Source organism: Glycine max, chromosome 7 (genome assembly GCF_000004515.6).
Source record: "Glycine max cultivar Williams 82 chromosome 7, Glycine_max_v4.0, whole genome shotgun sequence".
Taxonomy (NCBI): Eukaryota; Viridiplantae; Streptophyta; class Magnoliopsida; order Fabales; family Fabaceae; genus Glycine; species Glycine max.
The window spans coordinates 44,726,634-44,787,581 of record NC_038243.2 but is presented as its reverse complement, the minus strand read 5'-3'; the positions used below and the strand labels follow the sequence as shown (position 1 = coordinate 44,787,581).

General features: G+C 32.8%; 6 protein-coding genes across 7 annotated transcripts; 4 read left to right on the top strand and 2 right to left on the bottom strand.

Moving 5' to 3' along the window:
* Window positions 1-437: 437 nt before the first annotated feature.
* Window positions 438-4,055, top strand: LOC100807248 (survival of motor neuron-related-splicing factor 30). The gene is made up of 8 exons (XM_003529647.5): window positions 438-667; window positions 765-833; window positions 1,255-1,368; window positions 1,534-1,613; window positions 1,703-1,778; window positions 2,299-2,484; window positions 2,763-2,891; window positions 3,763-4,055. Exons 1-8 carry the CDS (start codon window positions 587-589, stop codon window positions 3,922-3,924), a joined length of 897 nt encoding a protein of 298 aa, XP_003529695.1. The 5' UTR covers window positions 438-586; the 3' UTR covers window positions 3,925-4,055.
* Window positions 4,056-4,982: 927 nt separating this feature from the next.
* LOC100806720 (cullin-associated NEDD8-dissociated protein 1) lies at window positions 4,983-17,718 on the bottom strand. Its single transcript, XM_006584070.3, has 29 exons — window positions 17,527-17,718; window positions 17,371-17,436; window positions 17,125-17,294; window positions 16,539-16,749; window positions 15,621-15,786; window positions 14,755-14,884; window positions 14,537-14,651; window positions 14,275-14,432; window positions 14,061-14,184; window positions 13,738-13,788; window positions 13,585-13,664; window positions 12,556-12,640; window positions 12,380-12,481; window positions 12,198-12,296; window positions 11,142-11,252; window positions 10,979-11,062; window positions 10,762-10,902; window positions 10,063-10,155; window positions 9,772-9,893; window positions 9,523-9,685; window positions 9,195-9,434; window positions 8,531-8,779; window positions 8,224-8,400; window positions 7,982-8,128; window positions 7,726-7,842; window positions 7,343-7,511; window positions 6,739-6,816; window positions 6,524-6,662; window positions 4,983-5,375 (listed from the first exon to the last, which is right to left on the bottom strand). The coding sequence occupies exons 2-29, from the start codon at window positions 17,404-17,406 to the stop codon at window positions 5,279-5,281; spliced, it is 3,654 nt and encodes a 1,217-aa protein (XP_006584133.1). The 5' UTR covers window positions 17,407-17,436; window positions 17,527-17,718; the 3' UTR covers window positions 4,983-5,278.
* A 4,652-nt stretch (window positions 17,719-22,370) lies between these two features.
* Window positions 22,371-26,687, top strand: LOC100806192 (protein root UVB sensitive 6). 2 transcript variants are annotated; one of them, XM_026129364.2, is made up of 11 exons: window positions 22,371-22,892; window positions 22,965-23,063; window positions 23,143-23,439; window positions 23,588-23,707; window positions 24,235-24,336; window positions 24,424-24,496; window positions 24,659-24,739; window positions 24,836-24,900; window positions 25,015-25,116; window positions 25,211-25,416; window positions 26,053-26,687. In XM_026129364.2, the coding sequence occupies exons 1-10, from the start codon at window positions 22,617-22,619 to the stop codon at window positions 25,406-25,408; spliced, it is 1,413 nt and encodes a 470-aa protein (XP_025985149.1). In that variant the 5' UTR covers window positions 22,371-22,616; the 3' UTR covers window positions 25,409-25,416; window positions 26,053-26,687. The 2 variants fall into 2 exon arrangements, with proteins under 2 accessions (XP_025985149.1, XP_003529693.1); XM_003529645.5 differs by having other exon boundaries at window positions 22,378-22,892; window positions 25,211-25,393.
* A 1,048-nt stretch (window positions 26,688-27,735) lies between these two features.
* LOC106799508 (uncharacterized) lies at window positions 27,736-32,138 on the top strand. The gene is made up of 3 exons (XM_026129363.2): window positions 27,736-28,138; window positions 30,707-31,065; window positions 31,160-32,138. Exons 2-3 carry the CDS (start codon window positions 30,715-30,717, stop codon window positions 31,865-31,867), a joined length of 1,059 nt encoding a protein of 352 aa, XP_025985148.1. The 5' UTR covers window positions 27,736-28,138; window positions 30,707-30,714; the 3' UTR covers window positions 31,868-32,138.
* On the top strand, window positions 29,260-30,429 carry LOC102663797 (putative nuclease HARBI1). The gene is made up of 3 exons (XM_006584391.3): window positions 29,260-29,559; window positions 29,657-29,882; window positions 29,981-30,429. The coding sequence occupies exons 1-3, from the start codon at window positions 29,260-29,262 to the stop codon at window positions 30,427-30,429; spliced, it is 975 nt and encodes a 324-aa protein (XP_006584454.1).
* Window positions 32,139-36,527: 4,389 nt separating the features above from the next.
* Window positions 36,528-38,654, bottom strand: LOC100805652 (zinc-finger homeodomain protein 4). The gene is made up of 2 exons (XM_006584068.4): window positions 38,228-38,654; window positions 36,528-37,832 (listed from the first exon to the last, which is right to left on the bottom strand). Exon 2 carries the CDS (start codon window positions 37,811-37,813, stop codon window positions 36,962-36,964), a length of 852 nt encoding a protein of 283 aa, XP_006584131.1. The 5' UTR covers window positions 37,814-37,832; window positions 38,228-38,654; the 3' UTR covers window positions 36,528-36,961.
* Between the last annotated feature and the right edge of the window lie 22,294 nt (window positions 38,655-60,948).

The window sequence follows — 60,948 nt, the reverse complement described above, 5'->3', positions numbered from 1 at the left end:
TATCTGTGGAACTATATTTAAGTTTTGTAAAATCAATAATATTATAATTAGTATAATTAAAATATTAATTAAATAGTATGAATAATAAAAAATAATACTCAAATGAGAACATCAATGTAAAATTATAATATTATCATAATATTAATAAATAATGATTAGAAATACATAACAAAATAAGACAACAAATAATACAAAAATGTTATAAAAAGGACAGTATTATTTTAACTTATTAAAAATGAAGCTTAAAATAAAAATAATTTACTGAAATAATATAACCTCAAGAAAGGGGCTTGGGTAAGTTTTTGGTCTGTTTGGTTTTTGGTTTTCATTGGATTATATCAGTTTATGAACACCCCTGAGGGAAAAGTTTAGGGCAAATTAGGAATTTAAAAAAAAATGTGAAAAGAAGTGGGTGAGAGGGTGGGAATATCAAAGTGTGAGAGTGAAATGGGGTTTAGAAGGTGGAGGGCAAAGCCCAGGCCCAAGTGTGATATAATGTTTATGCGAGAGCGGGGAGGGGTAGCGTAGCGTGTTGAAGAATCAGAATTGGAATCGGAAGAAGAAAGGAGAATTAGGGTTTGTGGAGATGCAAGGGCAAGGCGTTGATGAAGTGAACATTGAAGAGTTGGCCTCGAATCTTTCCCTCTACAAAGATCAACTGAACCAGGTAAGTAAGCTCGCTCGCTCACAACCATTTCTATTGACTCATTCCCATCATTATCAACCAAACCATTCTTCTTTTCTTTGTTTAATCAATCAATCAGGTTAGGCAACTCTTGAACGATGACCCTTCAAATTCTGAATATGCTGACATGGAGAGGGAACTTTCCGAGGTAAGCTTAATTCATTATCGACTTGTTTCCGCCTTGTTCTCTATCATTCATTCATTATCGAGTAAGCAGATAGATCCCATTCCCATAAAGCCAGGCATCATAGGATGTCATTCTATATTATTTCTATTCAAACTCATTTCTTCAAAAAGGTGAGGGTACTAGTATTACTTCGACTATTTGTAATATCATTCAGGAGGATCGTTAAAAAAAGTTAGTGTTAGGTCCAAATGCACATCACCTCTATCTTGGTTCTTGTGCAGGTCTGCTCTGTCTCCTGATGTCCAGCATGCTTTCTCCTCATATGAGATGTTCACACTGAGATTCTAAGTTAGATTTTTGTCATTATTTTGCTTTATCGCGTCACACAATAATACTTGCTTTACTGAACTCCAAATATGTGCCCTAAAATTGTGTTACACAGGTCATTGCTTTGACTGAGGAACTCCTTGCAACTGCAAAGCAGAATGAAATCCCTGCTCCTCCTAACGCTGCTGCTGCCTCTCCAACCTTGTCCATACATAATGACAATCAAGTGGTACGTTCTCAATAATTTGTTGAGCGACCATAGAACTGCTTGATGTAATTTCTTTCCTTTGATAATTGATTAACTTACAAACTGGCAGAGGTTGTGCAAGAAACAATTCAAGTCATCTCTGCAATACTTTTTTAGTGAATTCTTATGATATTTCACTTTTAACAGCTGGATAGCAGCTCTGATCATCAAGAGAAACTTCCTGTTGGCACCAAAGTTCAGGCAGTTTGGAGTGAAGATGGGGAGTGGTATTGTTGTCTGTCAGTGTATTTTATTTTCCATTTCATTTACCTATGTTCACTGTGTGTGTTCACTTTGTTGTATTATGAATGTCCAGGTATGATGCAACAGTTGAGGCTTATACACCAAATGGTTATTATGTAAGCTATGACAATTGGGGTAATAAAGAAGAGGTAAGGCTTCTAAAACTACCTGATGCACACTTGATCTCCGTTGCTTGTCATAGGGTGTCTTATGTAGTCTATGCATAAATTTTCCTCTAAATTCTTTATTGCTACATTTTTTATGTTGAATATGTATTTTCCTGCTGCTAGGAAAATAGTTGGTGGGAGGGATTGAGTTCTAATGAAAGTCCTATGTCTTGTTTGGTGGACATGGATCCATATTGAACTGCATGCATGCATGATTTAGCTGGTTTGCAAAGATACAAACTCTTGACAAAATTTTGTATACATAGTAAATTACAAAATCATATTTTTTTTTTATAAAAAATCAAATCTATAAGCCATCATTCAAGTTTTCTCAAGATCTTTGTTTAATTGAGAAAGGAAACAGAGGAAGCAATATTATATCCTGGGGAAGGTTACTTGCAAGTAGAGAATTTTCAATTGTGTGCTCTTTGTGCTATGTGTGAATTGAATTATTCCATAGCTCATGGTAAAAGTTGTGTTGATGTTGGTTGTTTATTACCAGGTTGATCCTGCCAATATAAGGTCAATTCAAGAAGGTTCTGTTGATGCTTTATTAGAAGCTGAGCGAGTTGCTGAAGCAACAAAACAGGCCATCAAACGAAAAATTGTGCAAGCTGCATCTATCGATTTACAGTCTCGGAGTCTACCTGCAAAGCTTCGTATAGAGGCTGATGATCCTGAGGATGTGGTGAGTTGTTTCAGCAAATTTTCATCCCCTCGCTTTCTCTCCTTGTAAATTATACTTTCTGTATTGAAAATGGTTGTTTTCAATGAAATGCTTGAATTTTCTGTTTTTTCTATATAGGATTATAGATGTCATTGGGTTAGTCTTTAATTCTCTGTATGTTTTTCCAAGAAGAAAAATGTTTGCTAGTGGGTTCTGTAATTGTTTTTGTTTTATGCTAGTTTATCTGCCAATTAGCTAGGATGCCATCAATGACATGCTTTCTAACTCAATAATCACAGAAAGCTTCGAAACGCAAGAAAATACATGCCTTTAAGTCAAAGATGCGGATGGAGCAACTTGAAGTCACACAAAATAAGCGGCAAAATGCTTGGCAGCAATTTCAGTCAACCAAAGGAAAGGCAAAGAAGGTACCTTTCTCAAATTTCCAACTTTTTATTCTTGTATTAGAATTAGATAAGTTTAAGTTTTTGCAGTTTAATTTAGGTTCTCTTGTACCTTTGTGACCAATGGTAGTTTTCATGTAAGAATTGCGATTAACTTTTATTTTTATATACCTTTTTTTGAGACCCACTAATTTTTGAAATGTTCCCTTCAATTTCCGTCCTCTTCTTAGCAACCAAACTCACCCTTAGCGGAAAAGAAGTGAAAAAAAGGGTAAAGCTGTTTAGGGTTAAATTGTCTGGAAAGTTTCAGTCCAATCAGGCTTGTCCTAGTAATGTGGTTCATTATATATTTAAGTACTATATTGCATGAGAAATTTGAAAGAAAATACAAGTGTTATTATGGAAATAAATTGATCCTATTTCATTTTTGTAGTCTATAATATGTTATATTTCCATGCTAATTAAGTAATGTGTTTTGTAAGAATAAATAATACATGCACTGACAATGGTATTTTTTTTTTACATTGTCATCTAATCACATTCACAAACCATCATATATAATGAGTTTGTTGACTTTTATAATACCGATCTTAAAAGTCATGTATCTCTTTATTGAAATATCTATGAAAAATATATTAACTGGATTTTAAAATTTAAGTATCTCTTGATTTGGTTGGTTGTAAAAGGAAGGAAACGTAATATCAAACTTGGTAAAACTTTTGCAACTAACAAGAGTTAAAAATCATGTATCTAACAATTAGCTCTTGTTTCATTCTCATTTTAAATTCTACTTTTGTGTTTTTGTATACAACTTAGTTGCTTACAATGCTTAAACTGAGTTTGTAACGATGATCTTTTGTTCTGATATCATGCAATACTTTGGCTTTGCTTACAGATTGGTTTCTTCTCTGGAAGAAAACGGGAGAGTATTTTTAAATCTCCTGATGATCCTCAGGGAAAGGTTGGTGTGACGGGAAGTGGGAAAGGTTTGACAGAGTTCCAGAAGAGAGAAAAACATTTTCACCTCAAAGATGGTACTGTTGAAAATGATGAGTAGGTTATGCACCTATTCGGCTAAATGCCCTTTCAATTGTATGTAATGCTCAAACAACCAATCTATGTAGAGGTTCACTGATGGCAAACCAAACGATGTTATCTACTGAAATGTGTTGAGACTGTTCTAGATTATGGTTTTAGCCCCCTATACATATTTTTCTCCCACTAACGACGTTGCACATATATTTGTTAGTTTAAAATAAATAATATAATATTATGAAACAAATAAATAACTTCTACTTTTAAACTAACAAATATATGTGCAAGGTCCTTAGTATAATTTATATTTATTAATTTTAATATTACTATTGTTTTAGCATGTGCAAAATAAATGTTTTATAAAACTAAAATTTATAACTTACAAATAGGCTAAATGCATAAATTATATTATAATTAAATATGTAATAAATATTTTTGGACATATATTGTTGAATATAAATAAATATATATTTTATAACATTTTATATTTATGATAAATAATATATATCGCAATATATTGTTATTTTTATTGATAATCTTTTTAAAAAATATTCAAATTAGAACTAAATACTGAGAATGATCGGTTGAAAAAAATAACAAAGTTAATATTAAAGTATAAGATGATCTGTATATCATATGTCAAAAAGTTACACGCTCCTTTGGTTGATATTAAAAAGTTGCATTAAATCGTGTAGTTAATATAAGCAAATATACCTGTCTCTTTTTCGGTGGAACTAAATTTTTTTTGTTCTTTATTTATTAGTTGTAAATATATTTTCTTGTAAGCTAAAAGCTTATGTAAACTGTTTTTTTTTGTGGGAACTCTTTTTTTCTTTATTTATTAGTTGGAAATAAATTTTCTAGTAAGAATCTAGGAAAAGTATCATATTTTGAGGAAACTAAATATCCTCATTATTAATATTTATTTAATGATCACTATATAATAGAACATCTGTAACACACGGTTTCAAACAGATATCTCTTTGTTTATCTTATACTTTTAATATCAACTGAAATATTTAACATAACTTCAAGCTATTACGAAGACTTTCAAGTAAAGTTATGACAGAAATATTCAAATGATTCCTTAATATGTTAATTTCTTTTCTTTTTGGTTCCAATTTTTTCCCTGGCCAATAGGGGCCGGCAATAAGATAATGTAGCTAAAAGAAAAATAAATACAGAAAAAGGCAAAATCTTTCATCCTATACAAGAAATCACCACTAGTATTCCGATTGCTTGAATCGAAATCTCCTATGTTACAATGAAATTAACTAGTTTTCCAGACCCCTTGCATCAACTAGCGGAGATGTCTTGGCAGGTAATATTTTAACACTCCTTCCAGAACTGAGAAAAAAATTAAAACTGTATGTGAATCATTCATTGCGGATTGAATAATATTTATCCCAGAGAGTTTGTGATTTTGATATTTCGTTCATAAGATTCTTGAACTTGACACTGCAATCTCCTCCACTGCATAATGCACAGTAAAAAAAAAAATATACGCCTCTCAGGTAAACAGACAAAAAAGCAAAGAAAAATATAAGGGAGGAAAAGATTCACTTCAATAATAAACAGATCCTCTCACAGAAAAAAGAGGGAATTGTAAAATGAGACCATTATGGGTTTGTTTGGATAAACTTCACGAGAAGGATTTCGAAGAGAAGAAAATTAGAAGGAAAAATGAAATGAGTTTTTCTATAAGCTAAAATTAGCTTATACCTAAACTAATTTGCAGAAGCTATCTCAGTTTTTCTAAAAGATGATTTTTAACTTATGCATGAAATAATTTTAGCTTTGAGAAACTAATTTCATTTTTTCTTTTTATTTTCCTCTCCTAAAAATGCTTTTGGAGAGGTGTATCTAAACAGGCCCTATATTTGTCAGAGAAGAGGCGAATTGTTCTTGTTATTACATCCAATGAATATGGTTGGCAAATAAACAACAGGGGCCTGAAATTCAAAAGCATCATTGATAGTCATGTTTTCAAAATGTCTTTATGCGTTTAAAATTTTATATACTTCAAACTATAAACTTGTAATATTGTTCTTTAAAACTTTTTCAATTGATAATGCTATTACCACATGATATTTAATGAAAAATCTAAATGAAGATGTAAACCATCAACGTTGCCTACAAAAAGAAAAGATCACAAACTGAATTGAGTATTCTTATAAATAGCATTTGACTATTTGGGGTCTTAAAAGCTAATTTTGAAGTTAAGAATAAAACATCTACTGGTAATTGTATATTTTTTTAGCTTGACGATTACTTTTCAATCTGCCTCTTCTTGAGTAGTGTGTTATTGGATCTTGGAATTTGGAATGGAGAAGAAAAAGGAGGAGGAGCTCCTATAATTAGCTTATCTACAAACTCATGTTTTTTTTTTGTTTTTTCTTTTAAAAAAATACTTTTTTTTTCTCAAGAGCTTTTCTAGAATTTTGTTTGGTCCAAGTTTTCCTTTTAAGAAGAGAAATTAAAAAAAAAAAACAAGCTAGGTCACACACTACCTAATTATATTTCTCAGAAAGGCATTAATTTTACTATTACCTTTTCATTTGATTTATTTAGCCTCAGCGGAAGACAAGTAATTTGGGTCACAAACAGGTCAAATTACAAACCTTATGCGGTTCAAGGATGCAATAGCTCGGAGTGCACTTCGAATCATGTCTTCATTGCGATCTACTTCTTGCTTGACAGCGTCTTGCTTTGGCTTAAAATTAATAGTCTTCTGGAGAGGATCAACCAATGAATCTAACACTGAAGCGAAATCCAAGTTAGAAAAGAGAGATGCAATACAGCAAAAGCTTAATACTTCAACAGAGGCAAAATAAACCTGCCAAGACTGCAGAAGGACACTTGTCAGCTAGTTTGGAGAGTATCAGGTGGCATGGCATTTTAACATCATAATGATCTGAAAAAACACAATGAGTATCCTTAAAATTAGTATTCAACGAATTTAGAAAAGAAAGGGAAAGCCTAATGCTACAAGCACCTGCTATGTACTGTGTCTAGAAAACACAGTTTCCTAGGTGTTATTTGGTAGAAAAGTACAAAACTAGTTTTTCAGTATATTAGTAGACATTTGGCATCTTACAAATTTGACATCTTGTGCTAAAATGCTGTGGAAAACGGATGAAGGGTAGAGTTTTCATCTAAAGAAAATATGACAGGTGCCAATATTAAATTAAAATTATTAGATACAGAAATCAAACAAAGTGAGCCTTGTCACAAGGTGAGGTTTAGTATTGTAACCAGAAGGTCATAGGTTCAAATCCTTGAAGCAGCCTACCTGCGTGCAAGGGTAAGGCTATGTACATCTACCCTCCCTAGGTCCACTAGGTGGAAGTATTGTGCACTGGCCCCCCTTTTGGATAAGTGAATCAGAACCAACAAATGTAATTAGCAGTGATGGAGAAAAGATTATAACTAATGCTCACCATCCAAACCAGATTTAAGATAAGGAACAATGAATGATGACGGGTTCACTTGATCAAGGCAACTATCCAGCAATGTGTCTACACATTCAAAAGCCGCCTTCCTCAATTCAAGTCCATCATCCACAATATGCTTAAAAGGACCAAGATCAACTGTCCTTATGAGCTCTTGCTGTCAAAATTTCATTAAAATGAGACACCTCCAGTAATACAAGATCTTCTATTTTGTTAAAGGCATCTTTCTAGTAGATTAAAAAGCCATTACAAAGTATATTAAAACTAAATTAAAATGTTCTTAGAATAATGGGGAATATAGAGTCGAGTTTTATTGTAATGATTTATACTCAACTGAAATAAATGGAACAGAATGCCACAATTCAGGTTACCTTAACAATAGTTTGATCATATAGAAGAGGCAGCAGATCAGGAAGAAGCCCCTTGATGAGATTCGGCTTATTGTGTGCAAATGTGCTTATAGCCAAAACAGCAGCTCGCCTAACATGCTGCATACTCATAATAACAACCAGCAAAAGTTCAAACTAATTAACCATCGGCCAGTATGGCACAAATATGCAACCAATAAAAAGAACATAGCATGCTATATTTCTTGAACAACATTCAGTAAGGTGATTAAAAACTCACCCTATCGTTATCCTTGATAAGCATCAGAAATGAAGATATTTCAGGGTATATGATCTCATCTATCTTCTCTGGACGCTCAACTATGGAGTACTTCACAGCAATGACAACAGTAGCTCGAGTAAATGCAGCTGGGCTGGTTCTTCTTACCTATAGAAGTTTCAAAACATATAAAAACAATCATCAAATACAACACTTGCAAGTCACAGGCACAAGTACAGGATACCAAAAGAAAATTCAGATACCTTGAGTGCAGGGATGAGTTTAACAGGCTCAATAAGAGCAATTTTGCCCAAACACTCCGCCACTACATTGCGCACTCCCTCTTCCTCACTTTCACAGTGGTTGAAGAGTAAATTAAGTATTTTCTCCACACTGGACTCTTGAAACTCTGCTTTATCTACAGATTGTCTCACAATTACCTGCCAGGTAGGGGCAAGAGAATTGTATATATATTAAATTAAATATTCACAAGTTTTCATGATTGCATATATATATTAAATATTAGAAAGAAATCAAATTAACCAGATAGATTTTGTTAAGGCAACACACCTCTTTCAAAGAATGAAGCAAGAGATATTGTTTCTTCTGCTGATTATCAATCTGATCCAAGATAAATGGCAAGTATTTTGGAAGATTACCAACAGCAATGTTACCAAGAGCATATGAGGCAGCAGACTTTATCTCTTCAAAAGGGGACTGGAAAGATTCAATAACAATATTTTCTATGTGTGCATGTGTACTTAGATCCTTCCTTCTACCAATCTCCCCCAAACATAAAAGTGCAAGGTGCTGCTTAGCCTTTCAAAATTAAAAGGGAAAATGCACAATGATCAGTACACACAGAAGACAAGGAACAATCTATTATTGTGGCAATATATTTCATTTTATTTGAGAGGTGTTGGGAACAAGCAATTCCACAATTGATTCTAAAGATCTTCAAAGATAATCAAGATATGCTATGATATTCTATATAAAGTCTAAAATACTATGAAGATATTCTATCAGAGCATATCCACTTAAAAAGAAAGAAAAGAAATTGGAAATATAAGGAGTTATAGGAAATGACGGGATAAAACTGATAGCAAACCAACACCTATAAACTGCAAGATCAGATTGAATTAGAGCAGGCTGCAACTGCATAAATAGTTAAATACTGAGATGGATTATCAATTAAATTCACTACACAACAGAAATACTGAAGAGAAAAGCTTACGGAGTTAGAACTGCTGTCATCCTTGAGAATGTCAGTGAGCATTTTCACTGTAGATGAACACTTCTGATCACCAGCAGCAAGGCATAGAACAGCAACACACTGAGCTATCGAATGCAGAGCTTGTTTAGCAATGCCACCAGACTGTGGAGAAGGCTTAGCACAGGCAAGTAGTGACTCCAGCAGAGAATCAAAACTAGTATTTGCAGAATAGACTAAAGCAGCAAAAAAGTTTTGCAAAGCCTGTAGCATTCAGCAAACAAAACCTGAGAATGCATTTATTTTATTTCATATAAATTGGGACAAGTTCAGTCACATGCATCAAAATTACCGAAAGTGCTTGCCCCTGCAACAATGAGCTTTTAATTAATGTTAAAGCTTGAGGAAGAACTTTGTTTCTAACGGCCAAACCAATACTTTGATTTGACCTCTTGTCACCCATTAATGTGCAGCAGAGTTCCAGGGCAAGAGCTGTCATATGCAAGTCAGAATCACTGAAACACAAGCATCAAAAGAAAATAGAATCAACCATTCCATATCACCTATGCCAATGTACAGAGAGTAGCTTAGTAAGACAAACCTAATTAGTCCCGACAGTTCTACGATAATAACTTCATAAGCAGACAAAACAATCTTATCACCATAAGCAACTATAAGTGAATTTAAGGTTCCCAAGGTAGCCTGCCTTAGAGCACGATTAGCCTGTTTGCAAACCAGTAAAACAAGGCTTAGAATATTTCACCCCCTTATAGTGGGAAACTCTAAGAAATTCATAAAATTTGACTTCAAAATCAAATCAACTACATGAAGTTTTGATAAAAATACATCATAAGTTAAGTTGATGAATGTATTAGTGAGAAGAATAGCATACTTTTCGAAGGAATGCAGTCAACTCTGCTACCACATGCTCTAGAACACATGATAGATCCACCCGAAGTGGAGAAGCAGCAATGACAGCAAATGCCTGCATACAAAATCCAACAGTAGCATACATTTCCATAATCAAGTTTCATCCAAGACAAACAGGATGACAAGGACATACTAGCAATACCAATCAAATCATTAATGGCAGGCATAGGTATGACTAAATATAATTTAATAACAAATAATACAAAATCTATAACTAATGACGATATTGTTAGGACTATTTTGCTCCTTAACTAACATTATAAACTACACTATTCTGTTTTAACTGCATATAAAGTCTAATTTCAAAATAACTGTACACTCATTTCCAATTTCCAATTTAACCTACATCATCTCTTTTGTATTATATTTTTTAAGAGATAGAGAGGCAAAGAGTGCCTCTTTTCCCCAAGTAATGTATAAGATGGTTTGGATCAGGGGCAGTCAGCTTTAAAAATCCCTCAACCATACAAAAAACAAAACCCTATACTTTTCATTACAAAACCAATACCCCGAAAAAGATGAATTATTTTGTGAAAGAATTTTTGGGCCAATAAAAAGTGGGATTTGTGATATGAGCAAAATTCTCAAAATTAGACAGAATCAAAAGAAGTCAAGACAATTCCTATAATCTTAATGCACGGAATTCAACTAACCAACCAACCTTGACAGCAGTAAGTCGGGTTATCTCATTTCCCATTCGATCAACAAGCACAGGAAGGCATGCAGGTAATTCTGCATTAAGATGATCGCCAAATGTTGACACAATGAGGCCCATGCAGGAGATAGCACACTCCTTAACCTCCTGGAGAGGAAAAAGGTTATATATGTATACAAGATAAAAACATAAAAAAGAAATCTTTTACAATCATCCAACTAACCTGATCCTGATCTTGGTTTATTAAGCGTGACATAATGCCGTTATATATGGGATGAACATATGGTCTGAAATCAAAACCAGACCCCTACACGATAATGCCATTATGATTATTAGAAGTAGGTCTAAACATCATTTCTCAATCCAAAGAAGATATATACACAAACCTCAATGTTTGGCCGCACAACACGGACAAGTTCTCCACATACTCTCAAGGCCTCTGCAGTGACCTTGTAATAACGCTCACCAACAGCTGACAGAACAGGGGCAGAAAGAGCCTACAAACAGAAATATAAATGCAATTGATCCCGAAATACTGCCATAAGTCATCCATATGCATTGGCAATTGACATAGCACATACATATCACTGCCTTGGCATCAAATAGTTTGATAGGCAAATTTAAACTAAAAAAACTGTGTCAAGGAATTTCTACAAGTCAAGAATTATGCAACCAATGGAAGGATTTTATTACTGACGCAACCCCTCATGAAGCCCACTGAGCATAAAAGATGGAGAGAAACAAGACTTACAACTTCCTATATGTGTACTGGTTCTGGCAGTAAACATGACCAAACCAGACAGTCATAAAGACTGATGTGGCAAAAAGGATTGAATTTTACACAACACTGTCATCTAGGTTACGACACCATGTAAAAAAAAATTGAACAAAGCATGAACTTCATTACGTACATACCCAGAATTGGCTCTTTATAGATGATAACTACTTTGAGATGATCAACATACTCCATAAGTAGCACAGTAAAAAAAAAAATAGTGAACTATAAACAAAAGTTATTAACAATTAACAATTGAAGATAAAATTAAAACTCTGTTAAAGATGAGAGGGAAAACATAATAATAATAATTTCAAAGGAGCATATTTTGTAGGGACTTCTCTGAACTCAACACAACACAATATCGTAGATCAGAAAATCAACAAGATAATCCACTTCTCTAAGCATCAATTTAGTGCTTTTTCCAATCTAATATGATGACCAGAGTGACAAACACTCCAACCCACAAAATCATAACCTAAGGATATGACCTTCAACTTCTTAAAATTTGATGAAGAGGTTATTGGTATTGGATCATAAAATAAAATTAAGAATTCACTGGCATATATTTAATTATTTATGTTCTCACATGATAAAGTTCATCCATTATGGTGCCTGGATTGTTGCTCACAAAAACCAATTCAAAGAGTAAATTAAACAAATTTACCTTGATGTAAGGGTGAAAAACATCAGGAGAATGTGAAGATAATACCAATCTTGTAAATGTTAGGGCTTCAATCTTCAAATTTGAGGTAGATGATTTGTCCTGACAAGCAATGAAAAACAAAGCAATCAGTACTGGGAAACTAGATGAGTTTAAACAAAATTGTAATTCAAAATATTGCCTACATTTAATGCTTTTTCAATTCCTGGAATGAGTGACCCAATATGGTCTGCAAGACAGTTGGGCAATACAACCACAAGTTCTTTCAAAACAGAAAAGGCTCCAACCTGCATAGACAAAGATGCTTAAATTCTGGAGATAATTTAATCAAAATCAACTATCAACTTTTGATGACTACTACCTTTGTCTTGATAGATTTCTCACGCAACTGCCTATTTATAGATTTGACAATCTTCGACACTTCTTGCTTCAACAACCATCGAGGACTGCATTGCATGTCAGTGCTAAGGCAGTCAATAATTGCTGCATTTTATGTGTTATTGTAAAACCTGGGCTTAACTATAGGAAAAGCTGAAGTGATAGCCATTGTGGATATTCATTTATATTGCTCTTGATAAAGAGATCTTAGAATGTGAGTGTGGACCTAACTCAAACTCAAAAGCTAGCTCATAGGGTGAGGGTTGCCTCCCACATATATATTCTATTTTAGCCTTATATCTAGCCAATGTAGGACTTGCATTTTCCCCAATACAGCCCCTCACGCCCTACACTTTTGGGCTTGATGTGTGGATAACATGGTGGGTGGTCCATTGAATGGATCTAGGATAGGTTCATATACCATCTTATAATGTGGGTTTTGGCCTAACTCAATCCAAAAAGCTAGCTCATAGGGTGAGGGTTGCCCCCCACTTATATACTATATCTTGGTGCTATCTCTAGACAATGTGGGACTTGGATTTTTCCCAATATATAAAGGTCATTAGCCCAAAGATGGAATTTTAAAATTTGGATGCATATGCACACATAAATGCATTTGTTATGGCTGTGATAAGACAATATTCAAAAATAATCTCCTCATATTCTTGCCCTAAAGAACCATTTTCAGATATAAAATTTGTGAACTGTCATCTCTGTAGAAGCAGCAATGAATCTATAGGTACCAGTCATAATAAAGTTTCTGCAAGATAACAAATCTTAAGGAGACAACTACTGGGTCTTCTAAAAAATATTCATTTTAGATTTTATAAATATCTACAATAATATTATTTGATTGTGCATCTTAAGTTTGAAATATGCTATAAGTGCACAATCAATTCAAGTATAAATCATTCTCATGCACTAAAGACACCAATTTTCCAACATCAAAAGAAATAAAGACAAATTTAGATAGAATAGTGATTTTAGACTAGGAAAAACATTAGTCACTTGCCTCATATCTGCATCTGTCTGCCCTTTTGTGACATTTCCAGTTTGACGCAAGAGCTCAATGAAAGTATTAAATACATCCATCTGCAACATATCCATGTTAAAGAAGCATCCTTTTGCTGTAAAGACTAAAAACAAAATATTTATTTGGGTATACCTTGACATTTTCTTCCCTCTCTTTGAATCTGTCTATTAGTTTTGGACAAGCCTAAAAGAGATAGAAAATCCAAGGTTAGACAGTCATGCAACTAAATATTATAAGAGGGAGTAAACAGTGATATATGCAAACACACAAGTTTGGTGGAAAGAAATTTTATTAGGGAATAAGAATTAAAAAATACCCAATCTAACTATGAATCTAGTAAACCTAATATTTACACAATACCCAGAGAGATAAATGATATAAGAACAGAAATACTGAAAATAGAGAACAATAGGATATTTAGAGAGAAATGAATTAGAAACTGATAGCATAGCTACCTCATCATACAGCTTTGACAAGATCTCAGGACGAGAAACAATCAATGCTGCTAAACATTTAGCTGCTGCTCTCCGAACTTTCCAGCTTACATCTTCATCATCTGTATATTCATTTGCACTCTCACTGCAAAATACAGCACATTTGAGATGATTAACAAGAATATCATGAAAGAATTAATCCATACTGCAGCTAAGGGAACCAAAAAGGACATACTCATCCTCCTCCTCTTCAAGACCTTCGTCATCAGTATCCTCCTCCATGTTGTCAGTGAAATTTGGATCATAACTTAGATATTCTAGTGTCAAATGAAGAATTTCATCACAGTAAACAGAAATATCCCTTGGACACCTAAGGAGAAAGCTTTCCAGTGCCTGTAGTGAAATTTTAACATTACTCAGATGACAGTATAACACACCCACACACACACTTCAGAGTACTAAGATTACTGATTACTGATAATAAACAAACATGGCACCTGCAAGCTGTACTCACGAAGCTCTTCATCATTTTCTGAGGCATTAGTACAATAATTAATTAGCACTGGAACAGTGTCTCCAAGATGGGGCCCAAATCGGTAGCCAACAGCTCGACTGAAACACCAATTAGTACAAAATTGTTGATAACAAGAAAATGATTCCTTCTCAATATAAAAAGAAAACAAGGCAAAAGGTTTAGATTGATGAGAATTCTAACCTCAAAGCACCGATCATCTGTATATTTGTACGGATCATTTCGGACTTGGCAACTTTATTTTTCAAGTTAGTAACAACTTCAACAGTTGCCTTTGCCAACAAATCATCTGACAGGCTTGAAGAGAGAGATGCTGAAGAAATGAAAAAAAATTTAATGAGAAGAATACAGTTTTGCTTTCATTACAACATTTTCAACCAAATTAAAACAGCGACCTTTTCAGGGTTGAAAACAGCTTGCTTCAAGGTATTTCATTTTGAAATTAGTAATTACAAGCACTAGGTCCAATTAATTGGAATTCCATCCCAAACAACATAAACATGGACTTGAATAAACTATTTCAATCCTGAACTTCGTAAATTTGTCTGGAGGCCATCATCAGTTTTCTCGTGTTCTTATTTTCTAATGATTTTGCTTATAACTAAATAGAACTCGCTCAACCATTTCAAAAACATCAACTATATGACATTTTCTATTTTAAGATAAGTTGTAACATGCCAGCAAACATTCACTTTTCAGAGAATTTTCAATATAGAATACACGAAGGATTAATAATTTAGTCTCTGAGCCAGTTTTTTCTTTATCAACTCAACATTCATGGTCAGAGTTACCCCAAATCCCAGTTACCAAGAAAATCTAAGTGACTTCTCAAAAATCAAAGGGGTTAAAGTCAGAATATAGAAAAACCACAGTAAAAATCAAGTAAGATTTTGTTCTGAACAAATTTACTACAATAGGATTCAACCAAGGTGAAGAAGGAAAAAATGACAACACTCAAAACTGCAAAAAGCAACACCAACTCTCCACTAATAAGTAATAAACAATTTTTCTATGGAAAATCAAAGAATGCAAATTTAAATTTGTTTTACCAATGCATGCCACAGTCTTCTTGCGCACACTAGCTTGATTAGAACTCAACTGAGAAAGCAAGGAACTTAATAATAGTTCATGATCCGCTGCCATTAGATTCCCAAATTTATGAAGGACATCACATAAAATATCCAGAGATTCACATTTAATCTCGGAACCCATTCCCTGCAGATGAGAAAAGGAGATTATAACATAATGTCACTTAGAGAATCACTAAATAAATAGTTCATGATTAACAATTACACAGGGGAGGAGGAAAAAACTACGCAATTTCATAAATGATGAGCCCATGGGCCAGTGAGCCTAAGTAGAGCCCAAGACTAAGAGGCTAAAATCAGTGCTAAAAATAAATTTAATCCCCTTTTTTGTCTCACAACTCACAAGTCAATGAAAACATGCACAATGTTAGACATATAACAATTCAAGTGTTTAGAATTAATAGCTTAAACCTTTTGAATAGTTGGTTCATAACACGGTATCAAAGCCTCTATGACCCAGTGGTCTAGAGCTTACTCCTATTCATCAAAAGAAGTTGAATTTCAGAGTAAAGCAAGTGGGCCTGTGCATTGCCCACACTTAGACCTCAATTGGCCCGTCTTACGTGATAGGGCAGATTGGATATAAAACCATTTATGTGCTTTAATGGTTTAACCTAATAGCTGAAGCTTTTAGGATGGTTAATTTATGAAAAGGGCGTTATACAAGTGTTTCAGAAATCTAAATATAAAATATATATGCAAATAAAAGACATTGAAGTTTTTAATTAAATTGTTGCCTTCTTGAACAAGTACATAAACAAATGAGTAGCACGGAGTACAAATTAAGTAATCTACATATATACAGATTAATGTAGAACAGAGACAATGGAAGTTAATGGTGCAACTGTCTATAGTTTTTAAGCAAAATTACAAACTTACAGGACCAGTAATTCCTCTTATCAATTGCGGCGTGAGAGTCTGGAGAATAGATTGTGCAAGAGACTGAGTAGAAACTTCTGCAACAACTGTCTTCAAAGCTATGCTAGCAATGTCGCGATGCTGATCCTTCCCATTTAGCAATTTGTCACATAGTTTACTGGTCATTTCCACAACCCTTACCTCACTCACCTTCCTCACTAACGGAGCAAGACTGCAATTTTTAATCAAATTTGAACTGATAAATAAATTAAAACAACACTAATGCTTTATCATGTGTTACTTCATCTTCTTGCAGCAACCTGAATGCACTACAACAATAACTAACGATCTGACCTTTTTAATTATGTGAAGTAATTTCAAATATACACTATATTGCACGAGTAATTGCTCCAACACTGATCTTTCAAAACCCTAAACAACACATTTTAAAATCATGCATAATTATCTTTTTAAACTCTAAAGCAGTAAATGCCCTTTAGCTAACCATAGAAAACAAAGGAATACTAGTACTAGTTGAAATGTCATACATGCATGCATACATTATACATGAGTGAATGAGCAGAGAAAGAAAAGGTGTACGGTGTACCATTTGACAGCAAGTCCAGAAACATCACCAGCTGCATCATCAAGTTGTTGTATGATGATGTTTGTCAATTTGACCTCCAGATCAGCATCGGCCTTAAACGTTGCTTTGCTCAACTCATTGAGCAAATCAGATGTGGCCATATATCTGTAATCTTTGTCCTTCCCAGTCATCTGCGCGAAGAAATCGAAAACCATTCATCATGAACAGCCACAATGCATATGAACATCAGAACATGTGTATACATACCTTTTCTAGTATGCTAGTCAAAGCTAGATTGGCCATGTTTCCACAAGTTTGTGACTAGCGTCAAATCTGAGAAGTAGCGAAGAAACATAGTTGATAAAAAAAATCAGATATGCGATGCGAAAACCTAGATTAACAGTGTGAGTAGCAGTGCAAAACCTGATTGTTTTGAATTGCGCAGAGTCGAAATGCTAACGGCGAGAAGAAGCGGAACGGAACCCTAGGAAAGAAAATGGATCAGAAATTGATACTGATGCACTACCTCTCTACTCTTCTCCGATTGCAGGTGCCTCTTCGCTCCTCATGCCACAGCCTTAAAACTTTCTTTTCAAACCCTATTCACTTTCACTGTATTACTACGTTTTATTAAATATAAAAATATTTAGGCTAAATTATATCATTCTCTTATTTTTAAGATTTATTTTATAAAAATTCAATTAATCTTTTATCTTTTAAATTTGGATTATTTGATCCTTCCAAAATAGTGATCTATCATCTATTCGAAAATTATAGAAATTAACTATTTGCCTAGTGAAAATAACATAAAAAGGTAGTCTAACAAGCCAATGAAAAATTAAAAAATATATCAATTTTCTTCCGATTGTTCTTAAAACATATTTTTAGGCAATTTGCATCATGTTTATGATACTTTTGGTTCAAACAATAGTTAAATTTTATTAGTTTCATATAAGTAAATTACCAAGTTAAACTTTGTTTCTTCAATTAGTTAAAAAATTATTTAAAATTCTGTCCTAAAATAAAATAAAATCATATCATTGTTTCAGAAGAATTAAATTGTCCCTAGTTTAAAAGATAAAAGGATTAAAATAAACTATTTAAAAAATAAACGATCAAAATAAATCTTAAAAGTAAGATAAAGGATCAAAGCATAATTTATTCATGTTAAGATAGTTTTTTTTAACAAATTGTATTGTGTTGTTATAAATATTAGTTTTGGCTTAAATGGTACTAGAAAAGGAGGAAATTAGTATTTACGCTGCTAAACCTATTGCTATTGTCCCTCTAATCCGACTTGTTGTAATAATTTTGGACGAAGAAAACAGTAGTATATAATCCTACATGTCCATATCATTTATGGGGGATACCTCAAACATTACTTTAGTTAGAACATTTTCTAACAAGGCTCTCAAACCACGGGCACCAGTGTTCTTTACAATCAAGCTCAAAGCATTATCGGTGAAATCTAAATTGACCTCAAATGTTAACTAAATTGAAATAAGTCATTGCATAGAGGATACATTAAACTCTGAACAGCTCAATCAGGTCAAAGGAAGAAGAATAATCTTAAGCACAATAAGCTTACGTTGTTCATTCTGAACGTACATCTTCTTGTATTGTTTAACAAGGGCATTTTTAGGTTCAACAAGGACCTGTGTCTCAAACGGTATTGTAAAAAACAGTGGAGTTCAGAGAGCTGGTAGAAGGATAAAAATAAAAAATGATGAACTTTACATCTCATTTTCAGAAACATTTGGATGTGCAACCCCAAACTAACAGAAATGGAAAAAAAAAAAGAAAAAAAAAGAGGAAGGTGAGAAAAAAGGCACGGTAGGCTTGAAACATTTAATGCATGTCATAATCCTCCAGAAATAAGATTGAATTTTCATCTTTCATTTCACCCGTAGTGAGGGTTGAAGGTTTGTTCAAACTAACAGAAATAACATAGCAGAATGTTATCACCAGAATGATGCTTGTGTGCTCCTTTATCAGGTACACTCACTGCCTTAAGAAAGGAGAAGATCCCTTTATAAAAATAATATGCAGAAATATAAGCTGGAAAAACATACTTGTGGAATTGCTAAACATTTTCTAGAGGCTCCTAGATCTGACAAAATGTTAGTTAAAATAATATAATATAATGAACCGACAGTGCTTTGGAGCATTTTGAGTACACCCTCCCCAGATACAAAAGTAAAGTAAACAAGCAATGTTAGTATTTCAAAAAAGAAAAAAGGGAGTAAATCTGTAATGAAAAAGTGAAACCTTGTTAGTAATCTTATGAATATATACAATTCCTTGCTGAGCTAGTTTCCTGAAAAGATATCAAGTGGAGTGTTGCTGAGGCCGAAGAGTATTTATGCATACCAAAAGAAGGTTATATAATATTGAGTGGACATATCCTGCCTGTGTGAATGTTGTTGCATCGGCAATGGCAAATGTTGGTTGAGGCGGATTCTGCTATAGTGGTTGTAAACAGCCAACAACCAAGTGCTTGAGATTGGGAAATGGACAAACATCCTTCCCTTCGGTTTCCACCCCAATTTCCTCCTCCTCCTCCTCCTCCTGTTCTCCCATTCCTATTTCTAACGCCACACCCACAAGTTTTGTTTTATTTTAACATTTGCAATGCACAATATACATAAACATATTTTTTTATATAATTCATTATAAAAAAATATTTTTAAATTTTTATTATGGAATGGATAATCAATCATTCATCCTTTTTTTTATCATGTTTCATTCCTATTTTTACAAACCAGGCAATGGAATCCCATAACCCAGGGAGTATTGCCGGTGTAAGTCCGAATTTCGATACCCCAAAAGTTAGAGTGAACCCTTTCGTGCCAATCTCGATATGTGTCTGTCATCTTCCAGGGGAATGAAGTACCTCTACGTTCTCCTTCTGCTTTTCTAATGCCCATCTTTTTATTGTAGTAATAAACCTCTGCTTTCCTGGGGACTTCTCGCATGGACTATCCAATTAGGCCTGCTTTCTCGGGCAAATCGCTCTCTCAACTTACTTTTCCACTACTACCAATCTAAACAATCCCTAATCTAATAATTTATTCCAATAATTGATTCAATAAGATTTTTTCAATCGGTTCACTTTCAAATTATCGTAAATAAACAACTATGTCAATGTACAACAACATACCAAACTTCAGTTGGCTCGATTCCTCCATTGCCACAAAGACCGACCAAAAAGTCCGATCGTTTATTGGTTCAACATGATTAGATTTATTAGTTCTTAAATTGGTGGTAGAGTTTTTTATTTTTGTTGACATTTTTCCCTTACTAACTTTTTTTATTTTATTTTCTTGCTAATTTTAGGGATCATTGTAGTAACTTCAATTGTGCTTTCAATCCTATAGAACATTTCATGACCTCAAGTCAAGACTCATTCTCCCTCCACCAAACATCATTATCTGTCATAATCCTATATTGTCTTCTGGCGTTATAACTCTTCGTGGTTGGACTACATTACCGCTTTCATCAATGTTATTTCATACTAATCCACCATTACAAAATCCTAGCCACCACCTCAATCCTTAGGCTCTTCAAAGGTGACACCACACTTGTTCTCTCCCCTAACTTCCTTCATATTTCAATCTCCTTTCCCTTGGCATTGTCTTCTCACCAATGAATCATCATGCCACGTGTTCCAAGTTCTCATGCCTCTTACACTTCAACAAAGTCTCCACAATAACTTTTAATAGCAAAACAATAATAATAATAATAATAATAATAATAATAATAATTTTTTTAATCTAATTTATTATTAATTTTTTAACTAAAATAATTTTTCCATCTAAGATGTTCCAAACATTTTGTTCATGCTATTTGATTATTGTTCGTTAGATTAGGGGTTGTTTTCCGATGGCGGAGACAGAGTTTCAATGATTTATCGATCCCCTCTAAACAACAAGAAAGTGATGTCACAATAGGGGACGAAGAAGTAGGAAAAAATCAAAACAACAAAAAAGTATAAAAAAATAAAATATTTATAATTTGATCTAGAAATTAATAAGTCTAAGAGTATCAACACACTTTCTCATGGTGATTGTGTCTCCCCACCCTAGCGTTAGTCATGAAACAATATTCAATTTTGAAAACATCACTTACTTTGTTGGTGTGATCATGAGTTGAAATTCTTTTAAAATCTTTTACAATTGATTCACCTGTCTTACAATATACTTCAAAAAAAAATAATTCAATATTTACACCTTTAATCAAATATTTATTATTAATTTATTCATAACAATAATTAGACGAAAAGACTCAATTAAAAAATAATAAAAATTTAACGATCCAATTAAAAACAGAATTTAGAGACCTAATTGAAAAATTGATAAAAATAGGGATTCAGAAAAACGATGTCAATTATACCTAATGCATATGCATTTTATGTTACGCGAAGTAATTATCATATTTTGTAATGTAATATGTAGCTTATGGTCACACACAAAAAAATAATATCTTATTCTGAACATTGTCCATGCCATCATTGTAAGGAGTAAGGACAAGCCATCCTACTTTGGCGTCGCTTATTGTTGGTGCAGTGGGCACCGTTGTCGTAAACTTGAATCCTAATACACCTGTCTTGCCTGGTATATATAAAAGAAAAAGAGGATGAAAATATAAAAATAAAAAAATAAAAATAGCAAAGGTAAGTAAGAAATAAAATAGAAATGAAATATGTTTAGTTAAAAAAAATAAAGAAGAGATGAGAAGGAACACAAAGATATGAGTGAAAATGGATGAAACATAATTTGTTGGAACCTACTAATTTTAAAATTAATTATCTTCTAAGGTTATTTCTAATGTTGTTTCTTAGTAAGGTTGTTTCATTGTTTAATAAAATTTATCATTGCAGCACATGAATTAACACAACATTGTTTACAAATTTAGTTAAGAATAAAAGTAACCTTTTAAGCTCAAGAGGGGAGAAATTAACGAATTATAAGACTACAGAATTAATTTTAAGCATTCATGTTGACAACTTTAACATTAATGAAAAGAGTAGAATTTTGATTACACTATTTTGCAAGACGTTTTAATATATTATCCTAATTACTCTTTGGATCCCATAAGACTAAACTTAACTAGAGTAAACCCTTAAAAATGGAAAATTTGTGTTTGAGATTTAAAAAGATTCTAGTTGACGGAGCGGAGGGAGGGTGACCCACCGAAAGGAAAGTGCGGCCTTTAGTGGGCGGTGGGACAGGTGGCAACCAGCAACTAACAATGCGGTTCTCATTTCTCAACTGCCTCCACTTAACTCAATCTCCGCCGTCCATATCTTTAATTAAAAAATAAAACTAATAATTTAAATGTATGTTCTTAAGATAGTTGAAGTAATTTGTAGTTGAATTAAAGAGTAGATGTAGGGTTTGGAATGATGAGCATGGCATGCGGCGTAGCAGCGAGGCAGAGAGAGCAGTAATCCAAGTAAAGCGACGTCGTGAAGGCAAGGAAGGGAAATTGGGAATTTGATCTCCGTCAATGTGATGGCTCCGAATCCGATGAAGCAATCTGCGAATTCCACTACAACTACCATCGCTAATAAGGAGATTCTGGTCCGTGAAACGATGCGTATCAGTGCCAATTTGGCCTCCCCCCCTCAGCCGCCGCCGCCGTCTCCCATCGTCGGAATTATCTGCTGCGAAGAAATGGACGGGCGTCGTTGGAAGTACTTGGCTGAGAGCGATGGCTTTGGCGGATTCAAGAAGAATTCATTTCTCCCTGTCAGCCTCAACTCCAACCACCCTCGCGACCCTCTCCACGTAACAACTCTATCTATCTCCACTCAACTCGATTATCTCTCTCACCACTCACAACCTTCAAAATCAATGCAGGAAGTCCTCTCTTTCGTTACATCCTATGTTGTCCCCGAAGGTTTCCCTGATAGTGTTACTCCTTCTTATGTCCCCTACATGACATGGAGGGCTCTTAAGGTATCCTTTTGTCTTTCTTCTACTTTTACACACACCTACCTGTGCCTTCATTCAGCTCCATCATCATTTGTAATTGTAGCACTTTTTCGGTGGAGCAATGGGCGTTTTCACCACTCAAACCCTCTTGAGTTCTGTTGGCGTCTGTAGAAACAGAGCTGCTCCTGGGGCCGTCGCCATCAACTGGATTCTCAAGGATGGTGCTGGTCGTGTCGGGAAGATGCTCTTTGCTCGCCAAGGAAAGAAATTTGATTATGACCTCAAACAGCTGCGCTTCACAGGTGATCTTCTCATGGAGTTGGGTGCTGGAGTTGAACTCGCTACTGCTGCAGTGCCGCATCTCTTTCTTCCATTGGCTTGTGCTGCTAATGTACTCAAGGTTTTACTCATTACTTCTTTCTTTCTGCTCACTCATTCACTTATATATATATATATATATATATATATATATATATATATATATATATATATATATATATATATATCAACTCAGCAGTGCAGCCTTATTTCTTCATTTCTGCTCTCAGAATGTTGCTGCCGTAACATCAACCTCAACTCGCACACCAATTTATAAAGCCTTTGCTAAAGGAGAAAACATAGGGGATGTCACTGCTAAAGGAGAATGTGTTGGCAATATTGCAGACCTGGTATGTTTTTTTAACTTCCCAACAGTTGCTATAATGCTGCCATGATTTTGTTGGAACATTGCTTGCAACAATTTTTGCACTTTTCTTTGTCATCCAATCAATCAACTACAGCATTGCATTGCATGTGTACATGATCATTATATGCTTTGAAGATCATGACTTCTCGAGTAATTTGCTTTGCTTTAATATTTAATGCATAAAAGAAAAACATACAAAAGTATTGGTCCAAAAGCTTATCTGATTGATTTTGGCTAATAGATGCATACAGCAACGGAGCCAGGGTTTCATAAGCCAAAATTATGTTTACTTAGGTTAATTGAGGGTAGAACGGTAGAAGAATAATGGATTGCAGGTCTGTGGTATTTATATTTATCTTAAGACAAGGACAATATGTGGACAAGAAGACTGGCTTTTAGGAGTCCTATAAGAGACCGATTACCTCTTTGAATTGAAATATTCAGGGTTGATGGATGTTTGTGAAGAACTGTTTACCTAATACCTCTCTGAATCTCTTTTACAATTTGCAGTTAGGAACTGGTTTGAGCATATTGATTGCCAAAAGGAATCCATCGCTTGTCACCACATTTTCCCTCCTTTCATGTGGATATATCCTTAGCTCTTATAGAGAGGTTTGTTTTTGCATATGTAATGATGATGCTTATCTAGCTGTACTTTCAATCTGGTGATTATGTATCTAATGTTTAATGCATTAATAGGTAAAATCTGTGGTTTTGCACACACTTAACTGTGGAAGATTCAGTGTGGCAGTAGAGCATTTTCTCATGACAGGTATCAGAACACTGTTGTATCTGTTTAAAATCATCAAATAGTCAATCCATGCTACTCTTATTGATCAGGCTGTTCTCTCTTGTATAATCAAGTTCATTTATATAAGCACTAGATACTATTCCACCGTATGCCTCATTCTCATTTTAACTAAATCCATTTCAGGACAAGTTCCTACTTTGCAGGAGGGCAATATGAATGAGAACATATTCAGTTTTCCATGGAAAGATAGGCCTGTTGTCCTTGGTATATCAATGGACTGAAAGATTTTTTTACCTGTCCACCACAACCATTTTGTCTGAAAAATTAAAACTAAACTTTTCTTTTTAATTGTCTTTTTAGGATCAAGAATCAAGGAAGCATTCCAAGACCCTAGTGCATATGTTGCCATAGAGCCCTTGTTTGATGTAAGCCTTTCTTGAGAGCTTGAGATTTTTCAGCTCTTTCTTAAATTACCTTCTGATTGATGTTGTTATATGATACATTCTTATGTAAGTTGTGTTCTCTTAAATTGTTAACAGAGGGAGAGATATATTGTAACATATAACCCCTCAAAACACAAGGTTTATGCGGTGCTCAAGGATCAGGCAAAGTCAGATGACATTCTGAAAGCAGCATTCCATGTGAGATTGAGATATATAATACAAAATTGTCAGAACAGATTGGGAAATTCTTAATTTGAAAAGTACTTAAAACTTAAATAACCTCGTTTTGCAGGCTCATGTGCTATTTTTCAGTTTGATGAAATCATTGAATGAAAATAAGGCCTCATCTTTGAAGCAAAGGGAGGATCTCTCAAACATGACACACACAGTTGCTGATATCGAGGCTCGTATAGCTGGTACTTGCAAGACCGTGGCAGATTCTTATGGGTGTTTCAAGAATAAAGCTAAGGAGCAAGTAATAAAGCAATAATATTTTTTGTTGGTTCTGCATCCTATCTTGTTTACTGTGGTATTTTTAGGCCTGGCTTTGAATTGTAATTGTTTCTATTGTGGTATTGAATTTTTGGACATGTGGAATGCCTTATGTTTGTCCAATGCAATCCTTGTCAAAGGATTTTTCCCCCTTTTGGGAGACGGGGTAGGAAGAGGTATATTAATGTAAACTCATGTTTTTGTCTCTATCCAAAGTTGTGCTCAGGCTCCAGAGCACTTGGCTTGTTGCATGATGCCCTGCTATGGGTGACCATACCTTGAGCATTCAATTGTTTTAGGTAATTCCCAGGGTATGGTAAATATTTTTATTTTATATTTTTGAGAGCTGGAAGGTAAAAGTATAGATTCTGGTTTATTCCCATCTTCGTCAGGGGCTAGTTATAATAGCATTATTGCATCTTGAAACACCATTTTTGTGAGGGGTGTATGGTACTTTGATATGTGGTTCCGTTACATATATAGGGAACTAAGGACGAACGTGCAGTTGCAAATCTTACTGTAAATAATTGAAATTTGATGGCTTATTTTCATGGTCTGAGATTTGTTGAACATTTTTTCAAGTGCATATATATGTTGTAAGTCATTGCAAATGCCAAGTTCATATAATCTATTTGCATGCAGGGTTGGACGATGTCAGAATCACATCTAAATCCTGGTCGAGCAAGGTTTTATCCAGTTGATAATAGATGATATTCTCATATTCTCAGCTGGCTGCTGCTAGGTTTTGAGTGTCAAAGTTCTTGGGACTGCTCTGGATGTGAAATGAGTCAGGCAACTGAAGCTTAAAATCACCACGATGCAATGAGAACATACAATGCTCATGGAATCGTAGTAACATCCTTGATCCTCACAAAAGCCAAGTGAACTTTTTGCGGATGCTGTGCATGGATGGCCTTTAACATGATTGATATAGTTATAGCAGTTCTTAGCATGACTACATGACCACTTGAAATATCAATGCTCTTCTTTTTTCTCGATAGAAAATTACCAACGTGTGACTCTGTTCTTTCTATTGTCTTAGTTTTGTTCTTTATTCTTTTTGCAGTGGGAATTACTCTGTAGTATAAGCTTTTCAATTTCAATTTTGCAGCCGAGTTCAAGAACTTGTTGCACGTGTATCAGTGCAATTTCCATTTCGCATTCTTGTAGTTTTATTTGTGCAATATGTTTGATTAAGCTAGGTCCAAAGTATTTTGTAATTTTTTTTTCCTCGAAGCAGAAAGCATAAAGAATCATACTGTTTTGTTTGGTTTAAATTTGTAAGCTTGATTTCAAAGTAAAGGACTTTGATTGTATGAACTTAATCTGTATATATATTACTGTGTTACTCATGCATTGTATCAACCATTAGGGATGCTAATAGGTTTAGATTAACTTAATAAATTCGATTATAATTCAAATCAAACTAATTAATTTGGTTTCGATTGATTTGATTAATTGATTCTTTTATTTTAAAATTTGAATCAAAATAATATAATTAGTGTTGTGCATGATTCATACTATATGGGAGGACAAATGCTACAGCGTAGCCAAAATAGAGCGACTAGACGTAGGAAAAGACGAGTGAGGGGAGAGAATGGTTGATACACGAGAGAGACATTAACTTTTTATTTTTTTAAAAATATATTATATTGTGAAGTAAATGAAACAAAAGTAATATTATTGTTTTTTTGTCAAAAAAATTGTTGTTAAACATACTCCAACAAAACAAGAAACTTGATGATCTTATGCTAGCAAATCTATCTCTATATATTTGCTTTTATATTTATCATTAGCATATTTTGAGTTAATGAGGCAATTTATTGAGAAATAAATATTTATTATTATTATCATAAAATGGAATCCATGAGATATGAAATAGACAAAATTTCCAAATGAAAAAAGAGATTTAACAATAACGTGATAATGCAAAAAAAGAAACAATAACGTGAGAAAATGGGTTCAAATATATAATAATAGGGAGCAAAATGTGAAAATTCTACATATATATTTATATCTTCCTTTTGAGTGAGAGAGTGCATTTATATATTGAACAATGGTCCACCAAGTGATTTAATTTAATTGATTAAATAAAATATATAAATTATTATAAATCTTTTGATAGATCTCTTTGATTTTTATAGATGAAAAAATTGAGCATTTGTTAAAAAAAATTAGTGGATTTGGATTTTCTATGAGCCAAACTCTCTTCACTCCCGATTTCTTTGTTTCCTTCTCATTTCTCCGTAATCTATTTTATTTGTATGGCATCAACTTCCAAATTTGATTGTAGTATGAATTTGATGTCAAACAAATACAAAGATAAGTTGAAAAGAAAAATAAGAGACATTTCATCAAACACTTAGCCTATGTTTGGTTTAAAGGAAAGGGGAAGGAAAGAAAGTCAGAGGAAGGAAAGATGGTGGAAAGTGAATCTTTCCACTGTTTGGAACAACCTTAAAAAGTGAAGGAAAGAAAATTTTATGTGGACCCCACCCAAAAATCCTTTCCGCGCTACTTTGGACGGAAAGCGGGAAGAGCGACCAAAATTTTGGGCAAAAGGACAATAATGCCCTTCTCTTTCATCAAATTCTATTTGTCTTTTTGAATACCCTTCAAATCAAAATCCTTCAAAAAAATTGCTTGCTCTGGTTCTTGTTTACCTTCCAAAATCAAACTGGTCCATTTCATTTGTTCTACTTCCACAACCTTTCAGTTGCTTTGTAAGGTACCATCCCTATTCTTCCTTCTCATATGGGTTTCTTTGATGCCATTGAATAAAAATGTGTTGTTGTTGATCTTGTGCTTTGTATGTGTTCTTTGTCTACTTGGCACACATTATGTTGCTTTTGCTTCCTTGTAAATCATTTGAAAAGCTTTCTATTTTATTTTATTTTTTGAAAAATTTATGAAATCTAATGAAGTTTGTGTTGTTTGTGGGTTGTTGCTACTGATTTTTAACTTTGTTGTGATAAAGGATGATTGAATATTTTACACTTATTCTCTATCAAAATTGGTTCAACTGTCTGGAGATTTATCTTTGAAGACTGGTTGTGTTAAGGGTAGTACTAGTAGGAGCTAACTTTTCTACATCTATGCTACTGTGTTAAGTGATGCCATTGAGGGGAATGTTTTAATAGGTTTGCTTTGTTTGCTACGGATCTTAAATTGGTGTTTATGCTGGGTGATTACTTGCTGTCTTGGCTTGGGTAGTTTTCTAGCAGGGTATGGTATAGGAGTAGTCTTGTTTCATTTGGAGAAGAAAAGCCTTGTGAGTGGGATGGCACTAGACAAGTGGTGTACTGTGTATTTGTTTCAAGCATGCCTTATGCCCTCTTTAATATACTTTTCTTGGCCTTTTCCAAAAAAAAATAAAATTGGTCCAATTGATAGTTAGTCTTAAAATGGTCATTTTTTTATTTTGATTCTTCTATTATATATACTTTACTTATTTGAATGTGTATTGAAAAATATATCAAAACTCATTGATTTATTAAATGTATATTCATTGAAGGTTAACATTTATACTCTGATATGGAGTTTTTAATTAATAATGAAGACAAGTTTGGTGATGCATTGGATGGTATAAAGGAAGAGCAGTCCAAAATAAAACATTTAACTAATCTTGGCATGCAAAATTTAAGTCATTTTCGTCGAGGATTCGACAAACAACAGCGTCTTTGTTCTGTAGTCTTATTGTGCTATATTGTTCATGCGTTACATATGCTTCAAACAATGTCACATTTCATTCGTAGTCCAATTAGTCATGGAAGTCATGAAAGGGAGCGTAAACGTCTCGATTTAATGAGACAATTAGTACATACTGAAAAATGCCGAGACATAATACGAATGGGACCTGAGGCATTTATGTTATTGTGTCATAAATTGAGGGGAACTGGTTATGTGAAGGATACTATACGATCCACAGTTGAAGAACAAGTTGCTAAGTTCCTACACATCATTGGTCATAATGTGAAAAATCGCACCGTGTCATTCTTCTTCCGCCGTTCTGGTGAGACTGTTAGCCGTCACTTTCACAATGTTTTACGTGCCATCATTTCATTAGAAGATGAGTTCCTAGTCCAACCTTCTGGTAGGGATGTACCTCCACAAATATTAAACAATAGCAGATTCTATCCTTTTTTTAAGGTACTTTTGCCTTAAATTCACTTTAATATGTTTAGCCTCACAAATTCATCCTACAATTTCATCACTAATCAAATTGCGTATTTAATTTAATAAAAAGGATTGCATTGGAGCTATAGATGGAACACATATTCGGGTAAAGGTCCCAAGAGCGAAAGCCGCACGATTTCGTGGAAGAAAAGACTACCCTACACAAAATGTTTTGGCTGCGTGTAACTTTGATATGAAATTCACTTATGTTTTACCGGGGTGGGAAGGCACAGCATCTGACTCTAGGATTTTGAAAGATGCTTTAAGTAGGGAAGACTCTCTAAAAATTCCTGAAGGTTAGTAGTCTATTAATTTGATTTGACTATTAAGTATCACAATTTAGAATTATAATAGTTAACACGTCAAATAATAAATTATATCACAACTTTTGTAGGAAAATATTATCTTGGGGATGCCGGTTTTATGCTAAAACGTGGGGTGCTTACACCTTATAGAGGTGTTCGTTATCACTTGAAGGAATATTCTACTCGCAGCCCGCAAAATTCTAAGGAGTTGTTCAATCATCGCCATGCTTCACTTCGAAATGTTATTGAGAGATGTTTTGGAGTACTAAAGAAAAGATTTCCAATTTTATCTACTGGCACCGAACCCTTTTACTCATTTGAAGTCATGACAGACATTGTACTTGCTTGTTGTATATTGCATAACTTCTTAATGGGTGTTGATGTTGATGAGACCTTAATTGCTGAAGTAGATCGTGAGTTACTTCAACAAGAGATTGATAGATCCCAACCACAACAACAACGTGATGATGACTATAGATTGGGAACAATTTTAAGGGACGATGTTGCTATCAGAATGTGGAATGTTTATCCAATATGATAACACTATATAAGTAATATGTATTTCTAATGTGTTGTTTTTTTTTTTGTGTAATGTGACTACATGTGTAGAATGTAGTACAAAACTTGTGTTCTATTTGTGTATGGTTTTGGGAAATTACATGAACATGATTATGTTGTAGTAGAATTATCCAGTGGTATGCATTACTAATATTTCTTAGTTTACTCATGTTATTTTTGTGGATGAATTTCTCATAAGCTAATATTCATATGAAAATGGATACATCAACTTGTGTCCTTTTGAAATTTATATGCAGCTACTACAATGCCAAAGGGAAAAACCACTCCATCAGATTCTAATCACCCTGGTAGAGATAGCCTACAATGGAATGATGAAATGGATCAAATGTTGTTGAATGCTTTGGGTGAAGAGGCAAATAAGGGAAATAGGCACGATGGTGCTTGGACAACACAAGCATACAACAACATGGTCGAAGCCTTAAGATCTACAATTGGACCAAATATCACAAAGAATCATATAAAGAATAGAATGAAGACACTAAAAAATCATTTTGCTGAAGCTTACGACTTGTTCCATAGCTTAAGTGGATTCTCTTGGAATTCAATAACTCGAAAATTTGATGCTGAGGACGACGTCTGGGAAGAGCTGATTAAAGTAATTAGCATTCTTATCCTTTATTTGATCACTTGACTTTTATGTTAATTATAAGTACCAAATTGATCACTTGTCATTTTTACCTTTTATGTAGGGAAAGCCACATGCTGCAAGATGGAGAAAAATGCAAATTAAGCATTATGACATCTTGACTGAGTTATTTGCAACTGATAGGGCAAAAGGAAATGTTGCGAAAACAGCTAAGGAAAGGAGGAAACAATGGGAGAAGGAGAATATTGACTTGAATAACTATTTTGAAGATACAGAAATGTATGTGCCAAATGTTGGTATGTTTGATGAAAACCAATTTTCACCCCCCAACTTTGAGGATGCTAGTCCACAAAATGGTCAAACAAATCCTAGTGGCTTAAATACTTCAAGGGGTACAAAACGGAAGAGAAATGTGGTTGAGTTAGTTGAAGATCAATATGAGCGAATGAATGAAAGTATCATGACAATTGCTGAAGCTTTGAAAGAGGGAAATTCTGTTTCTAAGGAGCTGCACCAAGTTGCAGAGCGTCAAGTTGAAGTTGCTGAAAGACAAGTTGCAGTCATTGAAAAACAAGTTGAAATTGCTGAAAAACAAGTTACTGTGATACAACAAACTCGTCCTCGTCATTATTCAGAATCTGATGTATGGGATCTTTTAGAGGAATTAAGAGTCACAGATCCATTTCGCATGAAGGTTTATAACCATTTATGTGATAATGAGCACAAAAAACGTAAGCTTTTTGGCGTACCACCTCATATGAGAGGAGAAGCTCTCATTCAAATGATGACTGATGCAGGTATATTTTGTTAAGAGCATTGGTAGTGCTCCTTTTTTGGTCCTATATATTTAGGACATCATGTGATGCCTTTACTAATGACAGCCTATAACGGATTGCTTTTTTGGAGTGGTTGTGGATATGCTCTTTTGTTGGGATTGTATATATTTAAGGCATCATATGAGACCTTATTAATTTATGACTTAGTCTATATTAATTATCATTTTGGGATATATATGACTTAAGATGGAAATTATTAGTTTTTATGACTGGAGATGCATGGTAACCTGTGACTTTTGTTGTTATGCTACTTTTGAATATGCTTTGGAGTCTGCTATCCCTTTTGGTACTATATTGATGATTTTGATGATGGAGCCTTATACCATCCTTCAGAGGTGTGCATTCAATAGAAACTGAAAGGTTTGAGTCATCTCCCTTTGTTTACAAGTTTTTGTATTATACTATATTTATATACACAATGTTATATTTTATTATTACACTAAATAAATTTATAGATTTTTTCACACTTTGACACAATATGTTCTGCAGTCACAGTTTTTATATATGCATTTTGCAAAGGATAATAACAATGAGCTAGTGGTACAGGCCTTGAATATATTTTAGAGTTCATTAATAATCTATACCTCATATTTATGTCTTATAGTAATTTCATATTAGACTTTTTATGCCTTGAAGCTACTGTGGAGATTTTATATTGGCAAGGGGTCTAAGTGAAAGTGGCGTAGTCTTTTTTTACTGCATAATTTTCTGCATAAACTCAATTTGATGCAGTTAGATATTTGAAAGAAATTTGGTTGAGGCTTTGAAAGAATAAATTGAGAGTCTTGTTGATTTAAAAACACTGAACTTTTATGCTCATGATGTTTAATCATCTCAATGTGTTATAATAGTAGTAACTAATATATGGTTTGAATGTAGGTGCTTTCACCTCTAGTGCAATACAAGTAGAAGTGCAACAAGCAACTGGAGCTATAGTGCAAAGATGTGTATACTAATATTGTGTAACTAGACTGTCATTTATGTTTAATTTGCACTATAACATGTAGTGTAATTGGCCAATATATGCATCATAATACTCAAACTCAATATTTATATATAAATAGAATGATGTTGCTTTAGCACTAACTCATCCAAGATTTCAATTTTATCTATGAGGAATTGAACAACTGGTTCAATTGAGGGGTACATTGCTTGAGCATTATCTTTTTTTTTGAGAAGGCAAAAGAAATAATGTATTAAAATTATGGTACCAGAGAGGTACCAACAATTGAGTTACAAGAGACATTACAACATGGTTTATCCCACCCAACTACTAGCACCACCTTGATACAAATACAAGGAAGCCAAGTACAAATTTATTAAAGAATGAAATGAGACACCTTTCCTAAAAAAACCAGAGCTGACAGGAATGAAAGAAAATTGAAAACACAGCTTGAACCACACCTTATCAGAGCTAAAAAAAATAAGAGAGCATCTTTGAATGTTATTCTCAAACAAAATAATTCTTATTATTCACACTCTAGTGCACACCTGCTATAAGAAATTTGCAAATTGCAGCATATCTATGTTGATATCTAGCTGAACAAATGAAATTTTTGAGCATTATTAATTTAACTTAATAAAAATTAATGCTATAAAAACTGCTAATTTTATTTTATTGAAGATAAGTTGACATATTTTATCTTAAAGGAATACAAAAAATATAATTTCAATATTAAGCTTGTGTCTAACTTTTATTTTTTTTCTTTATTATTTAAAATATATTTTATTCTCTTCACCCTCTTTAATATTTATATAAGGTTAGTTTTGTCATTTCACAAATGTACCTCTTCCTTTCCTTATCACTTTCCATCCTTATCACTTTCCATCCAAACAACAGGAGAAAAGAAAGTTTTAACTTTCTTTCCTTCCACTTTTCCTTGTACCAAACAACTAAGACAATCCTTCCACTTTCTACTATCTTTCTTTCCTTCCACTTTCTTTCCTACCACTTTCTTTTCCAAACCAAACATAGTGTTAATATCTTTGTGAGCTGTAAATACTAATTAAAACTTTCTTTTAAGTGGTGAAATTAATCAACATACAAAAGGTAAGTGTACAAGTTGTCATAGTTGTTGGTAAATGATGACTAAATAATCACCACAGTATGACTCAACCCAATAGAGTAAAATTTGTAAAAATACTTCCAAGTTCTTCACGATCGGCAAAAGTCCTAAATATAGCGGTTAAAAAGAATTTTAGGTGTCCAAAGTTTATTATTAAGTAATTACTATATTATTTGACTTGATTATATCTAATAAAATAGGACATTAATTAACCCAATTTTTACAAGCCTAAAAACCACAATTAATTGAAGCCACGAGAAATATTAGAATTGTTTTAGCATTATTCAGTAATCCTGGCGACGAGGTGCATGTTTGTTTTTTAGTTGTAAAACAGACATTTAGAGTAAAATAAAATTTACAAAAACATTCATATTTTTTTTGTGTAAAATTAAGCTTACGAATCATTAAATTTATTTCATAATTCATACATCCTATTTTAAACTAATCCAAACATGGCTTTGTGGTTGGCTGTATATGAAATTTGTGAAGTTGCTTTAGGTTGCTTTTCCACTGTGTTGTGCTGTGTTCTGTTATGTTGGTATGGTGCTTTCCCTTTAACCAAAGAACATTCTGCATGGAAGGATGTGCATCCCGATACAAATTAAAGAGAGCAGCTTTTTTCTTTTCACGCTTTTTTTTTTGGATTCATTTCCATGTTCCACCCCAAAAATAAAAAGCAATCGCTATTTCATACAAATAAAATATATTTCTTAACAGGAATGTTTTACTTGTTAATAATTTAAAATATTTAATAAGTTACATGAAATCATTTAGTTGATGTCTTTAAATAGGAGTACTAATAATTTACACTAGTCAGAAAAAAATTCGTTTTATTTAAATTATATTTTCTTACAAAATATTAAAATTAAATAATTAAAATATAAATGTACATTAAAAAGATCACGATTCTTCTTGCCCGAGTGGACCCCATTCTTCTTTTTTCCTCCTTTTCAAAGCAAGGCGTGCTTGCAAGTTTTGTATAATTATTTATGGCTAGAGAATGATTCATGATAGTGAAATTGAGATATTATATTTATACAATAAAATTATGTACTAGTAATAATTAATATAATTCTTTTTTCATATTATTTATTTGCATTTTTATATTTCTTTGTCTAAAAAATGTATGAATAGATTTTGTTGTAAAAGAAATTCATGGTGATCGATAAAACAATTTTAATTTACCACAAAAAAAATTGTGACGATTTACACACTTTTTTGCATACTTTTATCTATAAATAAAAAATAAAACATATTTTATTTTATTTTTTAAAACCAATATAAAAAATGTAAAAAAAATATAATATCTATATTATTTGTGATTATTTATTATATTGTGCCCTAGTGTCCATGCGGATAAGGTGCCAACTGACATAGACACCAAACTACGTTTGCACGTAATACAATCAACATTGTTTTGTTTAAAAATTTGTGGACAAAAACCTTTTAATTCAGTTGTTGATGAATTATTCATTGATGTTTTTGAATTTAGACTTATGTAGCTAGCAGGCATATAAGATAAGTCATCCCGTAATAATGTAAGTAAACAAAATAACTGACAATCGAAGATTTCAATTGCCTGTATAGCAAAACAATGTCCCGAGTCTCCTCCACCTCACGCACTTACTGTGCTTATCTTTCATTAATTAACGTTGAGAAACATGTTATATATATATATGATGATATAATATTGTATGAATATTTTAAAATAAGAATATTAGAACCAGTAAAATCAGTATTAATCATATAACTATGCATAAATAGTTAAAATCTAGAAAAAAAATATATTTAATCTTATATGTTTGTTGAAAAAAAATCATGCAAATTTCTTTAGAAATATATTTATATAATTTTTGAATATTTTAATTTGGATCTTTTATATGATAAAAGTTTAAAAAATCAATATATTTGTCTCTCTTATTTTTACGTTAAAATATTTATCGGATGTGGTCACGCGGATTCATTCATTTACACCGGAAGTTAATTAAAATCGTGTTCTGTAAAAGGTGTAATTAATATGAAACAGCATGCTTATGATACGTATTACGTAAATGTATATTATAATTAAAAGAGTAGTGCGAGGGAAAACAAAGTTGCTCTCAAAAACTTTACAAGATTAATAACTTATTTGTTAACCCCAATCATTTTTTAATGAAAACCAGTTAACAATGTTATTTAAAATTTATTGGTCAGTTAGGATGATGCAAGGTCTCCTAATCAGTTGAAGTTAGAGTGCAAAAACTTCCTTCCGCCACGCACGGTCCAGACATAGAATCCAAGCTTTTAGGTGAAGACAAAAATCCAACGCAAATTAAAGCTGATTTCGCATTTTTCTTTTTTACTTCTCAATGTATATTTGGTTTTACGTACTAATATATTCTTCCTTCCCTTGAGTACGTTTATATATCGTCTAAAATTAATGCTAAAAGATTTACTATTTGGAGCAAGAAAATAAATCATTTTTTACCGCTTGAAAAATGATGTCATAAGGTCCTACATATGATGCAGCAGCAGCAGCAGCAGCGGCATCAGCACAACAGAAGCAGAATTTGTAAGGTGAAAGAGAAAGTAGCATAGAAAGACCCTATGCAATTCTATTAATACATACATACATATGGTACCTGAGAGTCTATTCATTGCATAGATTCCATGTCCTCATCACTTGAATGCTAGCTAGGTTGATGAGAGAATTAAACACCACTCAGAAACTAATTAAAACTTGACGCAATGCAAATGCAAATGCAATTTTCCTAAACTAGAGCACATGATATAGATCGATGGAGCTACTAAATGGTGGGTTTATTCTTAGTCTTAGGTAAAGAGAACTCAAACAGATCAGCCAGGAGAGAATTATATTGCAAGAGATGATGATTAGAGAGATACTATAGTGGAATTGATGAAGAAAGTCAACAAACACTTGCGGCTAGGCTAATAATTAATCATACGTAGGGATGGAGTATATATAATAATAAAGCAGAAAGGGTGAAGGAAGGATAATTATAATTAAGGTGGTGGTGGTGCAGCAGTTGTTGGGGGATTCTTTTTGGCGAGATTGTGCTTATTGTTATGCATCCAAACCTTGAGCACTCTTCTCTTGACCCCAATCTCTTGGCAGAACTGTTGCACAACAGACTCCTCTTGCTTCTGGATTTTCCAACCCACCTTCTCAGCAAAGTTGAGCATTTTGTCCTTCTGCTCCTGGCTGAACTTTGTCCTGAACCTTTTCTTCACTAGCTGCTGCTGGGAGCTGATGGGTCTACTACTAAGCTGCACCATTCCACCACCACCACCACCATCTTCTTGTTCATCAGATTCTGAAGGGAGGTGGTGCCCAATTCCTCCAATGTTGTAGGGCATTATCATCTGGTGTGGTGGGACACTTCTAGCAGCTGTAGGGTATCCCAGAGCCTCAGGTGGGAGGAGGTTCTTGTGAGGGCCTAGAATGTGTCTTCTTCTGTTGATGTTGAGGTGGTGGTAGTCACATGAAGGCTCACCCTCCACTTCCTTTCTGTGGAAGTTTCTGTGGCAATGACAGGCAGAGCAGTTCAGTGCCTCTATGGTCCCTTCTTCTCCACTTGGCATGAACTCACCACACCCATCAGTGGCATTCCCTCCCATGGCTGCTGCATGGTTCTTCAGGCATTCTCTGTACCGAACTACTTTCTTGTAGCTTCCAAGTCCATGATCCTCCTCCTGCTGCATGGTAGGTATGCCATTTGAAGGTGCCGTGGAGGATATAATGTGGTTATGGTCATGGTGAATCATGAGTCCGTGACCATGACCATTACCATGTCCATATGTAGTACTGCTGTTTATTGGGATTGGGATTTCGCCTTCTTGACTCGAAAGTTCCATTCTTTCCTAGCCTTGGAGACTTACCAAAAAAGAAACAAACAAAGGAGATCAGCTGGGTAATGTCAAAATGATTGCAAAGTTTCACCGCTAGCTAGCTTGGAACACATGTGAAGCAAGAAAGAGAGTTTTGTTCGTTATGATGAGGTAACTAACTAGCAAAAAAATCAAGAGTTAATGGTGTTGGAAGGCACCCAGCTCATTATCTTCAGGTGAATTAAGAGAAGAAAGCAACAAACTCAGAAGTAGGGCACACAGGAGAGAGCCTTTTAAGCAAACAAGACACTTTCCCACTCTGGGTATTTTCTAATTTCTATCTATCTCTTCAAAAGAGATAGAGAGAGAAACAAACTAAATGTCTCTATGTCTCAGCGAGAAGATCATATTCATAATCAATGAAGACAGCTACAAACAAACCTTGTAGCTAGCTAGCTTTCTTCTCTTTAATTAAACTCAATTGGAGATGAAGAAGAACAACAAGATAGAGCAAACCTTATGTTGTAGACATGGTTGGTTAGAAGAAAAGAAAAAAGATGATTTGGTTAAAAGAGAGTAGAATTAGAGTAATAGAAGGAAGTAGAAGATGAAGGAGAGAGAGAGAGAGCTTTGGAGGTGGATTTTGGTAGTGAAGCACTAAACAGGAGCTGCTTATAGAGGTGGTGTGGGAGGACAAAAAAGCAGATTTTAACAGACAAAGAGGAATGCACAGTTCAGTTTTAGGAGAGGGAGATTCAGATTAGAGAACCCCCAAAAAAAAAGTGGGGGTGCTTGCTTTGCTTTGCTTGCACTATCAGCTATCGAGTTTACGCCATATAGAGGGGAGCAGTGTGTCAGATAGTGGTGAGGACAAAAGATGGCAGAGAGAGACAGAAAGACAGAGAGAGAGAGAGAGAACCTTTCTCAAATTGAATTAACTGAAAGAAACGTTCTTTCAAAGTAAATATGCTAAACTTCCCTTCTTTATGTTATGTATGCCGAATGCTCCCTTCTGATCAATATTTTCTTCTTATTCATAATTTAAATTGATTATAGTCACACCTCTTCTTCCTACCAAAACCCTGAACTCATTAAGCAAACCCCACTAAACTAAATAGGATAACGAAATGGGGGACAAAGTTAGACATGACCATAAATATTTGCATCAAGTTCGTTAGAAAGCCATTAACTTCAAAACAACATTTTAGTCGTCTTTCTAAAAGCTATACTTCAGGTGAACATGCTTCTTCTTTTTTTTTTAAGAATTGAATTCTATTTGAATATAAATGTTTCCACTTGAAATACCAATCTCCCTTCTCACGTTTAAAAACTATAAATGCTAAACTTAAGTAGGTTAATTAGATGAGAGGGAGGAGAAAATAAAAACTACAAATTCATCAGTGCTTTACTTAAGAAAAAAAAAAAGACAGTATTTTTCTCTATGTTTGTACGTTTAACCTTTACTGTACGAGTTACTGGCCATACCAAAAATTTTACATGAAAACTTCACAGATGGAGTTGTTTAACATTTTTTGGTGTACCTCTCTCTTTTTTCTGTCATTCATGATCGATCTGTGTGTGCATAAGTGTTTTGGCCCTTAGTTTTGAATGTGAAGAATTGATGGATTTAAGTGTGCCATTAGAGGCAACGTACGGTTATTTGTTTTGTGTGTCCTTTTGATCCAAATCCTTTTTACAAGACATAACTCGAGTTATGTTCCTCCATCCATCATTAAAATATCTCTTATTAATTAATTCCTTAACCATCCAAAGGGTCTTTGACTTTGAGTACACCTCAATCTCATCAAGGGGAAATTTTGCGAAATAATTAAATTAAAGTTGGTGATGATATGATACCATGCAAAAGTTAAATGCAGTACGCTCAGTAGAGGCGTTAATTAATTAGGTCTTATGCAGAACTTAGAATGATCGTTAGTGGCATTCTTCCTTCAGGCGCCAGCATTTACTACTTAGGGAACTATGTTACTCCATCGTGTTTTGTTTTTCGTAATACAGAGGCGAGGCCCTCCAATCTTTGCGACATATATATAACAAATTATTATTTCTTCTGTATATATTTGCTTGTGGTGTTGTGTCAATAAATAGTTCGCTCAACATGTCAATGATGTTCCTTTGGAATACAAACAGCATTGAATTCCATTCAGATTTATCACATGTGAGAGAGAAACACAGAGAAGCAGGCAGAGACCATGCTAAATGATGCTTCATCTAGCTTGTCAATGTTATAAATTTAATTGGTAATCAATTAATCTTCTGTAAAATCTTTTGATGATTCTTTTACCTTAAGTAATAATTAACTGAGTTCAAATTTAATTATCGGTTTTTCTATTATATTAAAAGTATAACATTAAATGTTATTAATATTTAGACAATCATATGTGCATTTACTTATAAAGGTACGTACGGCATTTTTCAAATATTTATTGGCACACTATATAACATGCAGATAAATTCTATAGTTACCGATATATTTTAAATTTGTCACGAAGCAGTTATGACGATCGATATAAGCAAAAGTTTAATATATTTATCATGTTGATTACTGCTGTATTGTGTTTTTAATACTGTGATGAAGAAAAAGTTACCAGTACGTCACGGTTACTCTGTAAAGCTGTTCTTTACTTCTTTACATATTCTACTGGGAAGTAGGAAAAGGATTCTCCTTTTCATCATATATTTGTTTATGAATCATCCAAATCGCTTTATTCTTTTATTATCCTTGCCTTTATTCCAGTCTCTACACCACATTTAAGGCTTTATCCATCTTTACAATTTGTTTTATCTATGTTGTCTCTTCTTCTAGTAATTCTGCATGGATATTACTTTTCCTTTGTTGCTTTTCTTTCTACTTTTTGTCTTAGACAAAATTATATATTCTCTATTTCTTTTCTCTTTTTGCAATTTGTTCAGAACTACTCAGATGTATGATGCACTTAAAGAAGAGAATTTTTTTCTCCGTTAATCAAACACATTAGAGTTAGAAGGATCAAATACAATTAGAAGTCATATATATATATATAATTCGATTTTTGGGTGGAGTTTCACTTTGAAGCCACTAGCTAGTTGGATTAAAAAGAGATATACATGCATGCAGTGACATGTAGAGCTCAAATTAAGAAGATATATATAATTTGAATACGGAGTTTATATAAATTTTAATTAACAAGAAATGAATTACTAACATCTTTTAGTTTTTACCTTAGACAAATTAAACATAGGAGTAGCTAGCTAATTTGGTTATGGTGTTGGGTTGCTGGGTCCACATGAATAAACAGTGTTGATGACAGATGACAAAGCCTTGATCACAATTTTCAAGATGCTTCAGACCCCTCCAACTCCAATTGCCTTCCTTTTTCGTTTGGGGAAACATGTATTTGCCCCTCTCTTCTCAACAGTCAACACTGAACAGTGTGCTTGGACACAGAAAAAAAATTAAATAATATATTTACACGTTTTCATTTTAAACTTCAAAATTTTCACGCCTGAATTCATAACTTTTTTAAATAGTATTTGTAATTTTATTTTATCATACGAATTCCCTTTCCGAATTTATATCATTTTTTATTTCTCACACAATAAATATTTTTTAATACTTATTTTTAAAATATTTTATAAATAATTAAGCACACATTTGTTTAAGTTTTGTTTTCACGCACAAACCCCTTATTTGTTAGACAAAATCACCGTTAATACATGTTAAGAAGTTTGTGTATATTGATATTAAAAAAAAAAAATTTAAAATATTTTACGAAAGTATAATAATCCACTTTTGAAAATTTTCTGAAAATGACCATTGATATAATTATTTTTTAAGAAAATAAAGAAAAGAACCTTAAATTAAAAATAGACTTTTGAGCTAATACTCTTCGGGTTTAATTGAATTTGTCTTTTCCAAGAGGATTTTCAGTTTATCTGTATAAAGTTCTAAAAAATATTATTAATATTTATAAAAAATAAAAATGACAAAGATGTCATAAATTTAAACATTTCAGTCGAAATGACTTTTAACTTAGTTGAATCCAAACTTTTCTTTTGTATCAGTTTATATATACGTGGGTTAATATTATGATGATTATGTCATATATGTATATGTATATATATATATATATATATATATATATATATATATATATATATATATATATATATATATATATATATATATATATATATATATATATATATATATATATATATATATATATATAAAGGAATAAAATAATTTAAAACTGTCCATAAGCATTAATTCAAACGGTAAAAGACATATACTGTTATGCGCAGAGCAGTTGTCCAATCCCCCAATTGCATCAAAGTAACCAGTGAAGATTGCACGAGTACACAATAACACAACAACGAAATTTAATTTATAGAACCGGTTCATAGCAGGAGCATACACAACAATTTAAACTTTTTAAAAAGGGACATAAATTAAATAACATGGGACGGGCTAAGACAAGTTTTTTGGATCATTACATTATGGTGGGATATCAATTAATTTCTATTAAAAAATTTAAAGTTGATTGTCTATAGTGGGTCTCCTCTCCCCCAAATCACACTTTTTTTAAGAAAAAAAATAGGCCATATATATAGTTACTGTATGAAAAAATGTTATCATACAAAAAATAACAAATGAAATATACTATTATCTTTAACTGTAATTCAGAGTGGATAATAGTAAAAAAAAAAAAAAGTTAAATGGCATAGTAGCTTTGTTCCTCTTAGAATAAGAAAAGGGTAAGTGTTCCAATCCTATCTTCTAACTTTTATTATTTTCATTTTGTTTTCTATTTTTAAAAATCTATGCATTTAGTTCATTTACTTTTAAAATTTTGTGCATTTTATCCCTAATGTGCCTCAACATGACTATGTTACATCAATATCCATGTATTACAACATTTGTATTTGAGTGTCACGTCAACCATCAACGTTAACATGTCATTGGTCAATTAACAACAACAAACATTCAAGGCAAAAAATTGTGAAATTTAAAAAATAAAGGGTAAATATGTGAGGAAAAAATGCTATGACAAAATTCTGAGTATGGGTAAAAACAAGAGAAAAAGAATGTGCAATTAAACCAAAATTTTATTCTACTCTGCAGTTAGATTGAATATTTACATTCCAACTTAAAATCTATTGCAAGTAAATAGAACCATACCACCTGTCTCCTTCTTCCCAAAAAAACAGAGAAAAAAATATTATTTTAGACAACAAAGTGAGAAATTATAAATAATTATTAAAAAAATTAGCAATTAAGACCTATATGTTGTTGGTCTTTGTAAAAATGAATTTGATCCCTTTAAATAAGGTTTACTCCAATGTGATAGTGGTCCAAAAAAATTTAGCATTATTAGATTCAAATAATTTTATAATTTGTTATCCATATGAATGAACTAAATTAAATCCTTAATTAGTTTTAAATTATTTGTTACATCCTTAATTATGGATAAAAAACACGTCCTCGAATTTTAAATTAGCGACTTTTAACTTTTTTTAAAATAAATAATAATCCTCAGTTTAGATTTGTAAAATTAAATTAATACCAAATATTAAAAGCTAAGCCCATACATATATAAGATAGTGAATATGTCTTAAATTGAAGCTAGAAAAACCCATAGAACAATATCTTTTACATCATTGGGATGATTCAAAGTTAGGTTAGTGTTGATTACTCGCTTATTCTTTTCTTTTAGCAAGCAGACAAATGAAAGGAATATTACATAAAGAGTAGTAGATGTTCCCAATGAAAAGTTAAAACTTTTTTTTCTTACATTAAAAAGCAAATTATTCAATGTCCAAAATAAACAAGAAAAGCAAAGCAAAATATTCTTGGTCAACTAGATCCTCTTGATAATTTTAAAAGATTTGGTGCATTTTGCTTTTCTACAAGATGATGTTTCTTCTTCTAATCATCCTACTCTACAGCATAGTACTGTTTTCCTAGATGCCTTGTCTTAGGAAACAAGTGGTACCTTTGTTAAGGCAATGATATTTTCCATTAACGAATGAGATTACTTAAATTGGCTTCGTTTTCCCGTTCGGCTTTGGATGATTTGCTTTGGACATGCATGCTTGTGATGATGAAGACAAGTTATAATAATTCATTTCCGTTTAAAGCTAGAAACACATGTGATTTTAAATCATAGAGCAGTGTTTGCTAATTTGGAGTTTTCACTTATTTTATTTTGTGTGTAGGTGGGTGGGGGGCGGGTGTTGTTTGGGGTTGCAAAGCCTTTATGTCCTAAGCACTCAATCAACAATGTGCATGCATGTGGTTCGGCAAGGCAACAAAGTACTCTCTCTCTCTCTGCAGGTCACCACCAAATATATCATTCTTGCTATCTTCCCACTCATGGACGACTTTTCTCTTTCAGGAAAGGATCATTTTACACTCTTTCAAAAGCATAATATGCAGACTTTGCTTTGCTTCCTTATGTTTCAAATTTTCAGATCAGATATCAGTAACCCAATTTCTTTCCTTCCACTCTGAAACTGCCAGACTGGACTATCATTCTACTGATCATTATTCTTCTTTCATACTACTATTAATTAAAAAATCAAAAATAAAGAAAATAATATCTTTTTCCCATGGTCAACATTTCTATAATTAGCAATTTAGCATTGAGATACAAAATTTAGACAAATTAAGCACCCACTGTAGTAGGCCATCAATAAATTCATTAATGCTGCATGGCTAGTTATTTTCAAGCTCAGGCTCAGGCATGTCTCTATCATGTGCATAAAACTCATTGATTTGGACTGTGCTTTCTGTCGCGGTTTGGGACCTCACTGCTTAATGCTTATGAGTTATGATAAAATCTGTATGTGTTTCTTTTTGTTTTTTTTTTTTTTAAAGAAAAAATAAGACTGAAAAGCAAGGACTAGCCGTTGGGAACATTCCCACTGCTTTTAATTTTTGTCTCAAGTAAAGAGAGTGAGTAAATAAGACCCGAAGGGCACCCCCACCCCCACTTTCTACGTGGCCAAGGCATAAGATTCAAAGTAACGCCACGGCCAATCAACAAATAAATATTATTATGAGCACAAAAAAATAATAATAAAGACAATACTTTTCCTTGTACACGGCTCTTTTATATCCCTTCCACTTTAATTTCTTATCCAACTACCATGAGGGAGATCGAATGTGACAAATTAAATTGAATGAGAATATTAGGAAAGAAATTAAGGATCGAATCCATGTCGTTACAACTTTATTTGGTCATCGATATTCCATATTTATGTATCATACTTTCGCATAAAGTTTTCTTCAAATTATAGAAATTTATTTTGAGAAAGACTTTTCTAAATATTATCAAACCAATTAATGCAAAGTTCCCTTCTAGTATTGGGAACTAATAAACACCCAAGACTGGCCGGATGCGATATGGCAAGTTCGATCATTTGCTAGCAAGATTTGAAATTAAGGTCTGTTTCGTCACTTTTTTTTATTTTATATTTCTATAGATTACGTCCATGTAGTCGACCCCACTTAATGGGATAAGGCGTTGTTGTTGTTGTTCTATAGATTACGAACAATCGTAATTGCAGTCGCATACACATTACAAGCTAGACGTTGTAGCTGAACTTGTCGTGGTGAACTGTTTTTAAAACCTTGCTTACTAGGTTGATCAACGATAATGTTTTCTCAGCCAAGAAAAATTTGTATATTTCGACTTCCTTTAGAAAGATTAAGCACAATTGTTGTAAAGTCACGCATAGTCAAATAACAGTTAAGCCACAGTTGAATCTAGCTAACAAAAGATTCACATTTTGAAACTTATTATCGATAATATGAATTTAATTTTAATGAAGTATATATATATAAAGTCTTATTAAAATACTAAAAATCCTTTAACATCTCCTAACAATTTTTTTCCATAAATATCAACTTGAGATTGAACTCTTAATCACGTATTTAAAAAATAAGATTATCTATCAACTATCGCATGCATGAATTTAGTAGTTTTATATATATCATTATTGAATAATAAGTTTTGCCCGTTCAATCATAGTTTTATTAAAAATCTCCATTGTAATTGTAAATAATAAAATAAATGCTCTCGCACTTATTATGGATGACGATTTTTTTCTTATTATATATTGATAATTTTAGGCGTAAGTTGATTCCTTACAGGTTACGCATTAGATCAGACCATCTAACAAATTTGTCTCAATAAATATATTAAATACCAATTTGATAGACGACGCAGGATCTTGTGTACGAAGTAGGCTGTTTTGGAATGGAAGGAGAGTAATGTAATGTAATGTATATGATCAAATTACATGATGGATTTTGAATTTGCTTGATGTGTGTTATATTTTGAATGCATATCCCGACGAAAATGTGGATGGAATTATCTTATCTAGATTTTAATGATAAGCTCGAGTGGTGCATGAGAGAGAGAATAGGTGATGGATTTGAGACACTGACCACTTTGATTCAGTTGGGGGACCATAAACTACTCAAACCCCAGTACTTGATACGCTCATATTGCATTTATGCTAAATGAAGAAAAACATGACCAGTTTTATCTATACATATGAAGTCATTTATTGAGAATGAACTAGAGACCATGACCATTCACTTGATATTTTAATCTCTCTTCTTTCCCTCCACACAGGCAAGACCAACTAGAGTCACAAATCCGTCGAGGTTAGTCATTAATACTTTGATCAGTTCCCTTGTCCTTTTGTTGTGAGTTCATGTATTTCTTATTACTAGTGTACAGTAGTATTTTCTAAAATATTCAATATGATTTAAAACACGTCAAACATTTACAAACCATCCTAACTATAAATTTCTTGTAGATAGTATTTAAATATATTGTATTTTCATTCATATTTTAATTATTTACTGACATTGTACATGCCCATATAGATAAGACAGCGAATTACCGATGTACCAAACCTAAACGTCCAATGCTAACATTCAAGATTACAAAGTATTTTATACAAATGTGATTTGTCTGAACTGGATGTAGATATATTTGAGGTAGATTGTTGATGTACCTTAGATGGATGAATGATCGAGTGATGAGATAAACTCTCGAACAGAGCTAGTTTTTTTGTGCTGGATAGTCAAGGTCTGAATTATCCTAAAGTTGATCAAGGCTCCAATGCAATTTAAACACTGTAAATAATGGGTTGGTACTCATCCCAGCACTTAAGTCAATAATGATCCCACAAGAGTAATGATATGTATTAAATGAGTACGAGCTTACAATGATATATATATATATATATATATATATATATATATATATATATATATATATATATATATATATTGACATAAAGAGACTTATATTATTTTATGAAGAATAAGTGAATCAATACAATAAGAGATTCTCAGACCTTTGTGGTGAAGAAATTTTTTACGCAAGCGTATCATGGCTTCAACAAGGTGTTTTTCCTCCACAATTAAACAATATTGATATTGTCTTGATTTTTAAAAAGGATAATCCTACACCCATGAAGGACTTGAGGCCTATTTCACTTGGTAATATTTTATATAAAATTGTTTCCAAAGTCATTGCTAACAGATTGAATTTTTTTTTTGCCAAATATATATTTTTTTAGAGCAATATGCTTTTGTTGAGAGCATGTCTATCCTTAATAATGTATTTGTAGCCATTGAAAATATTTGACAAATTTGGTAAATTTGTTCTTAAAATTGATATCAGTAAAATATTTGACAAAGTTGATTGGAGTTATCTTTAGGTTATTTTGGCTAAATTTATATTGGATTTTGATGACCAATGGATTACATGGATGAGGATATGTTTTGCTTTTGCTAATTTTATCATTCTTGTTAATGGTGATGGAGTTGATCCTATTGTTCTTGATAGAGAATTTCAACAAGGTGATCAAATACTACTTTATCTTTTCATTATTTGTATGGAGGATCTCTCTTGTTTACTCGAAAAAGCATAAGCATGAGGGAGTTCCTATTCTTGTATATCTTTTATTTGCTGATAATTATTTTTTGTTTTGTAAGACAAATGAAAAGGGGGTTGAATCTTTATATGCTATTCTTGATGAAATTGAATTTGAATTGACTTCTGGTCCAAGAGTCAACCTTCAAAAGTATGAAATTTTCTTTAAAAAATACTTTTCAAAGCACTCGTAATTTCATCTTCAATTTCCTTAATGTCTCTAAATGTTTAGGCACATGCAAATACCTTGGTCTACCCTCTTTGGTGTGAAGAAAGAAAAAAGCTATCTTCAACTACTTGAAGGATCAAATTTGGAGAAAGATCCGAACATTGGTCATCTAAGCATCTCTCAAAAGGTGACCAAGAAGTTCTCATCAAACTAATGCTCATGCTATCCCTGCATATTGTATGAACACTTTTTGACTTTGTAGCACTTTGTGGGAGGAAATCCAAAGAATGATGATTTTTTTGTGTGTTGAGTTAAAAAAAAAATCCTTTAATATAAGTCCCATTAATTATTTAATAAATCTTCTTTATAACGTTATAAAGTTTTAACAAAATTTAATTAATAAAAAATACTAGTGAAAAACTTCTCTCTATGCAATTGATTAAATTCAAATAGTTATACATCGATTTACGCACATATATATATATTTGTGTGTGTGATTTGCATTAAACTTTAATTTTATACTACATTAAAGAAAATTAGTGGCGGTAAGGAGCGCGATCCAAGAGTGGGAGGGACGTACGCATGCGAAATCTGGTATGATCTACTAGGAAAAAAGCTTGTCTCTCTGCATCAAACTTTTCATTCAAGTGTGCATGTTGGAGGGTCCCACCAATTTCAATTTTTTTCTTCTTTCTAATGGGTAAAAAGTAAGGACATGGAAGACAAAAGCTTTGATCAATCAGTCAGAGATATTCCTCCATTTTTTTTCACCAGCGCCCAACAGAGAAAACTCACGGTCTTTATGTCACACTATTATAGGGTGTGTTAGATTGAGGTAAATGAAAAAAAGATGAAAATAGTGAGTACGTACTGTATTTACTCATTGTTTCACGACACGACATTGCCAACACAAATACCCGATTAATTGCATGCGGAACAGAAGAAGCCATCTTATTTTGAGCCCTTTTTAGATTCGTAAGTCATCATCATTCATTATCATGTTTCTTTTAACAAACTTGTGCCAATCATCACAATTATTATAACTAATGCATGGAAGCCATTCGCATAACTCATTAGAAGATTAAAATATTACTAATTAAATGGAGTATTTCTCATTTCGGGTATATTTTTTTGGTTGAATCCAAGTATCCTTGGTGGGCAATTGAGGATCAATTTCTCAAGATATTAAGATGTAGTATTTAAGAAGTTAATTTTTTCAAATAGATTTTTTTTTCATATTTAAGCAATAAAATTATATATCAATCACACCATATCATGTTAATCACATTATAGGTATAGGTATATAGTGACTATTTAAGTAACGTGTTTTCTTTCTGCAAACAGAGAAAAAAAATTGCCACTCTATCATCTGAATGAGTTAAGTAACGTGTTTTCTTTCTGCAAACAGAGAAAAAAAATTGCCACTCTATCATCTGAATGAGGCCATATATATATGCATTTGATAGATGTCATGTTATATCAAATAACGAAAAAAGAAATTTGTGTATATAAAAGTGATGTGTGTAATGAAAACCATAACAGAGCCGCTGGACAATAACTATATATGAATTAGAAAGAGCTGACTTTTGTAGTTTATTAGTTAGAGTTGTGGTGAATGCTGATGTTAACATTTGCAGAAAAAGGAGTTGGTGCAGTACTTGCAATAAATTAAAGAAATACAAAATCCAATTCCCTATGAAAGTCATTAAACGATCTCATTCTCAACGATTAAGCTGGCATTGAATGGAAAGAAAGGTTTGGCTGAATTTGCCACAACCAAGAAACGAAATGACAGTGGTAGTGTGGTGTTACCATAATGGGAATCTCATGTCATGCAATCATTTACTGTAAATGGTATGAGGTGGAGGTGGAGGTGGATGTGGCGTAAGCGTGTAAGAAAACCCCCTCAGACAAATGAGTGTGACAACAAAACAAAACAAAGTACATTTATTTATCTGTTTACATTTCAGGTACTTTTGCTTGCATGCATATATATGTCAATGGATGGATGTATGCCTGTAATGTAATGTGCTCTTTCTCATAACACTTTGCATTTTGCAGATAAAAGAAAACTTGTCTCCAACGCATCCTGCCAACCTCACCACCAGAGTTAGCATTTGGAAACTTTGCTGCACCAATTTTAACCCTACAACGGCTTATATAATTAAAAACCTTCTTGTTCTTGACAAAAAAAATGTCTTTGATACAGCATCTTGGATGGCTTCATCTTGATTTATTTAGCGCCTAGTCTAACGTAACTACGTAATTCTTTATCCAATATAAATAAATTCATTTGTTATTTATATTTTAGCTGAGATTTTATTTTATTTCAAATCTGTTAAACGTGTATGAATTTATTCATTCTTGTAAGAATGAATTTTATTTATTTATTTGTTCTTTATGTATAAAATCTAAATAAATTTATTTTTATATTTTAGTCTCATTTTATACCGCACCAAAAAAAAAAGTCTCATTATGTAGTTTTTATGGTAAAGATAATGATATTTTTTCATCTTTTTAGATAAATATATTATTCTTTTACGCTCTTTATTACGAGAATAATTATATTCTTTTTTTAAAATTACTAAAAATAATTTTATAATAAAAATAAAATGATTTAATTTAATCATAATTTTTTTTCAATATAAATTTGATTGAATAAATTTATCACAGTTGTTATGGATGCTCTATAACCATAACAGATAGAAAGAACATAACCACACAAAAGAATGATTAAAATGACCTCATTATAGTACTGTTAAGATTACTGCACGGAGCTATAGAGATCTAGTTGCAGAAGCAGAGAATCCGAACCCCAGAATTAGGGACTTCAAAGCTACAAGAGCCGCAGACTTTTGTTAAAACAATTTTTTTTTTCCTTTTAAAACTGGAAAAATTGTTTTCAGGTTATGGAAAATAACCAAAATATGATTAAATTTAGTTTTCTTAAAAAAATTATCAATTGTAGTTTTCACAATTTTTCTAAAAAATTACTTTATTATATTATTACTTATTAACAATGTAACATACATCTAAACATCTTATACTATATGTCATTTTAAAATGACTACTCGGGCCGTGAGAGTAGGGGTACAATTTAATATATACTAAGATATAGTATAATTAAAAAAGAACATAAGGCAAATGTTTTATAAAAACAAATTTTTATTATATACATTTTTTTTGTCAACAATAAACAATACAAGAAAACTAATAAGATATTTAATGGACAATATCTTTTTCTAATATTAATTATCTTAATATAATTAATATCATTATTATTATAAAATTAAATTTTATATATTTTATTATATGTTATAAATATTATATTATGTATAACATAAATGTAGAAGGAAACTTCAAGAAGATATTTTGATGATGTCAAAAGAACGCGCTTCTCAAGTTTTATTAAAGACAAAAATTCAAGATATCCAAGAAATTCAAGAAATATGATGATAATTCTAGAGTCTTAGAAAGAAAGTTCCAAATTGAAACAACAAAAGGTTTGGCCAAAGGATTTAACTTAAAATATTTTTTAAAAGAGTTTGACTGGTAGTCGATTCCCAGAAGATGTAATCGATTATCAGTTACCAATGTGCCTTATGAAAACTTTTAAATGTTTTAAAAAACATGTAATCCATTACCCGTGATTTGGAACGTTTTAAAAAAGTCATAATAAATTTGAATTTAAATTTCAAAGTTGATAATCGATTAGCACTGTTTAAATATTCAACTTTGAAATGTGAAGAGTCATAACTCTTCAGAAGTAACTATTATGTAATTAATTACATCATTATACTAATCGATTACAGGATTTTCGAAAATAATTTTCAACCGTCACATCTTTTTATTTAAATTTTGAATGACCATCAAAGGCCTATATATAAATGACTTGAGCACGAAATTTTCAGAATTTTATTTGTCCAAAAAGTCTTATCCTCTCAAAAGATTCAAAGTATGCAATACCAAAATAACTCATTTTACTTACGGTTTCATTCCTTTTTCTGTTAATTGAATAAAAATGATAATTGTCAAGAGAGTGATAAGAATAATTTTGACTTTTCAATCATATTATATGGTAGATAAAAAGTTGTTCAGTAGTTTATTGAGTGTGTGTTTGATTTTATATTTGAATTTTTTAAAATTTATTAAATACTATTATGTTTCTTTTGGACTCATAATTAAAAATAATTAATTTCATACTAATGAAGAAAGTTAATTCACATCATTTAATTTTATTAATCTCAAATAAAAAATAATGTTATTTCTAAAATACTCTTCATTGAAATTATCATAAATAAAAAAAATCATTCAAAATAAAATTGAAAAAATCATTCAAAATATAATATCATTAAATAAAACAAAATTAATTAGATTTATTTATATTTAAATTCAATATACAAGATCACTTTTTTACTTATATGAGTCCAGGAAAAGTATCAATTAAGGTGATTAGAAACAAATATTCACATATTAGGTTTCAAGTCAATGAATTCACTTTTTTTTTTTTATCCAAAATTGACTATGACCTAAAGTAACGTTAGGCAATTTTAACGTTAAATAAAAGAAAATATTAAATTTTGCTATTAATTTGTTTTAAGAATAAAAACATTCAAACATAAATTTTATCACATCAAAATTAATGTTAATTCAAATCAATTTTATCAATGTTCCCCTAAACACATTGAGTTGCAAGCTTTTATTTTTTGTTCTGTCTCAATCATTTTTAAAATAAAACATATAATAAGTAATTTTATGTTGTATTATCTCTTATATTTCACAAATTAAACGGGCCTTAAATGCATATCACATGATCTTTGGTAAATTTGGGGTATCTCCAAACAAAAGCCGAAAATTAATCATTGGAGGTGTCGAGAATCATTTAAGAGGATAATTGGTCATAATGTTTTGTCATACATGTTGACATGACAATCAAAATCCATACTACATGCTTAAGGCACATATCACATGGTTATTAAGTGATGATAAAGATAAATTTATAGAATTAATGAACAGCAAAGTTAACAAAAAAGTAAGCATTATAGATCAATTTTGGTTTAATTTAATCATCACCTATATTATTAATTTTTAACCTTACTTATTCTTATATACATTTCTTAATTTTTACAATTTTTATGCTTACTTTTCTAAAATTTAAAGGAAGTAGAAATAAAAACTACATTAATTTTCAATAAATTAGAAAGCTTTGTTTTATATATATATATATAAAATTCTAAATAAAAAAGTATTCATTAATTTAATTAAGTACATAACTTTCTGTGTAAGATATCCAATGATAAATTACTTTTAGGATACGATACACTTTGTAGCTAAAACACTGTATTACTTGACGTAGTATTCGAATATTTCAAATAGATAAGAAATTACTTTTTTAGTTAGTAATAGATTACAATAGAAATAGATTATCATATAGAATTGTGATTTTTGAAGACCTGTGACAAGTAGAGTAACTACGTATTGTGCCTATAGTAGACGATTCACACACACACACAAAATTCCTAAATGTGTTTGGTTCAGCCATAAGTGCGGCAGCCTCTGGAACGGACTGAGCTTTAGTTAGCAATTTTTTCACTACTTGTATGGCTTCCTTTGAATTTGACAGTAGTTTTGAGATGTATGAATATGAAAACAGAGTAACAAATAAAAATGATTATATGGATATCAATTATTTGATATTGAAATAATGAAACTGTACAACGTGTAAATAACATTGAAAAATGTTTTGTATACGTCAATTTAGCAAACAAAAAGTTGTTTCATATGATTTTCTGAAGTCTTTTCGAGATGCTAATATATGAAAAAGATACCAGATCAATTTTTTCATGATAAGATAGTGTATGCATTTGTAGAAACTTCCAATCATATGAGTTTCATCTTCATATATAGAACGCAATTTCTAATTTTCAACTAGAAACAAATCACTCATGCACATAAGGATATTCTGGTGCTGATTTCCAGCAATTCGCAGTTTTGGTGTCTGATATTGTGCGCCACGCTATAGCGAGAAAAAGAATAATTTGCAGTACAGCAAACTAACCATAAAATAAGTGACAACAGGTCAGATATTACTATGAAACTATGCAATATCAAATGGATTCCAAGGTTATTTTTAAAACACAGTGATGAAGGGGTGGTCTCAGTTCTTGGTTCTCCCGTACATCCACCTATAGAAACGTTTCTCTTACATTAAGGTGATTCTTAACAATAACTTTTAGCCTTTGCTAACTGTAATATTTTAAGTTAGACAATTTATCTCGTCCATAATACGAACTTTCATTTCATTATCTTTATGCACCCTAAATACTATGAGTTTAATAGCTATGTAACTGAGTTTTACATGTTAGAGGCCCACGTTATGTGCACGTTGCACATTCCTTTATATTTTATTATTTTGGAAAAATTTGTTACTTCTGAATCTGGTCCATTTTCCATCCACATTCATCCCATATCTTTGCAAAATATATTTGCAACTACCTTGATAACTTCCTATCTCACGTTCTGATAACAAGTTGAGAGAGCTCTGTGATGGACAGACTCTATAAATAGGATGAGGTGCTCTCAGTTTTGTATCACCAAACCCACTTCTCTATTCAGAAAAAAATACACCATCTATTCAGAGTGAGTAAGGGTCTGGAAGAACAAAACTGTCTTTCAGGTGTGTGAGCCGCTTCCCGTTCGATTTGCAATGGCTGGAGGTACGCTTGTAATTCCTTTTAATTTCCGCTGTTTGATCTAAATATGCTATTTAAATTTATTTGCATGTTTAGATCAGTGTATGTATATTTTTACATTTGGTATCAGAGCCTATTTGTACCTCTGTCTTGCTTATTGGGTCGTTCCTATGTGGAGTTTATTTTCTGAGTATATGGGTGTTATGTTTTAAGCCTCCTTAATTCAAAATAACATCAAAATTAGGAATGATGTGAGTTTTCTAATTTTTTTATGATTTAAAACGTATTTTTGGGTGTCTAAAATGTATATAATGTGTGGGTTTTTCGAAATTGAGGTAATAATATTTTTTTTTTTTTTTGTTTACCACTGCTGGAGGTTGAAGACGAAGTCTTGTGGGTTTTGTTTACTGTGTTGGAATTGTTAATATACATTTTAAATTAACAATATTAAACAAAGCACGACTTGGTCTAGTGGTAGATGTGATGTGTATTACCTCATTGTTCTGGGTTCGAATCTCGTTGTTGCCTTTGTTGTTTGTTTTCGTTTTAATTAATTAAAAGGAAGTATAAATGAAACGAAAACGCCTTATGCTGGTTTCGAACCCTCACCCTACAAGCATGAAAGGACTCCCTTTGCCGCTAAGCTATTGCAACTTAATTGTTTATTAACTGCAGTTCACGTGTATTTATAACTTCTGAAGGATAAATCATTTATGCGCAAACTATTTAAAAATTGTTTGTCTCTTAAGTTATGTTGAACATGCAATATTATGTTAAATACTGGTATGCATTGGATTTAATCCTTTAAAGTTTATTACATGTTGAATGAATATACGTGCAATGTTATTTTGAATTGGTATACATGTAATTTTTATGATTCAATATTGAGCACATTTGCATTATTAAGTATGTTTATGCAAGGTTTATTTTTAAATGTTAAGTGATTAATATAATTTTATTAAATTAGAGAATAGCCACAGCATCTTTAATTGAGTAAAATTATATACTAAATTTATAATCACATTAGAAATATTAATTGTGATTAATCATATGTAATGTGATGAAATCTACCCACAGGAATTTTGTTATATTTGTATGATTAATTAGGATAAAATATTAAATTATATTTCTTAATTTACCCACAGGAATTAAGGAAAAGAACATGATTTAATAGTTTTATCATAAAGTTGCATGATGAATCTAATTGAGTAGGACTTTAGCCCACAGGCAAGTTTTGTGTCACTAGATTCATATATTGAGACATGATTTGCATTGGCAAAACATGACATTTGTTTAGTCTCAAATTTTCTTAATGAGCATGTGTGTTTGTTTGCAGTTTCACAATCTATGAATATTTCTTGTGACCTTCCCATTTTGAAAGGTGATAATTATAAGGTTTGGAAGGAAAGAGTTCTCCTTCATTTGGGCTGGATGGATATTGACTATGCTATAAGGAAGGATGAGCCACCGGCTATTACTGAAACTAGCGAACCTGATGCTGTTGATCTTTATGAAAAGTGGGAGAGATCTAATCGTCTCTCCGTTATGTTCATAAAAACCAACATATCCGCTAGTATCCGGGGTTCAGTTGACCAGTATGATAAGGTCAGAGATCTGTTGAAAGCCATTGATGAACAGTTTACAACCTCTGAGAAGTCACTTGCTAGCACACTCATTATGCAATTCTCTTCCATTAAGCTTACTGGAACGAGAGGTGTGCGTGAACATATCATGCGCTTAAGGGACATAGTGGCTCAGTTGAAAACCTTGGAAGTTACCATGTCTGAATCCTTCCTGGTACATTTCATTTTGTGCACCCTACCTCAACAGTATACACCCTTCAAAATCTCCTACAACACACATAAGGATAAATGGTCTATTAATGAATTGATGACCATGTGTGTTCAAGAAGAGGAGAGATTGATAATGGAAGAGGGTGAGAAGGTAAATTTGACTACTTCTAATTCTGGAAAGGATAGGAAGAAGTCTGTAGGCACCAATAAAGGAAAGATTCCGACTCAACCAACAATTAAAAAGGAGTCAAAGTGTTTCTTCTGTAAAAAGAAAGGACACATGAAGAAGGACTGCCCCAAATTTAAAAGTTGGTTTGAGAAGAAAGGTACACCATTTGCCTTTGTTTGTTATGAATCTAATATGATTAATGTGAATCATAATACATGGTGGATTGACTCTGGTTCTACAATCCATGTTTCTAATACCTTGCAGGGTATGGAAAGCCTAAGGAAGCCAGTGGGAAGTGAGCAGTGCATCTACTCAGGGAGTAGGATGAGCTCACATGTAGAGGCCATTGGAACGTGCGTCTTAGTCTTAAGTAGTGGCTTTAAATTACATTTGGAGAAAGTTTTTTATGTTCCTAGTTTCTGTAAAAACTTAATTTCTGTTTCTAAACTTGCACCTTTGGGATTTTATTTTAATTTTACAGACTTTGGTTTTAATTTACTAAATAAATCTGAAATTATTGGTTGTGGTCAATTGGTTGATGGTCTTTATTCGATTGAATTGCAAAATGACGCTACTTCTATGCACGTTTCTGTTGGGTTAAAACGATGTATTGTGAATGAAGAATCCTCTATGTTGTGGCACCGGAGATTAGGACATATCTCTATTGAAAGAATCAAGCGATTAGTAAATGAAGGAGTACTTAGTACTTTGGATTTCGCTGATTTTGAGACTTGTGTAGATTGCATTAAGGGTAAGCAAACTAACAAGTCTAAAAAGGGTGCAAAGAGGAGTTCTAATTTATTAGAAATCATACATACAGACATATGTTGTCCAGACATGGATGCAAATAGTCCGAAATACTTCATAACCTTTATAGATGATTATTCACGATATATGTATCTCTACTTACTTCATTCTAAGAATGAAGCTTTAGATGCCTTTAAAGTTTTTAAGGCTGAAGTTGAGAAACAATGTGGAAAACAAATTAAGATCGTGAGATCAGATAGAGGTGGGGAGTACTATGGTAGATACACAGAGGATGGACAAGCACCAGGTTCATTTGCGAAATTTCTTCAAGAACATGGGATTGTTGCCCAATACACTATGCCTGGTTCTCCGGATCAGAATGGTGTGGCAGAACGAAGAAATCGAACCTTATTAGACATGGTGAGAAGCATGAGGAGTAATGTAAAGCTTCCTCAATTTTTGTGGATTGATGCTCTTAAGACGGCTGCGTATATATTAAACCGAGTTCCAACCAAGGCTGTCTCAAAGACACCTTTTGAATTATTCAAGGGTTGGAAACCAAGTTTGCGACATATACGCGTTTGGGGATGCCCGTCTGAAGTAAGAATCTATAATCCACAAGAGAAGAAACTAGACCCTAAGACTATTACTGGGTATTTCATTGGATATGCTGAAAGGTCTAAAGGGTATAGGTTCTATTGTCCATCCCACAACACTAGGATTGTGGAATCAAGGAATGCAAAGTTTCTTGAAAATGACTTGATCAGTGGGAGTGATCAATTTCAGAACATTTCTTCTGAAAGGGATCACTGTGAAGCTGAACCTTCTGGGACAAGTAATAGGTTGGTAGTCATTCCCACCCCTCAAGTTAAAATGGGTGTTAGACAACCAGTGATTGAAGTTCCACAAGCTGTTGAAAGTGATCATGTAGATCGAGTTGTTTGTGAGGAACAACATGATGATATTGAACAAACTGATGAAGAACCAGTTGAACAAGTTCCTCAGCAAGATGACCAAACAACATTAAGAAGATCTACTAGAATAAAAAAGACAGCAATTCCTAGTGATTATGTAGTGTACCTACAAGAATCAGACTACAACATTGGAGCCGAAAATGATCCTGAGACGTTTTCACAAGCCATGAGTTCTAAGGAATCAAATTTGTGGTATAATGCTATGAGGGATGAGATGGATTCTATGGCATCTAACCAAGTTTGGGATCTCGTTGAGTTGCCTGTTGGTGTAAAAGCCATCGGATGTAGATGGGTCTTCAAAACAAAGAAAGACTCAGAAGGCAACATTGAGAGACATAAGGCAAGACTTGTTGCTAAAGGATTCACTCAAAGAGAAGGAATCGATTACAGAGAGACCTTTTCCCCTGTATCTAAAAAGGACTCTCTTCGAGTAATTCTGGCATTAGTAGCTCATTTTGATCTTGAGCTGCATCAAATGGATGTGAAAACGGCGTTCCTGAATGGTGATCTAGAAGAAGAGGTTTACATGAAACAACCTGAGGGATTCTTATCTAGTGTTGGTGAGCACTTAGTCTGCAAGCTTAATAAGTCCATCTATGGATTGAAACAAGCCTCCCGCCAATGGTATTTAAAATTTCATGAGGTCATTTCTTCATTTAGCTTTGAAGAGAATGTCATGGATCACTGTATATACCAGAAGGTCAGTGGGAGTAAGATTTGTTTCCTTGTATTATACGTAGATGACATTCTGCTTGCGACTAATGATAAGGGTATGCTATATGAGGTGAAACAATTTCTCTCAAAGAACTTTGATATGAAGGATATGGGAGAGGCATCTTATGTCATAGGCATAAAGATCCATAGAGAAAGATCTCGAGGCATTTTAGGCTTGTCTCAAGAAACCTATATCAACAAAGTTTTAGAGAGATTTAATATGAAAGATTGTTCACCAAGTGTAGCTCCCATTGTGAAGGGTGACAAACTTGCTTTGAGTCAATGCCCCAAAAATGATTTTGAGCGGGAACACATGAAAAATATTCCATATGCTTCAGCAGTCGGAAGCCTTATGTATGCTCAGGTTTGCACTAGACCTGATATTGCATTCGCTGTTGGAGTTTTGGGAAGATATCAAAGTAATCCAGGTATTGACCACTGGAAAGCTGCAAAGAAAGTGATGAGATATCTTCAAGGAACAAAAGATTACATGCTCATGTACAGACAAACTGATTGTCTGGAAGTGATTGGCTACTCCGACTCAGACTTTGCTGGTTGCGTTGATTCACGAAGATCAACATCTGGTTATATTTTTATGTTAGCCAGTGGAGCTGTATCTTGGAGAAGTGCCAAACAAACCTTGACTGCTACTTCCACTATGGAGGCTGAGTTCGTTTCTTGTTTTGAGGCTACCTCGCATGGTGTATGGTTGAAGAGTTTCATATCTGGCCTTAGAGTTGTGGACTCTATTTCTAGGCCATTAAAGTTGTATTGTGACAACTTTGCTGCAGTGTTTATGGCTAAAAACAACAAAAGTGGAAGTCGAAGTAAGCACATCGACATCAAGTACTTAGCCATAAGAGAACGTGTTAAAGAAAAGAAAGTGGTCATTGAACACGTTAACACTGAGTTAATGATTGCTGATCCTTTAACTAAAGGCATGCCACCAAAGAATTTTAAGGATCATGTAGTACGAATGAGACTTGGTTCCATGATGTAATTTCATTGTACGTACATTTGTTATTTTCAATGAAACTCTTATTCAGTTAGATATTTTCTCATATCGTTTTGTGCACATATTTATTTATTTCGAGAAAAATCATTCGGTTTAGATATAGAATAAACATATGGTTTATTCATTAAGTTGAGAGCTAGTGTTGAGAGACTCGATATATTGTGGTACATGGAAGATACTACTCATCATCAGAGGACCTATCGCCATGACTCATATATTATGTTTCTTGTTATGGTTGATGTTGAGTTAAATGGACCAAGTGGGAGAATGTTAGAGGCCCACGTTATGTGCACGTTGCACATTCCTTTATATTTTATTATTTTGGAAAAATTTGTTACTTCTGAATCTGGTCCATTTTCCATCCACATTCATCCCATATCTTTGCAAAATATATTTGCAACTACCTTCGCTGTTTGATCTAAATATGCTATTTAAATTTATTTGCATGTTTAGATCAGTGTATGTATATTTTTACATTACACCCTAAAAAACTTATCATACATGTCAGTCAGTACATGACTTTTTTTTTTTCCTCAAAAAATAGGGCGTATGAAATGGATAATCCCATTATTAAGAACCAATTGCAAACATGTTGTGATTTACAATTTTGCTTAAACAAAACTCTCATGCGGTCAGAGTGTAGAAAAAGAGAAGATTATAGACAAATAGAGCTAAAGTCTCGAATTTCAATTACCCGAAGCAAATATAGATATTATTCCTACAGTTCAGTTTTACTCCACACTGGCAAGAGGGCACCTCTCAATCGAGTTTTAAATTTTCACAAGTTCAATTATTAGTCCCTAAAATTGGCATGAACTAACTTAAACATTAGAACATTGTCACCACTGACTGATCCCAGTAAGTTAGGGAGTAAATTGATTGACAGTGAAATAGCAAGAAGGAAAGTGATGAAAAAAGAGATATTTAGGCATA

Bases quoted from the DNA above. Each gene is read 5' to 3' on its own strand.
- LOC100807248 (XM_003529647.5), top strand. From the start codon at position 587: ATGCAAGGGCAAGGCGTTGATGAAGTGAACATTGAAGAGTTGGCCTCG. The intron at 834-1,254 runs GTAAGCTTAATT...TGTGTTACACAG, and splicing joins TGGAGAGGGAACTTTCCGAG to GTCATTGCTTTGACTGAGGA. The intron at 2,892-3,762 runs GTACCTTTCTCA...CTTTGCTTACAG, and splicing joins CCAAAGGAAAGGCAAAGAAG to ATTGGTTTCTTCTCTGGAAG.
- LOC100806720 (XM_006584070.3), bottom strand. From the start codon at position 17,406: ATGGCCAATCTAGCTTTGACTAGCATACTAGAAAAG. The intron at 9,894-10,062 runs GTATGCTATTCT...GTTTGCAAACAG, and splicing joins TGACTGCATTCCTTCGAAAA to GCTAATCGTGCTCTAAGGCA. The intron at 8,129-8,223 runs GTATCTGAATTT...AAACTTCTATAG, and splicing joins AACTCATCCCTGCACTCAAG to GTAAGAAGAACCAGCCCAGC.
- LOC100806192 (XM_003529645.5), top strand. From the start codon at position 22,617: ATGGCTCCGAATCCGATGAAGCAATCTGCGAATTCCACTACAACTACC. The intron at 24,337-24,423 runs GTTTGTTTTTGC...ATGCATTAATAG, and splicing joins TCCTTAGCTCTTATAGAGAG to GTAAAATCTGTGGTTTTGCA. The intron at 25,394-26,052 runs GTAATAAAGCAA...ATTTGCATGCAG, and splicing joins AGAATAAAGCTAAGGAGCAA to GGTTGGACGATGTCAGAATC.
- LOC102663797 (XM_006584391.3), top strand. From the start codon at position 29,260: ATGGGACCTGAGGCATTTATGTTATTGTGTCATAAATTGAGGGGAACT. The intron at 29,560-29,656 runs GTACTTTTGCCT...TTTAATAAAAAG, and splicing joins GATTCTATCCTTTTTTTAAG to GATTGCATTGGAGCTATAGA. The intron at 29,883-29,980 runs GTTAGTAGTCTA...CAACTTTTGTAG, and splicing joins CTCTCTAAAAATTCCTGAAG to GAAAATATTATCTTGGGGAT.
- LOC106799508 (XM_026129363.2), top strand. From the start codon at position 30,715: ATGCCAAAGGGAAAAACCACTCCATCAGATTCTAATCACCCTGGTAGA. The intron at 31,066-31,159 runs GTAATTAGCATT...CCTTTTATGTAG, and splicing joins TCTGGGAAGAGCTGATTAAA to GGAAAGCCACATGCTGCAAG.
- LOC100805652 (XM_006584068.4), bottom strand. From the start codon at position 37,813: ATGGAACTTTCGAGTCAAGAAGGCGAAATCCCAATCCCAATAAACAGC.